Source organism: Spinacia oleracea, chromosome 3 (assembly GCF_020520425.1).
Source record: "Spinacia oleracea cultivar Varoflay chromosome 3, BTI_SOV_V1, whole genome shotgun sequence".
In the NCBI taxonomy this organism is placed as follows: Eukaryota; Viridiplantae; Streptophyta; class Magnoliopsida; order Caryophyllales; family Amaranthaceae; genus Spinacia; species Spinacia oleracea.
Genome location: NC_079489.1, coordinates 158,774,508 through 158,835,455, shown reverse-complemented (window position 1 = coordinate 158,835,455; position 60,948 = coordinate 158,774,508). Strand labels below are relative to the sequence as shown.

The 60,948-nt window shown below is 34.8% G+C and overlaps 2 protein-coding genes and 1 long non-coding RNA gene across 8 annotated transcripts; all 3 read left to right on the top strand.

Moving 5' to 3' along the window:
- Positions 1-7,043: 7,043 nt before the first annotated feature.
- On the top strand, positions 7,044-7,722 carry LOC110797822 (uncharacterized). Its single transcript, XM_022002941.2, has 2 exons — positions 7,044-7,427; positions 7,518-7,722. Exons 1-2 carry the CDS (start codon positions 7,044-7,046, stop codon positions 7,719-7,721), a joined length of 588 nt encoding a protein of 195 aa, XP_021858633.2. The 3' UTR covers position 7,722.
- An 11,622-nt stretch (positions 7,723-19,344) lies between these two features.
- Positions 19,345-21,657, top strand: LOC110797817 (homeobox-leucine zipper protein HAT22). The gene is made up of 3 exons (XM_022002935.2): positions 19,345-19,992; positions 20,497-20,576; positions 20,697-21,657. The coding sequence occupies exons 1-3, from the start codon at positions 19,519-19,521 to the stop codon at positions 21,040-21,042; spliced, it is 900 nt and encodes a 299-aa protein (XP_021858627.1). The 5' UTR covers positions 19,345-19,518; the 3' UTR covers positions 21,043-21,657.
- A 4,036-nt stretch (positions 21,658-25,693) lies between these two features.
- Positions 25,694-29,690, top strand: LOC130470232 (uncharacterized). Of its 6 annotated transcripts, none has more exons than XR_008930178.1 (4): positions 25,694-26,159; positions 27,463-27,533; positions 27,683-27,781; positions 29,489-29,690. It is a non-coding gene; the product is annotated as an uncharacterized lncRNA (long non-coding RNA). The 6 variants fall into 6 exon arrangements; XR_008930177.1 differs by having other exon boundaries at positions 29,455-29,690; XR_008930176.1 differs by having other exon boundaries at positions 29,433-29,690.
- The last annotated feature ends 31,258 nt before the right edge of the window (positions 29,691-60,948 follow it).

Here is a 60,948-nt window from a genome sequence, read left to right as displayed (position 1 = left end):
CTAGTCGGATTGTAAAAAGGTCATTTTAGAACGGGTTGTCGTTATTGAGTGAGATACATTGTATCAGGGGTCAATGTTGGGTTGGTATGAGAGGGCAAATGAACAAGCAAGGAAAATTAAGAAGTGAATAAACAAAATTTGAGCAACGACGAATACAAGGTTAAAATATAATATTTTATTATCGTAATTTTAAATCTTTTTAACTTGATTCAAATTCTATATTCATCGGGCTATCATGTTCAATAACCAAATCTAGCTCTTACCTTTTAAACATCATTTATTTATAAAATGAAAAAGGAGGTCCATATTGCAATTTTAAAATATCTACAAATTTGTTATGTTAAGGTGGCACCGTGGCAGATTAGAGTGGGTATTGACGGAAGAACCACCACGCTGAAATTCCTCTAGATGTCCTTGCTTCTTCTTCGAGTTACGCGGATATGACATAAATTTATAAATATATAAATACTCATAACATTTGAATAATTTGAGTGGTGTACAATAAAGATTATTTCATTCGTCTTTTTAAAGAATTTATGGTTTTCAAGACACGAATTAAAAATAAATATCTATGAAGTACAATTTTATACGTTTATTTTTTTTAGTACGAGGTAATTTAAATGTAAAAATATGCACATAACCAAATCTAACAAAATCTCACAAAAACTACATATTCCGTGTATCGTAGTTGTGATGATGGTATCCATCTGGTATACAAATTTAAGTACTATTAAAAAAAATAAAAAGTTATTCAAATTTGGTAGAAGTAGATTAGTAAGCACCTAATTCGATTAATGTCCAGTAATTATTACACTACAAATCATCATTTTGAAGGCATATCTCCTTTGACCAAATCCTAATATATGTCAAAGTCAAATCTAAGATACTTTTAACCGAGTCTAATAAAATCTCACATGATCGACTTTCTATCTAGTTTCTTACTCCGTATAGGTTGGTGAGTTTATGACACAAAAAAATAAATGCTACTCTGTGTAAAGGACAATTTTTAAGGGACGCGGTTGTATATTTACTGTTGGTATACAATTTTTTACTTATTTATGTGTAAATAGGTAAGAATAAATGACGACTCTAGTAAACCAACATCTATTGTCGCAGGTTAACCAGCTACGCAGGTTTACGTTTGAGTCATTCTCAAGCATTTCTTAGCTAATAAGGTTTGATCCTATGACCTTCAAGTCACAAAGTGGGTTTCCTATCAACTCCACGAACTTAGGTTGGTTATAGATATACAAAAGTAGTACTATTAAAAAAAAGAGGTATTCAAATTTGGTATAAGTAGATTAGTAAGCACCTAATATGATTAGTGTCCAGTAATTATTACAAATCATCATTTTGAAGACATTTCTCCTTTGACCAAATCCTAATGTGTCAAAGTCAATTCCAAGTTACATACTTCTTTCTTTCAATTGGTACGGCCTCAACTACTACGGAGCCTTCCTCCAATCATTTTAAAGGATATACGTAAACCTAAACCAATAGTCCAATATAGTCATATAATTAAATAAACAAATATCCCTTTATACTTTGATTATTTGTTTTATTTTATCAGCATATCGATTGACTTTTTTTTCTTGGTGAGCTTATCCATTACGATCATATACGACGATAATATTTTCAAGTACTTAAGACACTACAAGAAATTTCGTAGCTAGAGGCCAATAGTGAAGAGATTTCTTGCGAATCCGTCGTAAAAGGGGGCCGTCGTTGATGGAAAATCACGTCGTTATCTCGTAGTAAAATGCATTTGCGACGGTTGTTCCCGTCTTTATTTAGTTGTTAACCCCGTCGCAAAAGACATTTACAAGAAATTTTTGGCTCGTCGTTGTTGGATTTTCATTAATGACAAAAAATTCTAGTAGTGAAACTAATTTGGTATAAGCCCTAATAGACCTAATTAAGGTCGAATCGAACTTGAATACATAGACATATAGACTTATACGCAATCTCGTAACATTGGATCGAGTTTCTCGGGTCAGGCTTATACTTTGATCTAAAAACATATTTTTAAACTACGTAAATCCGCACTTAACTTTTATTCGAATTGAGTCGATAGGTCGGGTCATTCATAACCAGTTTGAATATAAAAAGTGTTAGCTGAGAATTCGGGTCAGTCTAAAGTTTAACACAAAAACTCATGCTTAATGCTTAAATTTAGTGCAGGCTTTAAGGTCAAAACAAGTTTTTTTGAACTTTTTAGGCCCGGTTCAGACTTTGATCTAAACATACGTACTTAGGCTGCGTTCTATTCACCTGATTTTCACTTATCTGAACTTATTTTTTCGTGTTGGTCGGGCCAACGGGCCGGATATAGTAAATTATTAGGTCTAGAATTGAGAAAGCGTCAGCGAAATTGGTCTAATTTCATGTGCTTAATTTGTGGACAGGTTGCATAATTTCCAGGCAACACGAGTTATCCTTCCATTCTTAAATATCATTATATAGATTATGGATGGAGGATAGCCGTCATTCGTCACTGGTGATACAACTTACATTTGATTAGGTAAAGTCTAATTAGAAGTAATTACTATTATAAATCTAAGTTGTTATGTAATACTATATTCATTCTAGAAGTGTACGGATTTGAAATTTCAACTACATATCCCTTTAGGGAATAGGGAGTAGTATCTTCTACCTATATTTGTCATTCAATTCTGTTATACTACTCCGTATTACTCCCTCCGTCGCCTTAATATTCGCACCGCTTTCCTTTTTGAGTTGTCCCTTAATACTTGCACCGCCTCTATAAATGGAAATTTTTATCAATATTATATTATTTCTCACACTTACCTACTACCCCACCTATACCCCTATTCTTTACAAAAAAATTATTTAAAAATTCACACCCTCCACTCGAGTAAATTGTACTGAAGGTCCCTAAACTTTGCCAAAAGGAGCAGTTAGGTCCCTCAAGTTTCAAAAGGAGCATTTAGGTCCCTCAAAATGGATGGAAAACGCTGCTTTTTGTTTTCCGTCACTAACGTCCGTTAAAATGCATTTAATAATATTAAAAATTATTAAAATAAAAGGAGAATTAATATACACGTAGATTAATGATTGAAAACAGATGATTTTGATGAAAATAAGCGTTTTCCAATCACTTAGCCTTTTCAACTTACTTTTTCAATGTGTACACGTGGAAACCCTTCCAACTTCCCTCGTTTTTTCTGGTTCCTTCCTAATAATGTTTTGGCGGTAATTTTTTACTGTTCCCAACCCTATTTCCCCCCTTTTCACTTCCTATTTATATGGTCCCCCCCCATTTTCACTCTCAGTTGTCTTTTTGCCATTTACTCACTCAAACACTTAAGAGAATTAGAAGTTATTACTCTGAGTTTTCTGCAAAAAAATGGGTTCTTGCGTATCAAACAAAAGGTCTGCTGATTCCAAGTGGGAAGGTCTCACCAGGAAGAGAACAAGAACAAGAATATCCAGATGGGACGAAGGTATTTTCATTCAATTTGTCGGTTTTTTTCAATAAATGTTTGCAGTTGAGCCATGATAAATTAGGGCTTTTTTGTTAAGTAACTTTTTCCCAAAATTGGTGCATGCATTATCTTGATTGTGGTGTTTTATATGTTAATTTAAACAATCGTGGGCTGATTTCGCATAATTTATCAATTGAAGTTGGAATTAGGGTTTCGTCCGTTTTTACTTTCCAATATTTAATTCGAATTGATGCTTGCATGTTCTTGAAAATGGTGTTTAATATGTTAAATTATACAATTGTTGCCTAACTTGGAATTAATTTAAACTAGATTTTGTAGTAATTAGGGTTTCACTTACTGTTTTTGATTCACTTAAATAAAAAACAGAGTTTGATTAATTCGAATTGATGCTTGCATTTTCTTGAAAATGGTGTTTCTTTAAACTATTGTTTCTTAATTTAGAAGTATTTTAATCTAGATTCCGTATAATAATTAGGGTTTACTTACTGTTTTATTGACTTTGGCCGCTACTTTGACTTTAGGAGCCCATGCTTTAAGGGAGGCACACCCCCTTTGCCATCATCAGGACGTTCTAATCACCCAGATCTTCCCCAGGCTGGACTGGGAGGGGCAGTCTGCTGTGCAGAGTGTGTGCAAGCAGTGGCGTCGGTGGGCCAAGCTGCGGTACCGCCTCCCATACCACTACCCTCAAGGATGCTACCGTGCATGGCTGCGTGAGTGGGTCATCATGGACATCATTGACAATGATGGTCGTGACTTCCACGCCTGGTTGGACAAGGACATGACCGTCTACTTTGACGGCTTCCCCCTCCTTTTCAAGGAAGAGGAGGAGTAGCTGGTGGTGGAGGCCATGCAGGGTGGGTGGTGGTGGCGCTGGTGGTGGCCCCTCTTTTGTTAAGCTTTTGTTGATCCAGCTTGTTTATAGCTTTTTTTATTTTTAATTTTCAAGGACAATTACATTACTACTGTCATTGCAATGTTGGTTTTTGTGGAAGGTGACAAATGTTGGTTTTTGGTATTTGTCACTGCTATGACAGTAGTTTATACTTAACCGTAGGCTTCTCCCTCAATAGTGGATTGAGGTTGTAATGTAAGGGTTGAAGCCTACCCTTTTGTAAATTCAAATGGAATGATCATGATGAATGAATGAAGATAACTGTTTCCTTTTGTTATCTCTTGTGTTGTTATTCAAGCTTTCATTTGGTTTGATTTCTTAAAGTTTTGTTCTTTTAATTGATATTGTTTTAACTTTGATCAGATGATGTTGATGATTTGACTTTGAACCCTTGCATATATGTGCATCATGGTGGTGAATGGGTTGTGCAAGGTGATATGGTTTATAGTGGGGGGAGGGTGGATGTCTTTGATTACATCCATGAGAATGCAGATGGCAAATATGTTAAGGAATTAGTGGATAGTTTAGGTTATAATGATATAGAGAAAGTACATTTCTGGGACCCTAGGAAAGAATTCAAGAATGGGGTTACGTTTTTAGGTTTTCATAGTAGTACTTGTGACCCTTTCTTAGCTTTACTCTTTGAATACAAAAGCATTCATATATACATTGAACATAAAATCAAACCCACCTACAACTTTAACCTAAACAGGAGTGCATGAGGGGGAGGAGGGAGAGGTAGCTTCCTTGAGTTGTTGAATACTGATGTGGTTGACTTAAATTCTGATTATGTGGAACCACCTTTTACAGTACTCCCACCCAAACAAACTGAAACTCAACCTAAAACTCAACCTGAACCTCATATTCAACCTCAAAATGTGCCTCAACCTGAAATTGATTATGATTCAGAGGGTACAGATGAAGGTGATGATGAGTTAGCCACTGCTAGGTCTAAGATATCTGATGATATGAGAAGGGAAAAGGCTTATTTTGAGGAGTTAGTAATGCTGAAAAAACTAGCAGAAAGTAAAGTAGAAGGTGGTCTGAATTTGGGGGATGACTTTGATGGATACAGTGACTTAGACAGCCCTAGTGAGTCAGAAGATGAGGATGATGTTGGTTACTTAGTTGCACCACAACACCATAAGAGGGGGAGAGGGAAACAGAAGCAAAACGACACTGAAACTGAAGAGAGGGAAGCCACTTTTTATGTTGGGCAACAGTTTGAGAATCCAAAGACATTTAGGAAAGCAATCATAGATTATTCAATTGATAAAGGAAGAAACATTCCATTTTCTAAAAATGATTCCACTAGGGTTTGTGCAGAGTGTGAGCACAAAGATAAAGGTTGTAAATGGAGAATTTGGGCTTCATGGGAGAGAGGAAGAAGGTCATTTACAGTGAAAACATTTGTCAGTGAGCACACTTGTGGTAGGACACCTATCATTAAGAAGATGACTTCACATTGGATTGCAGAACACTACCAGAATCTGTTTAAGGTTAACCCTTACATGAGAGTGCAAGATATTCAGGAAACCATTTGGTTAGAAAAGGGTATAAGGGTGAGCAAAGACAAGGCTGCCAGGGCTAGGAGAAGGGGTCAAGCACTCATTGTTGGTGAATACAAAGAGCAGTATGCATTACTCCCAAGGTATGCAGCTGAGATACTAAGAAGCAATCCAGGGAACACAGTGAAGTTGAAGTTGGATGCAAATGTGTTTGACAGACTGTATTTGTGTTTTGAGGCACTTAGGAAAGAGTTCTTGGCAGGATGCAGACCTTTCATATCACTTGATGGATGTTTCTTAAAGGGACCATTTGGGGGTCAATTGTTAGTAGCAGTAGGGAGGGATGGAAACAATCAAATGTTCCCTTTGGCTTGGGCTGTTTGTGAGGTTGAGAGCACTGACACATGGAGATGGTTTCTAGAACTTCTAGCTACTGATTTAGGCACTAGTGAAGGAGCAGGGTACACTTTCATGTCTGACCAACAAAAGGGTTTACTTGCTGCTGTGTCAAATGTGTTTCCACAAGCTGAAAGTAGGGTGTGTGCAAGGCATGTGTACTGTAACTTTAGGGGAGTGTTTGGAGGTGGTTTAGAGTACAGAAAACAATTTTGGACTATTGCAAAAAGCAACACAGTAAATCACTTCAATGAAAACATTGAAGTAATGAGGGGTATTTCACATGAAGCTGCTGAAGACCTACTGAAAAGGAACTACAAGAAATGGTGTAGGGCATTCTACACTCCATTATCTTGTTGTGACAGTGTAGACAACAACATGAGTGAGGTGTTTAATGCATACATCTTGAGTGCAAGGCACAAGCCTATTATTACCATGTTGGAAGATATCAGAGAGGGTTTGATGGAAAGACTGCATAAGAAAAGAGATTTCATTGGGAAAAAGGAGATAATGTTGTGTCCTAGGATCCAAATTCAGTTAGAGAAACACAAAATTTGGGCTAGGGGTTGGAATGCATACTGGGATGGTGGGTTTTGCTATGGAGTAAGAGAAGGTGCAACACAGGTTAAGTATGTGGTGGATCTGAACCAACATACTTGCAGTTGCAATGCATGGTAGGTGAGTGGGATTCCATGCAAACATGCAATTGTTGCTATATGGAATAAAGTAGACCACCCAGAACAATATGTCAATGCATATTTCTGCAAACAGACCTACATGAAGGCATATGAATTTTTGTTAGATCCTTTAAATGGTCCTCAAGAGTGGCCTACTTCTGATAGCATTGTTGTGGCTCCAAAGGTGAAAAAGGTCAATGGAAGACCTAAAACAAAGAGGAGATATGGTGTTGGAGAGGTAACTGCATCTGGTAAGCTGAAGAGAACAGGTTGTTCTATGAAATGCAGCTTATGTGGTGTGATAGGCCACAACAAAAGGGGTTGCAAGAATGCCCCTAAGCAACAACAACACAGCAACAATCATGTTACTGCAGAGCAGACCACACCACAGCAACAACACCCAAGAACCAGTTCAGCTATACCAATGCACAATAGGGGTGTGGGTATTTATACCTACCCAAATGGGTATCAAAGAATAGCTACTGTAAGTCATTCAATATACTCAAATTCTTTCTTACATGTTACTTTACTGTATTGAAGCCAACTTGTTCCTAATTTGTTTTAATTAATGCAGCCTATATCACAACACTTCCCCACACCACAGAGGCAAAGACCTCCTGCAGCTTTCTATTCTGATCATGGGGGTGAGCAAACCATCTACTCCTTCCCTGCACATGACTTCCCATTGTCACAGACTCAACCAAGTCAAGGACACACAATATCAAGCCAAGCATTGCAGGATCTTGCAATGGCTAGAAGATTAGAAAAAAGACCATGAGGTTAGATTTTATTGAATTTAAAGTCTTCATTACATTTCATTAGTGCAGATCATTACATTTTACCTACCCACTTAACCCACTTAACTTAAAACAAACCAGATAAAAAAAACAGAACCACTAGGATTACAACCCACACTTCACATTTCACACTAATAGGTCTTCTCATCTTGCTCATCACATAGTCTGCCTCCCTCTTCCTTGCATAATTGTTAGCTTCACTGAGTTTTGTACTAAAACTATCAACTTCAGCAGCAAGGCTTTGTTTATCTTGCATTAACCCTAGTATGACAATTGTTTGCCAAGTTGTTGGTTCTTGTTCATCAATCCATCTAAAAAAAATGCAACCCCTTTTGTTTGTTTCAACATCATAATCTGGACAAGCAATGAACCTCCTTCCAGGATTTTCTTTTGTCCATGCCTTTTGAATGGATACTGTGAATCCACAGTAGCACCTCTTAGGGTGTTCATTATCACCATTGTTGAACAAAGAGATAGCCCTGTTCATCATTCTGCAAATAAATTACGTTTTAATAATTTATTCCTAAATATGTTTAATTATTGTTAAAATAAGCTAACTTAAGATTTACAAAAAAATGGCAGAAAAATACCTTTTTATGTTGAGACGAGTCAGCTATGGTGGAGCAACAGAGAAAAAACACAGAGCAGAAGATGGAGAAGAAAGAATTTTTTTTTTAAGTGTTTTGTTGTTGTTTTGATGTGCATGGAATGTTAAATACTCTGTTTTTTGAGAGCCTCAACGGCTATATTTTTGTAAAAAGCTAACTGAAATGAATTTCCCTTTATTTAATTATTGGTAAATGGTAAATGTAACTGTTTTTTTGTCGTTTAGTGCCTTTTATTTAGTTTCCTTTTAATTTAAATGCATTTTAACGGACGTTAGTGACGGAAAACAAAAAGCAGCGGATTCCATCCAAACGCAGGGACCTAAATGCTCCTTTTGAAACTTGAGGGACCTAACTGCTCCTTTTGGCAAAGTTTAGGGACCTGCAGATCTATTTACTCCCCTCCACTCACCACTCCCCACCTCTTACACATTTCCCACTAACAATATTAAAAAAAATACTCCACTATCAACTAACACCATTAAATTAATAAGTCAATTCAAACGTCTTAAACTCCGCACCGGTTAAACCGGTGCGAGTATTAAGAGACGGAGGGAGTACTTAGTACTTCGTATAAAACTATATCAAACAAATACAACTAATTCTTTAATCCCTTATTCTAGCCTTTTGTCAAAAAAAAAAGGAACTATAAAACTATATCCATATACTATATATAGTACTAATGTACTATCATATTCAAATTCCCCTTCCTATTTGTAATTTTGTACCGTCTTTGTTCGTGGCTCATCGCACCAAAAGAAAAAAGATAAAACATTCATACTACTATTACTGACAATTAAAGATGGTTGTGGTGGGATGAATTGTGTCGTGCTTCTGGTCGAGCCAACCGGCAGTGGGCATATATGATCGTACTCGGTCAGCAATAAACCCACATGTAATGTGGCGGGTTGGAATTAATGTTCAAAAGATACGGCTCAGACACGACACAACCCCACATGCCCTCATGTCGGGCCGGTCGTCGTGCCTTAGCCTAAGTTACTTAATTTAGCGTGTTTTTCCAATAAAATACAGCCCACGACTACGTGTTCGTATTGGGTCATGCTTTTGTCGTGACATCTTGGCCCATGCTTATTTCAGGTTGGGTCGGGTTGTGACGAGCTTCTGTTAGTGCCATCTTTACGGACAACGTTTACTACACACGATGCATGCATAACTCACATTAATTAGTAGTAAATGTATAATAGTATAATTTCGAATAAGGAAAACCAAGTCCTTTAAAGTTTTCTTCTCCGCCCAGTGCCATCTTTACATACAACGTTTACTACACGTGATGCGTGCGTAACACACGTTAGTAAAACTGTTATAGTACTCAAAACTTAGCTTATGTAACTAATTAAAGTACGCATGCACGTTAGTAATTCAGTAAAGGGGACACCAAGTGTGCAAAATTTAGCTTATGTAACTAATTAAAGTAGTTTACTCGTATAGTAATTTCAAAATACTCCATATATAATTTATTTATTTTTGTTGAAATTGTCTTATTTTATTTAGTTTTCTTAACGCGCGATACCAATGACAAAATAAATAAAAAAATACCCATATTTTGACAAATTAAAATCCTCCTCGTTTGACAGCAATTTGGTCCATTTATCACTAATGGGGACTTCCTTACATGTCAAAAGTAAAAGTATTTTCCAATTAAATCAACCTTGAAATTCAATTCAAAGGTCTTAAGCTAGCACCTTAACCTTAATTGATTGTTTTAAGGCCCGGCCCACCCGAATGGACTTTCAAAATCATCGTATAAAACTAGAAACATAGAACATATGAACATTTTAAAATTATTGATGCTGAATTTTCTTATTTATTTATTTATTTAATTAGATAAATTAGGATACAGTTTTGAAGAATACACTTCTCAGACAACATATGTGAGGAGGGCGGCGTGCCCCATATCAGAGATGTAAATACATCTTACCCCATATCGATAAGACAAGTATTAAAACAGGTGCCATTTTTCAAATAACAGATGCCATTTTTCAAAAACAGATGTCATTTTTTAAAAACAAATGCCATTTTTCAAAAACTTTGATTTTGCCCTTTAGCCTATTTTGTCGTTTTGTTGGCTGATATGTTTTTGTAAAAACATATCTGAGATGGATTTATACTTTCTCCATATGTGAGTATCTCATATTGGTAAGAGAGATAATCGCTTAATAAAACTTAGGGGCTAATCCGTTATTGTCATATATTTTAAGGTGGGATTTCTTTTGGTCTTGTGGCGCGGCCAGAACCATATTTAACATAGAATCGAAGTCAGGTTTCTCAAACAACACATGTGAGTAGACATGCCAAACGTGTCGGTCGGGTCGGGTTGGGTTGTAAAAAAAATTATTTTCGGGTTCGGGTTGAATCTGGTCGTTCACTTTCGGGTTCGGGTTTACAAATGTTTGTTCAAGACCCATAACCTTCGGGTTAAGGTCGACCCAATGGGTTGTGAGATTTTAAAATGCGCATTACATTTTCATTAATTTAGGTCATAAATACAAAATATGGACACAAATTAACAATATTTTCTACACAAGTTAATATTTAGTCAATTTAAGCATAAAATGACGTATAATTTAAATTAAAATCATATTCCACACAATAATAGTAAAAACAACATGTTTATTATGCTTAAATTTTCCCATATTCTCATTTATTACTATAAATACAATATTTTCAATCAGTCGGGTCCAAAACGGGTTCGGTCGACTTTTGACCTATTACTTTTCGGGTTGCTCGGGTTCAGATAAAATCGGGTTACATGTCACAAAATCTTGTTCAGGACCCAATATTTTCGGGTTGGATTCAAGTCGATTTTCGGGTCGGGTCAATTTTTGACAGTTCTACATGTGAGTGTCCATATTAATAACAGGTAAGAGAGTTAATCACTTAACAAGCAAATAAGCTACTTCTTTATTTTCATATGATTTTGACGTAATATCGCATTCACAAATTCTTATTTACAAAGGGTGTACAATATTTAATGTACACCGGAGTAAAAGTTAACTCAAAATGTTTAAAAGTTAATCTTATATATGTGTAAAAGTTATCTATTTTTTAGTGATACATTTTTTCATTTCAGTAAAAACATATTTCTTCAAAACCACTAATAATATATATATAAAATTAATCATTTAATCATTTCTATCAACTTTTTTTTACCAATATAAAAGTTAATCAAAACTAGATTAAAGTTACGAAAAAATGGGTAAAAGTTATCTCGGTGTACAATAAATTTATTGTACACCTTGTGCGCGCAAGACCTTTTGTATCTCATTAGATCTTATACATTAAACTCTCTCCTTTGATGACGAGTGTGGCCATACCCATACTTAACATATATAAACATCGTCCTTTTCTGATCTCCTAATCATGGGAAATAATTGATAATTATACCAATAATCAACATATTATAATAATAATAGTAACAATAATAATAATTGATTGATAATCTTGGTGACTGTATGAGTTGCGTTATCCGGGACTATGTCAAATATTATTAATTATTTTGTTAATAAAAAATGATTAGACAAAATATAAAACAAAGTAGTCAATAATTGTTTGATGGCCTCGTAAAGTTGGAACAATACCTACCCTAACATAATCTTCTGCATGCACGCCATGCCATTTCACTAATACATAAACTATACTTTTATTTCACCAAAAATCAATAATAAACTATACTTTTATTTATTTTACTCATTGAATTTTATTCCTTCTCTTGGACTCAATCCCTTCCCTTTAGTAAACAAGCTTAGGGCGTGTTCGGCGGTAGCGTCTGAGGTAGCGGGTAGCGTAGTCAAGACGCTACTTGTAAAATTTGTAAGTGTGTGGTAAAGTAGCGATTTAGGTAGCGGTTAGCGGTTGAGGTAGCGGTTGGGTAGGTTTTGTCAAACGTTAAAATTAGTAGCGTTTAAGGTAGCGGGTAGCGTTTGACAAATTTATAATAAAGTTTTAAATAATATTATTGCGTTTATTTTTATTTTTATAATATCAACCGCTACTTTTACCGAACACTCATATTAGTTACCGCTACTTGACAGCTAACCGTTACCCGCTACTATTCACCGCTACTCGCTACTTTAACCGCTACCCGCTACTCGCTACTCAACCGCTAACCGCTACCCGCTACCGCTAATTTTGCCGAACAGGGCCTTAATCTCTATTATATATTTCAAGAAGTTCGAGTTTAATTTTCTTTCATTATGTATTTGTTGTTAACTTGTTACTATTTTAGAAGTTAAGATCTCGATTCATATATCAAGAAATAGGATACGCGAGCGAGCTAATAAAGGAGTATACAGAGAGAAAAAGTTGTCTTTTTCAATTAAATTATATATAGCTATTTTGGGTTAGCATATTTGTTATTGAATGAGCAATAATTTGGCACGATTTTTTTTAAAAGGCTGGTGTACAATAAATATTATAAGGTAAATGCAAAATTAACTTAAATTACTTAAAAGTTAGTCGATATAGGTAGTTTCTTATTGTGTTGTGATAAATCTTTTACCAAATAATTAAGGAGTTGTACCAAACTACCAATGATATATATCTGGCTAGGAGTCTAAAACTAACGGCCGGTTAAGATTAAGGACATGTGTGTATGGATTACAAGTTCGAATGCCCTTTTATAATTTGCTCTGAATATATAGTTATGACCTACTTTGTATTAAATAAAAGTACCAAGTAATATAGGCATTAATATTATCAAAGGTATAAAGAATAATTTTTTTTAAAAAAGGTAGGCATATTCTTTTGGAAAGAAAGGAATAATACACATAAGTTGTGGAAAGTGCAATTGCATATTCATAGATGAGTCGTTGATCACTTTTGCATTTTGATTGGATATCTAATGTAATTAAGATTAGTCATAAATATTGAAACAATTGAAAGATTACAATCAAATAACTCATGATTTTGTTGATTTAATGATAAATTTAGGTTTATCATGTAGTGTTGGTGACCTAACTTCTCATCATTATCATCATCACCCACACAGCCGACACTCCATTATTTAATTTGTTGTTGAATTAAGTTTTAGAAGAAAAAAAAAAAAAGAAAAAAAAAGATAAACAAAATTAAAAAGCTAAAAGGCCCCCACACACACGACACACCTCCTCATTTAAACTTTCTAGTTAAGCAAAGATCCACATGAATCCTATTCTTGGCATCCAATACGAGTATACGACCATACATGGTACTAACATATTATTATTATTATTATTATTATTATTATTATTATTATTATTATTAAGAATTATTCTTGCGTGGACCTGGTCCACAATAATATTAGTGTGGACTCAAAACCAATAATTTTACCTAGCACCTTTTTTTGCATACATAGAGACCTTTATTGTTCATATAGTGACTATAATAAATGAAACACCAAAATTCTTAGATATAATAACCATTTTTTGTATCATAGTAACCATATATTTTTAAAAGTGAATGGTGACTTAAAATCACATTATTCAAGCACAACATGTATCAAAGACACCAATTTAATATTATTTTCTATAATAATCATGATAAACATGCCAAAATGAACAAATTGTTAATATTCTTTTAGACATGATCCACAATAAATTTAGTGGACCAAGTCCATTTAAAAATTATGGTATTAGCAGTATTATTATGATTTATGACAAAAACCTTTTTGAAAGTTGAATCTCGATCACTTACCTATATATAAAATGGTTTTGTAATCCGTTTTATGAATGACTTATTTTTTTAACGAGAAGGACAAAGATCATCATCATCGCGAACTCTACAATGATAGAATAAAGTTGTAAATCCCGGATTAAAAAAATGACATACTCCATAATTGTTACAATAAAAAAAAAAAACGAGTGTAGCTAGCGCTAATGGTCATAGATTGAGATTTTTTGCTTATCAGATGCACGTCAATATACTCGTTTGATCATTGTAGTTTAAAAGTGTGGATATTTTAGAAATTCGATCAATAAATTATAACGATAATTTTAAAATAGGAGAATCGTTGCTCTAAATTACTATTGTGGAATGACTTGTACTACGTATTTGAAATCGAGTACACTCGTTTAATCACTGTAGTTTAAAAATGTGGATATTCTAGAAATTCGATCAATTAATTATAATGATAAATTTAAAACAGGAGAATCGTTGATCTAAATTACTATTGTGGAATGACTTGTCCTACGTATTTGAAATCGAGAGATAATACAATAAAATTCAAAAAATCACATTCATTTCATATTGTCCTATAAAATTCTTTATTTTTGCATTTTAATTATAAGGTTTTCAATAATGCATTCCTCTAGACATACTTGTATTCATATATTAATACATAAATGAACAAATAGAAAGAGTACATTGAATCATTGAATAAGTAACTAGAGGCAAGACAAATACAAGTAGTACTTGTTAGTAATGAAAGCAATATGGGGAATGAATCGAATTGAACCCACTTAGACTTAGACTTTAGGTATTGTATCTTATTAAGATCGACCAAAACAAAGAGTGGGAGACAGTTCATGTTGTTTGTCATACATAAAGTGGACAACAATTTTGTGGGCATTGTCCGATCCCACTACCTTAATTATAATGTTATGGCCCCCATATATCATTTATCATCTTAACATTCATTTCCTATTACCTAATTATTTTAATTATTGCTCTTATTACTACTATTACTACTGTCCTACATCAAACACTATTATAGGTAGTACTAGCTATCAACAATTAATTGGTTTTTATTGATACACTTATCAATAAATGATTTGATCTTTAATTATCTTTAATTTTTTTATAAAATAATAAATATATATATATAAAATATACATTACAGTGTGATTCATACTTAATAACCTTTGATTTTCATATATCAATTAAAATTCAAGTCAGATTGTGTACGAGAATAGTGTAAAAGTCAAAATGATTCTTTTGAAAAAGGAACAAAGGGAGTAGTTAGGAGTGTCCATTCGGTTTTTGATTTGGATTGGATTATGGCTAAATCCACTACAAAAAATTTGTACCATTAACAACGGGAAATCTTGTCGCTAAAGATCAATAATCGTTGATTAATGACGGGACTTCCTGTCGCGAACTTATCATAAAAGGGAGTCATCGTTAATGGAAAATTTTGTCGTTAACCCGTCGTAAAAGACATTTATGACGGTTACGTTGTTCCCGTCTTTGTTTTGTTGTTAGCCCCGTCGCAAAAGGCTTTTACGATGAGATTTTTATCCAATCGTATTCAAAATAATTCGGTTATTTCAGTTTTGAAATCGCTCAATCCAATACAATTCAGTTCAACCAAAAACTGAATTTTTTTTTTAAAAAAAATCTCAATTTGAATTAGTAATTTCATTTAAACTTTATTGAATTTCAGTTTTATCCTAATGTTAGAAACCCTTAATAAATAATAATGATAGAACACAATTAAAAAATCCCCACAAAAGAGTAAAATGGTCAAAGAAATTATTAATGTAGCATAAGAAACATGGGCTCTCAATTAATGGCAAAAAGCAAAGATTTCAAAAAAATCCTTATGTGGGGGCAAAACATTATTTTCAAGTATATGATTGATAACCTTGTAGAACTAACTAGTTGCACAAACATAAACATAAACATATGGTACAATAGTGAAAAGACGGTGGCAATTGGCATGGGGTAGATTTGGATTATCTATTTCTTATCTTTCATTTTATCGACAAGATAATTTGAGTGTTTTTCCTATTAGTAGTATTACTACTTACGTTTAAGAAACGTATTATCACTAAGCTCCAACATTAATTAATCACCCTTGTCATATATACGAAGTACTAATTGGCATTAGTAAATTAAAAGATCATTTGCCTAAAAACCGTGGGAATGTGTACGAGGCTCAGAATTAAACTATGTTATGTTCGACTTATTTTGACTTATTTCAGATAAAATAAGTTCAGATAAGTTCAGTTAAATTCTTATAATATAAGTTCAGCAAAAATAAGTTTTTTTTTCACGCATTTTCACACACAACTAATTTAATTTCAGATAAAATAAGTTCAGATAAGTTTAGTTAAGTTCATATAATATAAGTTCAGTCAAAATAAGTCCAATAGAACATACCTTAATATATTATTTATACAATTATACTCAATGTTTGAGGAGGGACGAAGCTAAAAATACAATACATGTTTTTGTGGTCTTGCCATTGGCAGAACACTCACAAGTGTGGAAAAAACAGGCTAGAAGTGAAAATTATTAGGTGTACCTAAAGATAATTGTGGCTTGGACTATAGGTTTTAAATGACCCGGCCCACACCAAGCCCACTTGTAAGAGCATCTCCAATGGTTGTAGCTAGGGACTAGCTTAGAATTTATAAAAGTTTCAAGCTAATAGCTAGACCATTAGAGTAGAAATAATAAATTAGCTTGGTAAAGCAAATTAGCTTAAACAAGCTAATTTGCTTGACAACTAGCTCTCAAAATTGCCAAATAATTATTTGACAAGTGGACAAGTGGGACAAATTTAAATAACAAACTAGTTGCGATCCATTGGAGCACAAATTAACTAGACAATAAAATAGCTTAAAATCTTATGTGGCATAACAAGCTAATTATCAAATTAGCTTACCATTAGAGATGTTCTAATATGACGGTCCCAAAATTTCAAAAAATTGCAAAATGAGGCCCTATCCCACGTGTCCCGTATCAGGTCGGGCCGAATCGTCACACCTAAACCTAATTACACGTAATTTAATGTACTTTGTTGGGTCGTGTCTTATCGTGCTTTTTCCATAACAAAAATCGGCTCAGGTCCTGTAATCCAGCCTACAACACATGACTTTGTGCCTAAAACCTGTCTACTATTCTAGTACTATCTTTTATCTTTAGATACACCCCAATGTACCTTCAACCACGAAACAACCATAATTGATCTCTTGATTCGGTATAAAAAAATAAACGTAACCCTCAATCATGCAAAAGAAATTACGTATCCAAAGAACCGAAAAGAAAAAAAAAGGAGTGAACACATGAAAGTGTTAGTAATTTCCAATGTTAGACAAAAGCAAGACTCATCAGCTGACGAATCAAACTCTTGCTCATGATGTGTTTCCCACCGCCATGTGATTTGTGATCCATTCAATCCACGTATGTTTCACAAATATTTGCATTCTCATCAATCTCATCCTCAAATAAATTAGTACTCCGTATATCACACTCCGTATAACATACGTGTATAATAACCAAACTCCGTACAAATAACGGAGAATTCACCTAGTGACGTATTCTTTATTTTGAAACAGAGTAGACACTTTTAAAAGAAATAAAAATTACTTTAAAAAAAAAAAAAGATACAGTGAAAATGACAATTTGCGGAATATTTACCTAAAATTTACCTATTTCACTGTTCACAGTTATTTTATAAATTCTAAGATTTTAAAGATTATACAAGGTAAATGTATACGAAGTACTCCGTGTTATATAAGCAAATAACAACAAAACTTAAAAATATACGGAGTAGAAATTAAAAATCAGATGAGAATATGAGATTTAACAAAGTAGTTGTACGCAATGGCGGCCCTAGCTAAGGGTCATGGGGCACGTGCCACCCTGTAAAAAAAAGAACTGAAATTTTAAATACTTGGCGAACTAAAAAATGGTTTATATATTTATTCTCAACAAATAAACATAAAGGCAAGATGTTGGAGTGATCAACGAGGAAATTTAGTTATGTTATTGTCCCTTTTAAAAAAAAAAATACTCAGCCTATTAAAATGTTTTTCAATTAAAAACCTGGGTAGACATTAACAAATGTCTACCCAGTGTGCACCGTGCATCCGCCCCTGATTCACCATGTAACTTTGAAGTTATAAGTTCGACGTCTCACCATCTACTAGTTTGTATACGGAAATTAGGGGCGTTTTTGTATCGATTTTTTCTATGCTTTAAAGCATCGACCTATTTTGAGTTGTCCTATATTAAAGAAAAATGAGAGAAAATACAAATGCTTTTAAAGTGAAACCTCCAACAATCTTATAGAGTGGACTCTCTCTCTCTCTCTCTCTCTCTCTCTCTCTCTCTCTCTCTCTCTCTCTCTCTCTCTCTCTCTCTCTCTCTCTCTCTCTCTCTAACGAGTGCAGTCCAGAGTTTCAGATCATATTTGAGTTACTTTCACCATTGTCAATTGATTTTAGTGTCTCCTCCTGCTTATTGGTCGTTCAGGTCGTTCAGGTCATTCATATTCTTTGAAACCATGTTAAATAGGGGTTTATACTACACTATTGTTAAGATCTTATGCATAAAATATTACATAAAAGTGGATAAAAGATGAGAAAGGTAATCACTTAAAAAAAAAATATGGGAGTACAAGTGTAAAAGAAAGTTGCTCTGTACTTTTCTTCTTTTTGGTTTTTTCAATTGCTGCATTTGTCTCTAAATGTATTTCTCGTTTTCTTTTAAGGTATCCCAAAATGATATTTCCGTTTATTTTCTTTCTTTTTTGATCTCCTCGTTGCAATTTTTGTACTTATAACCTTATAATTCTATCGTTTTATCAATAAAAACCCTTTAATCTCATTGGTCAGTTTAAGTTTAGATGGAATAATAAGTTAACAGTTTTATTTTTTAAAATTGTATTGGCTCACAGCTCTTATAACTATTTTCTTTCCTTGTCAAAAAAGAATCAAAAGCAACATTTTCCTTTTTTTTTATATAGAAGTTAAACAACAATTTCCTTAATAACCATGTAAAATGACAAACGGAAAAAATATTTAACAACGAAAAGTTGTACGGAGTACTATCTTAATTAAAGTTGGGTTATTCATGGTTTTGTTTGGTAAAAGGAAGAAGGTAATAAGGTGGTTGTTTATTCAGCTGCCAAAAAAATCAAAAAATAAAATTCAAAATAGAAAAAAAGAGTAAGGTGGGCCTCATGTTTCAAATGGTCAACCTATGTAAGAGAGATAAAGAACCAGATTCGTCTACTCCTTAAAAATCCCAAAATATTAAATTTCAATAATAATTAAAATAAAATAAAATCATTTCCTCCCCCTCGTATTTATTAATAATCACAGCCACCCACCCACTCCAATCCATCCCCACTCCTCCTTCCTTCTTATAATTAACGCAGTAGCATTCTCAATTTCTCATCAATTTCCCCAACTTTCACTTTCTCTCTCCTCAGAAAAAATTCAAAAAAATGGATTCTCATTCTCATTCAAAATATCAAATTCAAGATCAAGCTCTAACTCTCGGATTAGGAATCTCATCATCATCATCATTACTCTCATCAAAAACGAAACAGGTTCAGGTATCGATTCCGTCAGCAGCGACGTCATCATGTTATCATCATCACGAGCCGTCTCTTACTCTCAGCTTATCCGGCGATACATATACGACAGATACACCGATTGCGACACCAGTGAAGGTGGTTGAGCCGCCATGCAGTGGCGGTGGCGGTGTTAGTGTTGTGTCAGTGAAGAGAGAGAGGGAGTCTGCGTGTAGTTCTGATGATTTGGAAATTGAGCGTGGTGGTGGATCTTCTAGAATTAGTGATGAAGATGAAGACGGTTCAGCTGGGCCCACTAATACTCCGAGGAAGAAACTTCGTCTTACTCTTGATCAATCCGCTCTTCTTGAAGAGAGTTTTAAGCAACAGAGTACTCTCAATCCGGTAATTATTTAACGTTTTTTTTATAAATCACCCCCGCGGATTTACGAAATTCACCAAATAATTAACCATGTTTTTTTTTTTTTTTTTTTATGAAAAACACATCCTAAAATGGTTTATTTTAATTAATTAATCTCTTCATTTTAGGAAAAAAAAAATTACACATCCTAAATGGTTTATTTTAATTAATTAATTAATCTTTTCATTTTTTTTTAAAAAAAAACACATCCTAAATGGTTTATTTTAATTGTTTCATCTCTTTCATTTTAGTCAATTCCACACAAAAAACACATCCTAAATGGTTTATTTTAATTAATTAATATCTTCATTTTAGTCAATTGAACTATAGGATACCAGAAAAATTAGACCATATCAGATTAAAAAGACAAAAAAGCACCTACAGAAAATATTCAAACCAGTCTAATCTAGAAACTAGAAAAATCAAATCAGACTATTTTTTTATTTTTTTTCTAATTTGTTTTGTTTCATTTTTATTACGGATTACAGAAGCAAAAACTCGCTTTAGCTGACCGATTAAACCTGCGACCACGCCAGGTCGAGGTCTGGTTCCAGAATCGCCGAGCCAGGTACATACATATATATTGTAATTAAACTTTTTGTGACAAAGTACAATTCACGTCTTATTGTAAGTAGCAGAGTGGCCTTAATTACCGATCATACTCATCCTCGTAATTTCAATTTTACAGGACCAAACTCAAGCAAACGGAAGTAGACTGCGAGCACCTAAGAAAATGCTTCGAAACGCTAACGGACGAAAACAGAAGGCTTCAAAAGGAACTACAAGAACTAAAAGCGTTGAAATTAGGACAACCCTTTTACATGCACTTACCAACAGCTGCAGCAGCTGCCCTTACTATGTGCCCTTCGTGTGAGAGGATTGGTGCCAGTGTGCCTACTATTCAAGGGACACCTACTACTACTAGTACTTCTACGACGACTAATGCATCTAATAAGGGCACTCCTTTTACTCTTGGTCTTAGTAAATCCCATTTTTACCCCTCTCCTCATCAAATCCCCTCCTTTACTTGTTAATTTTAAAATTAGTGAAATTTCCAACAAAAAAAATAAAAAATTATAGTATTAGTTAAGGTTTTAGATTATTTTTTCTAGTTTATATACGAAATTAAACCCAAGATTAATTAGTTGAGCACACAAGCTAGCCTTTCTTACAGATGTTTGTGAGCCGGGTCGGGCCGGGCCCACATGAATCTTTAGCTTAATTATATTAATTAAGGTTTTAGATTATTTTTAGTTTATATACGAAATTAAACCCAAGATTAATTAGTTGAGCACACAACTACACAAGTCTGCCGTAAAGATGGTTGTGAGCCGGATCGGATCGTGCTTTGGGCTGAGCCCACGGGCATATTTAGCTAGCCTGCCGTGGACCGAACTTTTTCTCGGTCCCGTATCAATTTTTTTTTTTTATTTCCTTGTTTATCTAGATAGGAAAAAAAAAATTCAGAAAGAAAGTAATTTTTGTTAAAAATGTAGAGAAAAAGTTTAGTGTAAAAATTTTAACTTTTTTTTTTAATTTTTTAATATACGGAATATTACTGATGTAGGTGTGGGTCATTTTCGTAATTATCTTTGTAAATACTCCATGATCATAATGAAGATAATATATCCATATCAGAAAATTAATTATTGTTATTTGTTCTTTTATTATTTATTATGGTTGTTTATTAATGATTGTCGTTAATTGATTATATGATTGTCGTTGTTTGAAAGTTGAAATGACTATTTATTCTTTATGTTGAGGCTAAGTTTGTTTTGTTGACATATCAATTTCTCCCAACTTCTAATTAGTTTGGTTAGATTCTGACGTACATGGTTTTGAATAGAATAGAATGGAATAGAATAAGCTTCGTTAGATCCTCAACTCTAACGACCAATTAACAACTCAATCCAATACTCTATGTTAGTAAATTTCTTTTCAAAGCATTGCTACGGTGTTATATCATCTGATCCGATCCGATCTAATCATATCTCAAGTTTTAAGTACCGATTATTACCATTTACGTATGTCATTGAAGAAACAATTTACGCATGTTTATAAAAAACAAGATGAAAATTACATGATAATATCCATAATTTTCCATGTAAAACCAATTACTCCGTATTTATAGTAGGAAGGTGCAAATGGAAATGGAAAAATGAATGTGAAGTTGAATTCGGTACTGGCCAAAGAATTACGAGAGGTTAAAATTTGAAACTTTAACATCTTACTGAATACAGATACGCAAATTCAATTAATGTATCACTAATATTTTAAATGCACATTTTAATTTGTTTGATTGATAATTTTAAAAAACTTATCATTGGTAGAAGATTCACCCCAAGTTGAATTAGTTAGGTGATGTACAAATCTCAAAAATCCAATAAGATCTTACAATCACGACACCAAACATCACGGTACATGAGGTGTTTATCTAAAGTCTGAATAAAAGGAATAGTTGTTCCAAAATTATTCAAAAGTGCGACCGACTTGTTGTCTGCCAATAATTATTAATTAGATGGGGCAAACTATATGTTTATGATTTCATATTAGCACTCTAATTCTTTTTGTATTTGTACAACAATTAGCATTTCAATTACCAAACAAGCTAGGCCTACAAATATCATTTCACATGTTCTTTTAATCATTATAGAGAACCTAGCTATTAAAAACAAAAAGAAATATATATCTTGATCACAAGGTTAATAAGAGTAAGTGTTAAATCCACTTTAATTTATCTAAGGTCGTGTTATAAAATTTTATTTCCACTTATTTCATGAACAGTTAAAAAAGCGAAATTAATTGAATCAAAACACACCCTAAACGGACTCTACCTTGTTCTTACATGTACCAGACCCTTCTCCTCCTCCTCCTCCTCCTCCTCGTCTTACCGTGTTAATTGTCTATCGAGGGACAAAAATCAGGGAGCATCAGGTTGAAAATATGGATTTTTTTTACTAGTGCTCTTTAATTTGTTTTATGTTTTTCTTGTTATATGTTTAAAAAAATGTCATAGTTTGAACGTAATGAGTTCTCCTATTGTAGGATTAATCATTGTACAACATTTCAAGTTATATCCAGTGTTTGGAACATATCGTGAAATTGATTCTTTGATAAATAATTACGTGGGATATAACAAGTTTAAGATAGTCTGATCCAAGACCAATTAGCTATTTATCTCAATATTATTTTTAAAAAACTAATAATTACTCTAACAAATAAAAATAATGATAACACCTTTAACAAAAAAAATTCCATTAATATGTCAACTAATAGTAAATGAACATTAAAAAAACGATTTGCACCAAAAAAACAATACTAACATTTTCAGTGTGTGTGTTATTTTCTAATACTACAAATACGTGTGTGGACTACTAGTCAAATCCATGGATATTTCTCATTGATAATTTGATATGGTAGTCAAGAGATTATGTCAAAATGAAAACTTTTGACTATTATATTTGGTCATCAATATTTAAGTTTTCAACCTTGTTTTACGGGCTCTTCTTACTTTGTTTTCATTTGATTTCACAATGCTAACTAAAATTCGAGTGGTAACATAGTGTGTGTTATTATGATCAATTAATTAACATATATAACTAACAAAAATTTAATTTCTTATTTGTGAATTGTTATGCACCTCATATACTCGTAATCTTTTTGGATATTTTATTTAAGAGGTAAGGAGAAAAAGAAAAATTACGATCAACCCAGACTTACGACTTTTTTGTGTATGTGCGTGTGTGGAGAAAGGCACAAAGTGCAATTAAGGCAACAAGTCGATAACTGGTGTAGACGCGATTCGATTAAAGATGGTTATGGTCGGACCGACACGAGGCTCGACCCTGCACAGACATGAAAAAAGCACAACTCGACACGTGCACTAATTAAATCATGGGTCATGGTCTTGGGTCGCATTTTTTTTAGAAAAAAACACGACAAGGCACGACACAACACGACAAATCACGTTAAATTAAGCTTAGGTGCTTAGGTATGGCGGCCCGTATGCAGTGGGACGACCTGGACCCTGTTTTAAAACTTTCGGTCCGACCCGACCAGGCACAATGCAAAGTGGCTTGGTGTGGGTCAGACCCGTCCGGGCCCGAATTATTGGTTCAATCTAAAACTCGGTCTGATCCAGCCCACAACCATCTTTATATTCGATCCTAGATTTTAAGTATACCCCTCAAAAATCCACCAACTAAGCTAATTAAAAAGTATATATAAAATCTAAAATAGTTAGATAAAACTCTTACCAAATTAGTGAAACTTAACTCGGGTAAAAATTAATTAAAAAAGCACCCAAAAAATACGGGTGCCCAAAAAGGAAGAAGGGTAGGTAGGGTCAAAGGGGGATTATAATGATGATTACGCGAGAAAGAGAAAGAGAAAGAGGTTAGGTCACGTGTATGTGTCTCCGTTATTTTCCAGTAACAAGAAGCGTGTTCTCTAAGAAAGGAACTTTGTCTATCTACTTAACGGACTTCCCTTCCCCACGTGAGATGCGCCCTTCTTCCCTTCACTCTGTTTCTCCTTTGCCGTCACTCCCCCACGTGAACTCACACCCCCACCTCTTTTTTTTTTTTTTTTTTTTTTTTTTTTTTTTATCCACTTTAACTTTATTTTACACGTCCTTTTTTTTATTTTCTGATTCCTATTTTTCACAACCATAAATAAACAAACCATTGTTCTAAAAGATTGTACTATGGAAAAAATATCACTTACTCCATCCGTCCCTTAATACTCGACCTGTTTTGACCAGACACGTTTGCCAATACACAACTTTGACCATCAATTTCTTTAAATACATATTATAAAAACTTATAAAAATATAAATGTTTCGAAAATATATATTAAGATGAAGCCAACAATATATTATATACTAACATTTTTTTTCCATATACTAGAAATAAAATAGGGTCAAAGTGAATTATGTGAATAGTGCAAAAGTCAAAATAGGTCGAGTATTAAGGGACGGGGGGAGTACAAGTTACAACCTCAATTTCAAAATAATCTTTACGGTTATTAATTGCACAAATATTAAGATAAGGTAGGAAAAATGTTAAAAAGATTGTGTAAATATGATAAAATAGGATAAATTATGATAAATTGGCAAAAGGGCGGATGAGTGTAAGGAAAAAAAAATGAATAAAGTAAGAGAAAATAAGTGAAAAATTATAAATATTATAGCTAAATGGGATAAGATAGTAAATTTTCATGTCCAAAAATAGAATAAAGTGTAGCGCAAAGAACATTATGAAATGGACTAAAATGGAAAGTGTAAAGATCATTTTGAAACGGATGTAGTAATTTATTAATATTTGAGTGAAAAAATTGGACATGTGTTGGTAAAGTGGCCCTTGAACTAAGTAAGAGAATAAAGTATAACGCAAAAAATATTATGAAATGGACTAGGAAAGTGTACAAATCATTTTGAAACGGATGTAGTAATTTATTAATATATATTTGAGTGAAAAATGTGGACATGTGTTGGTAAAGTGACCCTTGAACTAAGTAAGGTATGACCGTATGAGACAAACAAATAAAATCGTCCCTAAAAAGTAATACTGACAATCTTTTAGGGATAGAGGGACCGGAGTACGTATTTATGTGTATATTTTTTTTCATGTTTTTCTAAGACTGGTCTAATTAATCCCAAACCTTTAAAATGTATGAACTTGAAACACTATGCTTAAGCATAGTGTTTTGAGTCACATATAGGTGATTTTCACTATTTATAAGAAAAAATTTCCAAATTGCTTCCCTTTGATGGCTCTATCCTACTTGCTCAATCAACCAAGGTTCAAACCTTGGTTCTTGCATATTTCAAAAAAAAAAATTCCCTTCTTTATTTCCTGATTCATTGCCCCATGTGCTTCCTTCTCCTCCACGTGACCCCCCTTATTTACCTTATTCTTTCCATTTCCTCCAATTTTCACTTTCTCTTTCAACCTATCCCTCATATGCGGATCTGCCCCTTCTCCTCTCTCCTCCATCCTCCGTCGTCCGCCCCTTTCTCCACTAGGACCACCATATCTTTTCTTCTCATCACTCTCCATCAGAACTTCAGTTTCTCAATCGCGAAATCTCTTTATGTATCTCTCATTGCTGGGACATGCGAAACATCTGGTCATCTGATCGATTTCTTTGGGTAATTTGTTCTTGTTCATCTTTTATAATCATCTGATTGTATTTGATTTAATTTTTCGCAGATTTGTTGATTTATTAAATGTTTAATTTTTTTTTCAATTGTTAATATGTTTACCGTTCTTCTTTTTTGATTTTATTGGATTTTCGTTTTTTGTTGATACTTTTCCCAATACTACGCACTAACACCATCAATTATTTGCTTAAATGGGTACTGTGGAGGATTTAACGGAGAGTTGTCGATGGCCGAACAGGGTGGCCATTATTGCTCCCAAAAAACGGTAGATTGTTCAAATATTGTTGGTGCCAGTAATTACTTTATCTCTCTTATTTTTACCGATTTTGGGGATTATTTTTGTGATCTGGGTTTTCTATGCATTGTCGGCATTTTTTGATTGTTTATTTTAATGAAACACCTCTATTTGTTTGTTTGAAATTGTCTAATTTTGTTGATTTTGATTATTATTTTTATATGGGTATTTGTGAATATTTGAATATTCTTCAAATTTCTTTGAATTTTTAGCTTAGGATTACTAGAATTAACCACATTATGTTCCCCTGATTATAGACTTCACTTTGGATATATTTGGGTCTGATTCAGATTTGGGTTTCTTTTAGATTTTCCAATGTTTTCCTTCGAAAAATTATTGTTGTGTTTAACTTTCTGACAAAGAAGTAAAATTTGAATAATAAGAAAATTAGGGTCGAATTAGCTTTAAGAAATTAATGTGTGCTTATGTTTGATATGTGAGTAACAAATTACGACCAGGTTATGGCTGACTCAACGTTAATGTCGAATAGCACACCATTGTGGTAGAAAAGAGCGAAATTTGATAGGATTTTGTGAAGTTTAAGGGAATCTATGATTCTATGAACTAGATAATTGACAATTTGACTTGTGAGAGGGTGGCAGATAAGGATTAGGAACAAAATGGGAGGTTATAGAAGGGATGTTGAGGATTTGATGACAGGAGAGATGAAGATGTGAAAAGGAGAAAATATGTGGTGGTTCTGGTGGAGGGGAGGGGATAGGAGAGCTAGGATTAGTAAGAAAGACAAGGGTGAAAATTTAGGGGAAATGGTCTACAATACTTATTTCGGAGCTTAAAAAAGCATAGTAGTGTTTCTAACAATTTCTAGATATACTGTTTTTAAGAACAAACAACGCAACTCTTGGGACAACTTCACATGCTTTGAACGGATGTTTGAGACTGTAGGTTTTCAAAGAGGATACTTTGAAGTGTACAATTGCTTTTCTGGAGTTTTGATTTAAGCTTGTTAATCTGATTTATATTTTGACAATGCAGGCACTTGTTGAATGTGGCTAAAGTTCACTTTTGCTGACACACATTACTAGGACAACAGTACCTGTAACTCTGTACGTCATTTGATCATTCCCGTACTTTTGTTAGCTTCATTGCATCTTAGTTTTTGTTCTGCGTGGATTTTTCTGGTGCACAGATTCCTGTATGGTTTACCGTTTCACGGTGCAATAATGATTGTGTAGTTACTGTTTTATTTTCTTAGGTTATCATTGTCGTCCTCTGATGGCGTACCTTTTTACTCAACTTCTTAGATTAAGTTCAAGAGGCTAGACGCTTCAAAATTCTCCATGTGCCTAACAAGGTTAGCGTTCTAGATATTTTCTGTATATTATAAATTTGATAGCTTTCTGCCTTTTTTGTATGTTCTACATATGTTTGTTATACTCCATATATCAACTATAAATATCTATTTTTAATGGGCATAAAATCATCCTTGGTTGTCATTATATCTCCATTTAAAGTTGAAACAATGCAACAATATTATGGGTAAATTACAAAATCATGGTTCGGCGCTTTTGTGCATGCCATTATGTTATGTACCTTTATTCCTTTATCACTTAAAACCAATGTAATTGCTTCAATTTCATATCATCAGCCCCGTATCTCACACTCTCTCTACTATCTCCAAGTCTTTGGATTCATTTACTCTTATTCATTACCCCCCATTTACTAATGTTCAACCTTCTATACTAAATATGACTGCAGTAATTATAAAACGCAAAAAATTGAAAAAGGAAAGGATGTGGGGGAGAGAGAGAGAGAGAGAGAGAGAGAGAGAGAGAGAGAGAGAGAGAGAGAGAGAGAGAGAGAGAGAGAGAGAGAGAGAGAGAGAGAGAGAGAGAGAGAGAGAGAGAGGGAAATGCAGAGACACAAATAGCACTTTTAAAATCGTTATTCTTTTAAAAAGAGCAATAACACAAGCAAGTAAGCATATTCGTCCTCTAAAATGTGAAACCATAGAAACGTGAGTGAAGGAGCAAGAGAAAGCAAAGAGAGAGAAATAAGGGTGAGAGAAGGAAGGAAAAAGAAAGTAAAGACGGGGGGGAATGTCAGACTGAGGGGTAAAGAGTAAGAGTATTGCTTACCGGCTAAAGGTCTAATCTCTAAGCCCTAATGTCTATCTCTTTTTAACTCTTGCTATCTGTGGTGCATGACCTTTGTTTTGTTAGTAAAAAAATATTTGTCTTTGCGGTTATCCACCGTAATCTTGATTTGATACATAGTTTTATTTTGCATCAGATGCTGTCATGTGGATGATCGTGGGACCACTCTTATACCCTTGGAAAACTATTTGAGACCTACGTTGGTCACTTCATTAGATGAAAGAAGAAAGTCAGTGTTAGTTGAATATTCAGATAGAATGAAACACATGTTTGATAACTTGCAAAGGAATTTGATGAGGTTTATATTCATATACGTCTATGGTCTTGCTGGAAAAAGCTTTTAAGTTTCTTTATCTTCAATTAATTCACCGTTTGTCAATTAACCTGGTGGCTGGGGGGGATAAGTTTATAAGCGAGATCTTGGTTCACTTATATCCAGATATGTTTAGTTTACAAATACATATATAAATGGATCAATGTTTATTTTGTTTGACAGTTTCTGCCTATTTATGTCTTAATCAGGGGCTCTGGTGTCTTACGCCCTAGATACAAATACATCTATACTTGGGTCATAGTGTCTGGTACTTTTTTATAGTTTTTGCCCTGATTTCAAATGTGTTATTGCATGAGAATATAAGTTCCCTAATGGTTGAAAATAAAAATAGCGCAAGTAGATTACTAGATTTGTGTCATCTTAGGGGAAACTTATGTGGTTCAGGATAGGATAAGTTACTTAAGATTTGGCTCGTTGTGTCGTTTGGTTGCGGTGGTGGGTTGCCTGTTCTGCTGAGCTAGGTTCCTGAATTTTTTTGAGTCTGATTGGCCTGTTTTTATTATGGTTCTTGTCAGGCTAGCTCTACTATGTTTTCAGGTGCGACATTATGGGTGATATAGGTATTTTACAGATTGTTGTTGGTTTCTGGTGGCTGCACAGTTTCTGCATGAGGATGTTTGTTTTGCAGCTGGAAGGATTGTTGCAGTCAGTCAAAGGTGGTATGCTTCCAGTGATTGACTGTTGCGCAGCTGTTCTGCTCTGTTTGGCTGTTGTTGGCAGTGTTTCAGGTGTGGTGTTGCTGAAGGAAATAATGCCCTTGGTCCAAGTATGCATTCTATGTTAAGTCTAATAAATGCGGTTCAGTATTAATTAACAAGTTAATAATTCAGTGAGATCAAGTGAGCTGAATGCCTAGCTAGAGGCCGCTTCAGTTCAAGTGGAATTAATGATATTAATCCACAGCTTACTCTTGACTGAACCCGTAGGGTCACACAAATAGTACGTAAACGGATCAAGTATTTAATGGCATTAAATACTCCATCTATGAATATTCGGAACCGACGGATCTTGGTTTCAGTGGGAGCTAAGATCGTCACAGGCAAGAAATGAATACTCCGGAAACGATGATATTGCCGGAAACGGAAATATGGATCGTATCGGAAATATGAATATTATCCAAGTCGTAGATGTTGCCGGAAACGGAAACATGGTACGTATCGGAAAATATTATTGGAAATGGAAATATTACCAGAATCGGAAATATTGCCGGAAACGGAAATATTGTCAGAATCGGAAATATTACCGGAATCGGAAAATAATTCCGGAAACGGAAATATTAAATATTTGTTCGAAACGGAAATTAATTCCGGAATCGGAAATATTAAATATTGTTCGTATCGGAAATAAATTCCGGAACTGGAAATTTAATCGGAAGCGTATCGTACGAATTAGCATCGGACGAGGCCTGCCGGACGAAGGCCCAGCACGAAGCCGGGCCATCGCCCAGCAAGCACGCGCGCGCCACAAGCCCAGCCAAGGCAGCGCCCAGGCCTACCACAAGGCAGGCCCAGCGCGCGCCAAGGCCACCGTTGCGTGGGCCGCGCTGCGTGGGCTGCTGCTCGCACGCGCATGGGCAGCCCTTGTGGCTGCCGTGTGTGTGTGAGTTTGTGCTCATGCATGATTCCTAAATCTACAAGAGTCAGTGTATGATTAAATTTCTATTCCTAATTGGATAAATTAATTAAATAGAATTCATGTAGGATTCTAATTTCAATTAATTCGTATCCTACTAGGATTACGATTCCTTTTCCATAACTCTATAAATAAAGGCCTAGGGGTCATAATTTATACACAAGTTTCAAAGTATTCAAAAGTGAGTTTTTTGAGAGAAAATTAAAACACACATCTTGCTCATAAAGTGCCGAAATTTTCTAGTACCTTAAGGGCGATTCTAGTTGGTCAATCTTAAGGCGGATCCGGACGTGCTGTGGACTATCTACGGAGGGACGACACTTGGAGTCCTAAAGACTTGTTCTTGTTCGGTTCGGGCGCAGCTAGGGAAGGCACGCAACAAAGAGTATGCATCTAAACTATGCTAAATGATTATGTGTAAATAATATGTTTCCTGGCTTTATGGTTTTTCCGCATGATTTATGAACTGTCATATGAATCATAACCTAACAGTGGTATCACGAGCCCCTTATTATTTTCATAATATAAATTGCATGAACATGGTTAAATATTACAAATTTGCAAGAATTAAAAGGGGTGATTAATTTTCGTAATTGTTAATTAATTGCAAATTGCGTTTATTTAATTATACGTACGCAGTTTTTCGGCAGTTTCTTCGTTACTCATCCGAATTGAGTGATTTTTGTGTCAATTCCGCATGTAAAAAAGGCATTCTAAAATTTTGACAAAAAGAGTATTTTTCTGCCGAACCCAGAATTCTCAAATTCGAAGCCTAACTATGACTTTTCGAAGGTTTTAGTTTTTCGAATGCAAAATTTCGTAAATTTAAGATGTTAAATTAAATATTTGCGATTCTTGTTGATAAATCTTGAATTTTTGATTGACCTACTGCATATGTTTAACAAGTTTGAATGCCTAGTCTTGTTAATTATGCAATCTAATTTGTAATTATGATTAATTTGTTGAAAATTAGAATAATTTAGAATTAATTTGATTTTCATAATTAATTGTAATTTAATTAGAAACCTATGATTAAAAACCACCATAAAAATTGTAAATTTACGATAAATTTTAAATTTTTATGACCTAGACTTGAATCCATAACAATCGGAAATCAATTGGATAATAAATTTTCGATTTTTTCGCCCTAAAATTATGAAATTAATAATATTTATTAATTTGTCATTAATTTTAAATATAAATTTTAAATTTTTATGCGATTCGTTCATATAACTTGCACGCACGAAGCAATGGACGCTTCGTGTTACCCTTAAGGGGTGTTGTATAATGCGGGCATGCGACGACGAGCAAGGGAGCTCGTCGCCCGTGCGGCACGAATGCAATGAGCAAGGGCGTAGTGCACGAGCACAAGGCAGCAGCCCTGCCTTGTGTCGTGTGCCACGAGCAATGAACGAATGGGCATGGGCGAAGGGCGAGCCAAGGCAGCCGCGTGTGGGCAGCAAGCGAGCTGCGCCACAGCGCGCGCTGCCTCGCACAAGAGCGCGTAGCCTCGCGCGCAGCGAGCGCAAGCTCGCGTGCCACGAGCGCTGCGCCCAGCATCACTCGCGCGCACAGCGCGCGATGTCGCGCGCCCAGCGAGCCATGTCGCGCGCCAGCGAGCGATGGCTCGCAGCGAGCGATGGCTCGCGCCAGCGAGCGATGGCTCGCGCCAGCGAGCGATGGCTCGCGCCAGCGAGCGATGGCTCGCGCCAGCGAGCGATGGCTCGCGCGCACAGCGAGCGATGTCGCGCGCCCAGCGAGCGATGTCGCGCGCCCAGCTAGCGATGGCTCGCGCGCCCAGCGAGCGATGTCGCGCGCCCAGCGAGCGATGTCGCGCGCGCGCACTGCGAGCGATAGCTCGCGTGCGATGAGCGCTGGCGCGCGCAGCGAGCACAATGTGTGCGGAGGCTTGCGATAGGGAAGCAGCAGCTATGCGACGAGCGCATGGGCTGCGCGCACATAGCCAGCAATGGCTGTGTGCGTACGGTCCATGGGCGTGCAACGCGTAGGGTGTTTGCGTTACGATTAGATCGTTTTGAATGTTTAATTTGAAAATTTCAGTTCACGTAATTTTAATTAATTTTAAAATTAATAATTTGAATTATTTTCTTGGATTTTAAATTTGAATATTATAATTATAATAAATGTTATTTATTCTAATTATTTTACTAAAATTAAAATCATGAATTAATTTAAATACGACTGAAATTAAATTAAATTTTTGGATTCAATTATAAATTGATATGAGCTTTAAATTTTAATTAAATTTGTATGTTTCCGGTTGGACTAGAAATACATTTTTATGTTTAAAATTGGTAAAGCATATGAATTTATTGGTTTAAGTGGGAGCGCTTTTTAGTCATAAACTCTTGATTAGGTCTACAAATCCTTAAGGTTAAAACAACTTGATTAGAATTAATAAGGACTGAATAATTGGTAGATTATTGGTGCCCTTGATTAATTGCTGCAAATGTTTACGTGATGCATAATGTGTTTTACTAACCAGCTATGTGGGCCATTCATGATAATGAATGGGTGAATGGTATATATTGTATATGTACTGTTTTGCAGGTTATGAAGTGACTAGTATGGCCCAAATAGGATAGAAAATATGGTCTGCGTACCATTAATTTGAATGTAATTGGTCTAAAGTACCAAAGTTATTTTTCAATTCAAATATGGTCTGCGAACCATCAAATAGTTGTAATTAGTTATAGCTTATCCTATTTGAAGAAAATGGTGCCTCCCACGGAGATTTTCAAGACGGACTTTGAAGTCAAAGCTTCAAGATGAAGTCGGGCCATACTAGATCACAAATATCTTATGCATGTTTTAAGTTATTTATTGCTTTAAATATGTCTTAAAATGCATGAGATCAAAAGCTTGATTATGTTGCATGATTAAGGATTTTAGTTCACTTAAAATCTAACCAACATAGTAAGAGCCTTAAGTTCCAAACTTAAAAATTGAGTTAAAAGGTGCCATGCCAAAATATACACTTGCTTGGATATCCTTTACATCAATCTAGTAATAGTTTTCGCTCAGCGAGGTGTTACTTATTGGTCCTAAAGGGGCAAGGTACACAAATAATTGTGAGTACATGTTAGTTTTGGTGAAACTCAACGATATAAGTAAGGAGTCCTTTTATGTCGTGGCAAATTCGATAGGTTTACCTAATAAGTTCTTAGACGTACCTATCAACCAAGAATAGTTTCTAGACTATTAGCAAAAGGCTTTTGCTTACCTAAGATGTTCTAGGATTAAGTCGACAAACTGTGCTTAGTTCTTCAATGATTTTAGGATCTTGGAATCATTTTATTCACACCTGCCGGAACACATAACTTGAATAAAATGCTTAATAAACATTGAATTATGCATGTATGCTAGAATTTAAGTTTATTAAGAGAAACTGTGAATGGTTATTTATTTGTTTATTCTTTTCAATTGTAGTTTTTAATATGGCAAACAACAATTCATTCAACATTCGATCAATTCTCGAAAAGGAGAAGTTGAACGGGAAAAACTTCCTTGACTGGCAAAGGAACTTGCAAATAGTTCTTATGCAGGAAGAAAAGGAGTATGTCCTAGATGAGGCGATGCCCGAAGCTCCAGGCGACGGGGTCACTCAGGCTGCCCTCAATCGTTGGATTGATGCCAACAAGGATGTGAAATGTCTAATGCTCGCCACCATGAGTGCGGATCTGCAGAAAACGTTCATCAACTCAGATGCTTTCACAATCATCAGTGAGTTGAAGAACATGTTCCAAGATCTGGCTCGAGTCGAAAGATTCGAGACTCATAGGCAAATTCTTGAGACCAAGCTTAAGAAAGGCGAGCCCGTAAGTCCACATGTTCTCAAAATGATTGGACTCATTGAGAATATGAGTCGGCTGGATCAGCAATTTTCTCAGGAAATGGCTATAGACACCATCCTCCATTCTCTTCATAGCGGGTATGATCAGTTCAAACTGAACTACAGTATGAATAGTCTGGACAAAACGCTCACTGAGCTTCACGGTATGCTGAAGACCGCTGAAAAGACGCTCAAAAGTGATAAGCAGGATGTGCTTATGGTGCGTGGGGGCAAGTTCAAGAAATCTGGAAAGAAGAGGAATGCTAAGAAAGGTGGCAACAAGGCCAGCCCAACTAAGCAAACTGGCGCCAAATCTGCAAAGAGGAAGGTCAGTCAACCCACTTCTGAATCCGAATGCTTCTACTGCAAGAAGAAGGGGCATTGGAAGAGAGATTGCTTGAAGCTAAAGGAAGATCAGAAGAACGGAACAGTCGTTCCATCTTCAGGTATTTTCGTTATAGACTGTATACTTGCTAATTCAACTTCTTGGGTATTAGATACAGGTTGTGGCTCACACTTATGTTCCAATCCACAGGGACTAAGAAGAAGTAGAAAGTTAAGCAAGGGTGAAGTCGACCTACGAGTGGGAAATGGAGCACGGATTGCTGCATTAGCCGTAGGAACTTACTATTTGTCGTTGCCCTCCGGGCTAGTTTTGGAACTGGAAGAATGTTTCCATGTTCCAAGTCTTACTAAAAACATCATTTCAGTTTCTTGCTTAGATGCTAAGGGATTTTCCTTTATAATAAGAGACAATAGTTGTTCATTTTATTTTAAAGAGATGTTTTATGGATCTGCTAGATTAGTCAATGGACTTTATTTATTAGATCACGACAAACAAGTATATAACATAAATACCAAAAAGGCCAAAAAGGATGATTCAGATCTCACCTATCTGTGGCATTGTCGATTAGGCCATATAAACTTGAAACGCTTAGAAAGACTTCAAAGGGAAGGAATTCTAGAACCATTTGACTTAGAGGATTATGGTAAATGCGAATCATGTTTACTTGGCAAAATGACAAAGCAACCTTTCTCTAAAGTTGGAGAAAGAGCAAATGAACTATTGGGTTTAATCCATACAGATGTATGTGGACCAATGAGTACAAATGCTAGAGGTGGTTTCAGCTACTTTATCACTTTCACTGATGACTTCAGTAGGTATGGTTATGTCTACCTAATGAAGCATAAGTCTGAATCCTTTGACAAATTCAAGGAATTTCAGAGTGAAGTAGAGAATCAATTAGGCAAGAAGATTAAGGCACTGCGGTCTGATAGAGGCGGTGAATATCTGAGCTATGAATTTGATGACCATCTGAAAGAATGTGGAATTCTATCAGAATTGACTCCTCCTGGAACACCACAATGGAACGGTGTGTCAGAACGGAGGAACAGAACCTTGCTAGACATGGTCAGGTCAATGATGGGTCAGGCCGAACTTCCATTAGAATTTTGGGGACATGCACTAAATACAGCTGCACTCACTATAAATAGAGCTCCGTCTAAAGCTGTCGAAAAGACTCCATACGAATTATGGTTTGGAAAGCCTCCAAATGTGTCTTTTCTTAAGATTTGGGGATGTGAAGTATACGTCAAACGATTAATTTCAGACAAACTTCATCCAAAATCTGACAAATGTATCCTTGTGGGCTATCCAAAGGAAACAAAGGGGTATTACTTCTACAATACATCTGAGAACAAAGTGTTTGTTGCTCGAGATGGTGTCTTTTTGGAGAAGGATCACATTTCCAAAATGACAAGTGGGAGAAAAGTAGACCTCGAAGAAATTCGAGTCGAACAACAAACTCTAGAGAATGCTCAAGATGACATTCAGGATGAAACTCAGAGATCTTTAGAAGAATCTGGTGAGAATCATGGTCAATCTAGAAATGTTACCCCGCGTAGATCGCAAAGATATAGATCTCAACCGGAAAGGTACTTAGGTATTTTGACGAACGAGAGCTATGACGTTCTATTACTTGAAAGTGATGAACCTGCGACTTACAAGCAAGCTATGACGAGCCCTAGCTCCAAGCAATGGCAAGAAGCCATGCAATCTGAATTAGACTCCATGTCTGAAAACCAAGTATGGGATTTGGTCGATTTGCCAGATGGCTACCAAGCCATTGGAAGCAAATGGGTTTTCAAACTGAAAAAGGACAAGGATGGGAAACTTGAAGTTTTCAAAGCTAGATTGGTTGCAAAAGGTTACAGGCAAGTCCACGGTGTGGATTACGATGAAACCTTTTCACCAGTTGCAATGCTAAAGTCTATTCGAATAATGTTAGCAATCGCTGCATATTACGATTACGAAATATGGCAGATGGATGTCAAAACTGCTTTCTTAAACGGCGTTTTAACAGAAACTGTGTTTATGACACAGCCTGAAGGTTTTGAGGATCCAAAGAATGCTAAAAAGGTATGCAAGCTAAAGAAGTCAATCTACGGATTGAAGCAGGCATCCAGGAGCTGGAATATACGTTTTGATGAAGCAGTCAGTGACTTTGGTTTCATCAAGAACGCGGACGAATCTTGTGTATACAAGAAGGTCAGTGGGAGCAGAATTGCTTTCCTAGTATTATATGTCGACGACATATTGCTTATCGGAAATGACATTCCTATGTTGAACTCTGTCAAGATTTGGCTTGGGAAATGTTTTTCGATGAAGGATCTAGGAGAAGCACAGTACATATTGGGCATCAAGATTTACAGAGATAGATCTAAAAAGATGATTGGACTTAGTCAAAGCACTTATATCAATAAGGTGCTTGATAGGTTCAAGATGGCGGACTCCAAGCGAGGCTACCTACCCATGTCTCATGGAATGACTCTAAGCAAGACTCAGTGCCCAAAAACACTTGATGAGCGTAGACGAATGAATGGGATTCCATATGCATCATTGATTGGTTCAATAATGTATGCTATGATATGTACACGCCCGGATGTTGCGTACGCACTCAGTGCCACGAGCAGATACCAGTCAGACCCAGGAGAGGCGCATTGGACTGCTGCCAAGAACATTCTGAAGTACCTGAAAAGGCACAAAGATGACTTCCTGGTCTATGGTGGAGATGATGAATTAATTGTTAAAGGCTATACGGACGCAAGTTTCCAAACCGACAAAGATGATTTCAGATCACAGTCTGGGTTTGTCTTCTGCCTCAACGGAGGAGCAGTAAGCTGGAAAAGTGCTAAGCAAAGCACCATTGCGGATTCTACAACTGAAGCGGAGTACATTGCTGCACATGAAGCAGCAAAGGAAGCTATATGGCTAAGGAAGTTCATAGGAGAACTTGGTGTAGTCCCCTCCATTAAAGGACCAATAGCCCTGTATTGTGATAATAACGGAGCTATTGCACAGGCAAAAGAGCCTAGACACCACCAGAGAGTCAAGCATGTACTTCGTAGATTTCACCTTCTACGAGAGTTCGTTGAAAGAAAAGAAGTCGAGATAAGCAAAATTGGAACTGATGACAACATATCAGATCCATTAACTAAACCTCTGCCGCAAGCGAAGCACAACTCGCACACTGCAGCTATGGGAATCAAGCATATTGGAGAATGGCTTTGATGTCTCTGTTTAATGTTTTAAAGTTTTAGAGTTTAAATCTTTGTAAAACATTATTGGTTAATCATTCACAATAAATGAAAGGAATTCATTTTTCCATTTAATTTGTGGTTTATTAAATGATGAGTCCCTTCAACTTGACGATATATTCAAGATAGACTGTCAGGACCAGTCCTGTGACTAAGAAATGTCTATCAAGTGAACTTGAATGTCAAAGGTTGAAAATGGTCCCTAATCGGAGTTTTCTATAAAATTGGACGCATAGAAAACGTTAGACGATTAGAATGCAAGATGACTAGTAGTTCTGTTTCTTGAACTATGTGGACATGGCAATGTCATAATCATTTGCATAGATACTTACTTTGGGAAGACTAGTATCGGACAAGACCTATGAAACTTTACTGTAAGAGATGAAAGTCTGTCATAAGTAAATTTCATTAAATTATTAGACACTAAATCCTCAATACCTGAGTGATTTGAGATTACTTGTTTGAGAACTGGTTGCTTTGACGTTGACCAACCGTCGCACCGTAAAAGGAGGCTATAAAGGCAACGCTCAGGTAATCACCTATCAAACGAAGTCTAATCTCAAGATCGCAAGATTGGGATTGTCCTCCCATAAATCGGGATGAGATGCTTAAAAGTTGTACAAGGCCACTCGGAGAGCTAGAAACTGTGAAATGCATGGCCGTGCTCGGATGAATCATAGGCTATGATTATCTGTTTATTTGATCAGTTGAACTCTGAAACCGAGGAACACCTCTGGACATAATAAGGATGACAACTCTTACCTTATGTTCAAGAGCAAGCATCGAGCGACAAAGGAATTAGGAAATGCACACTTGTCCCTAAGGACAAGTGGGAGACTGAAGGAAATAATGCCCTTGGTCCAAGTATGCATTCTATGTTAAGTCTAATAAATGCGGTTCAGTATTAATTAACAAGTTAATAATTCAGTGAGATCAAGTGAGCTGAATGCCTAGCTAGAGGCCGCTTCAGTTCAAGTGGAATTAATGATATTAATCCACAGCTTACTCTTGACTGAACCCGTAGGGTCACACAAATAGTACGTAAACGGATCAAGTATTTAATGGCATTAAATACTCCATCTATGAATATTCGGAACCGACGGATCTTGGTTTCAGTGGGAGCTAAGATCGTCACAGGCAAGAAATGAATACTCCGGAAACGATGATATGGCCGGAAACGGAAATATGGATCGTATCGGAAATATGAATATTATCCAAGTCGTAGATGTTGCCGGAAACGGAAACATGGTACGTATCGGAAAATATTATTGGAAATGGAAATATTACCAGAATCGGAAATATTGCCGGAAACGGAAATATTGTCAGAATCGGAAATATTACCGGAATCGGAAAATAATTCCGGAAACGGAAATATTAAATATTTGTTCGAAACGGAAATTAATTCCGGAATCGGAAATATTAAATATTGTTCGTATCGGAAATAAATTCCGGAACTGGAAATTTAATCGGAAGCGTATCGTACGAATTAGCATCGGACGAGGCCTGCCGGACGAAGGCCCAGCACGAAGCCGGGCCATCGCCCAGCAAGCACGCGCGCGCCACAAGCCCAGCCAAGGCAGCGCCCAGGCCTACCACAAGGCAGGCCCAGCGCGCGCCAAGGCCACCGTTGCGTGGGCCGCGCTGCGTGGGCTGCTGCTCGCACGCGCATGGGCAGCCCTTGTGGCTGCCGTGTGTGTGTGAGTTTGTGCTCATGCATGATTCCTAAATCTACAAGAGTCAGTGTATGATTAAATTTCTATTCCTAATTGGATAAATTAATTAAATAGAATTCATGTAGGATTCTAATTTCAATTAATTCGTATCCTACTAGGATTACGATTCCTTTTCCATAACTCTATAAATAAAGGCCTAGGGGTCATAATTTATACACAAGTTTCAAAGTATTCAAAAGTGAGTTTTTTGAGAGAAAATTAAAACACACATCTTGCTCATAAAGTGCCGAAATTTTCTAGTACCTTAAGGGCGATTCTAGTTGGTCAATCTTAAGGCGGATCCGGACGTGCTGTGGACTATCTACGGAGGGACGACACTTGGAGTCCTAAAGACTTGTTCTTGTTCGGTTCGGGCGCAGCTAGGGAGGGCACGCAACAAAGAGTATGCATCTAAATTATGCTATATGATTATGTGTAAATAATATGTTGTCCTGGGTTAATGGTTGTTTCCGCATGATCTATGTAATGTCATATGTATCATAACCTAACAGTTGCTGCATGGGGGTAGTGGTTGTCACTGCTTGTTTGTTGTCAACCATAAAGTATATTGGGAATTGTACATCAGGTATTGTTGGATCTGTTCTGCATTCTTTATTGTTTTAAACAATTTCGTAAGTTTGTGAATTTTACTCTTTGCATTCATTTGTTTAGTTTTCTTCTGGCTTGTCTAACACTGCTCATGTCTTTGTAGTCCATATGTTAGGTTAACCAGCACTAGGACGAAGATCAATGGCGAGTCTTCTTTCATGGAGATCTCAACCAACAGCCATAAAGACGAGAGATTATCGCCTTTTAACTCGACTTATGCAGTGAGGTTTAAAGAGGATATAAAGAGGTGGGCGAGAGGCGGTGTGAGATATGCAACAATTGTAGTAGCTCTTGTGATCTACATAAGGGTGGTGGTTTTGGGGAATTTTTGTGTAATTGATTTTTTTTTCCGCTCAACTCCTTTTCTCGGGGTTTTCTCCCCTAATCGCTCTGCTTGTTTGCTAATTTTGTTATGATATTTGATTTTCATATCTTGGGGGACCGCGCGCGCTAGCGCGTGGTCCAACAACTAGTTAGTTCAAAAGGGTAAAGGAATTTATCTTCCAGTGTGTCTCTAATGGAGATTAAACTTCCAACCTTTACGTTGTAAGATTCTCGCTTTGTATACAAATATACAATCAACATGACTGATTGTAAGGGTTTTTTATGTACATTTTATTTTAACTTGTTTTAGAAAAATACGTTCAGGTAAGTTCAAGGAAAAATAACCTACTCAAGTGAAATATAAGCTCACATATAAGTAAAAATTAAGTGAATAGAATGTCTCATATCTTGTTTACCTATGATTCTAAGTTTCTATCTAACTTGTTTAAAAGTCAAATTCATGGAGCTGAACTGAACTGAACTTAATGGAGCTAAAATGAACTGAACTGAACTGAACTAAAGTTAATGGAACTGCAAATAAATCCAAAAGAACAGGGTCTTAGTGAACTTGTGATTCATAAGAAAACTACATAAATAAATTGTCATGGATAATAACAAAATACATTTATAGATGCTCATACATACATATGTAGATGCCTCTATATATTACTCTTAACACCTTAATATATTTTGAAAATCATTATTTTAAAGTGACTAGTAAATTGATTGTACGTCCAAATCGTGAATATTTGTAAAGGACACGGTAATGATTTAGCAAAAGGCTACAAATAGTATAAGATCGGGTCTCTAATTAATCCAAGGGCCAGAAATCCAAGGTTGTGAATAATGAACGAACAAGATTAACGAGGTTGTGATGAGCAATCAACATACGTTATCGACACGATATCTAATTTTGGGTGTTTATAAGGGCCCAAAATTGATTATAAATGATAGAAGATCTAATGTGGTCCATGACCTTGCAAAGTATTATACATAGTATTATTATATATAATGGTACTCCCTCTGTCCCGGAATACTTGACCTGTTTTCCTTATCGGGCCGTCCCTTAATACTTGACCTGTTTCTAAATATGGCAATATTCTAACAATATTATATTATTTCTCACTCCACCCCTATTAACCCACCTACCCCCTACTCCATACAAAAAATAATTAAAAATTCAACCCCTACTAAGTCAATTGAAGTCCCTTAAACTCTGTGTCGGTCAAACCGGGTCGAGTATTCCGGGACGGAGGGAGTATGTCGATATCTCTTATAAAATACTCTCTTCGTCCTGATTTACTCGAGTTATTTTGACAGATTAATTGACTTTTTGATTGTTGTATTTGGAGACTTGCTGGCAATTTTTAAAAATTTCAAGCAAATAACGGAGGAAGTAGAACATTTTTGTTGAATTAGCTAGTCAAAGCAAATTAATTTTACGTTATTAATTGATTATCTGAAAAACTGATGTGGTATACCAACCTACAACGAAGCCAACTAAGAAATATTAAGATATTTATAAGCAAAGTGGTAGGGGTAAATTGGGATAATACTCCATACGTCCCTTAATACTCGACCTGTTTTGATCGGACACAATTGCTAATGCACAACTTTGACCACCAATTTCTTTAACTACATATTATAAAAACTTATAAATTTTTTTTTTGAAAATATATATTAAGATGAATCCAACAATATATTATATAGATTATCATTTGTTTTCATATACGAGAAATAAAATAGGGTCAAAGTGAATTATGTGAATAGTACAAAAAGTCATGCCGACTCGAATATTAAGGGACGGAGGAAGTAATAGTATTACACTATTACGCTTTATCATCAAAGCATACAAATAATCCCTCCGTTCTTAAATGTTCTTCCCGTTTCTATTTCCGGAGTTCCTATATGTTCTTCCCATTTCTATTTTTGACTTTACTTTTTACCATAAATTTCCCCACCATCCCTTATTTAATTCATTCACATTTCCCAATTCACTCACCCAACCCCACTTTTATGATTTTTTATTACTTTATAAAAAATATCTTCTCTCCCCTTCATTTCTTTATTACTTTCTCTTACATTCTATCATTACTCTTACACCCAATCATTACAAAATTCTATTTTCTTAATTCTCATACCAATTTCCAAATGGGAAGAACATAAAGGAACATAGGGAGTACATGATTGTAAACAAAAGTTAAATTAAATTGGCTGAAATTATGGTAAAGGGTGCTAAAAATTAAATGATGGAAGGAACCTTCTGAGAAATTTACCAGTTAATTTATTAAATTATGGTCCAGCTCTCTTTTTATGATTGTCATCACTTTCGTCATATCCTCTCTTCTTTTTTTGGAAAATTTGTATTGCTTTTTTATTTAAAGGTATGGAAAGTGATTTGTATTGCATGGAGTATAGTATACCATAAATTACATATTATGGTAGGATTTATTCCATTCATCTTATTTTTACTTATTTTAGTAAAAGTAAGTTAAGACTTAAGATACGATAATTAAGTTTAGATATGGCTATCCAAATACAATTAATAAATAAAATAAGTTTTAATAAATTCTTAAAAGTTCAGATAAGATAAATTCAGAAAAAATAAGTGAAAATTAGTTGAATAAAACCATTAATCTTAACATGATGATATTGTCTTCTAACCGAGTTGAGATCTTCTGTATTTTCTAATATAAACTCATTACACCATCTATTTTTTATATCAATGACTGGAGTATGACCAAATGGAAGGAAAAATAAGTTGAATTTTCGAATTCGTTTTACTTGTTTAGATATCGTTTTTTTAAGCCCTGATTAGTTCACCTTATTTCATGATCTTATTACTACTTACGCATATAGTATTTCATATCATAAAAACTATGTTCCCTAACAAATAAAAATAAAATAAAATTAGTTGATTAATTAAACAATCGGAGAAATCCTAATGCCTTGAATTCACACTTCTTTTATCTTCCAGCTTTTACTAAAAAAGTGAGCACATATGAAAAACAAAAGTAAACAAATTAAAGTAAAGAAAGGTTCATATACCTTGTGAAATTATGCCCCTTGTACGATGGAATTTCTAAATCCTAATAAGCCCTTTAGCATGCCCCACGTCATAAATACAGGACCGTATTTGCGTTGAAATACATCTAAGTTCCTTTCACAAAAAATAAATAAATTAACATTTAAGTTTATTTTTAGGTTTTGTTTTTTCTAAGATTTCTATATTGGTAAAGTTAAAGAGTTTATAACTCTAAATATTCATTTTTTTTTCTTTGATTTTCAGTGTTTATTCCTTGTTCGGTATGAATATTTGATTTGTTAAATTCAATCTGAAAGAAAATTCGATTTCACAATATAAAGTGTAATCCTATCTGCATTTTGATCAAACCCAATCCAATCCATATAAGATTTGGTACTTTGAGTCAAATCTTAAATGATGCTATGAGAATAGTAAAAAGGAAAGGAATAAATAGTCTGGGCCGCACTCGTCATCAAGAGAGAGTCCACATTACAAGACCTAATGATGCTCCATTCTAAAATTATATGGCGATAAGGGTCCCCTTAGTTTTACTAAGTGATTATAACTTTATCATATTTTATCAGTGTGTGACTTTTGTGAGTAAGATTTTAAAAGTAAATGGAAAATAGGATTACAAATTAGCACAATATTGGCTTATAATATCAAACTATGGTTTTAGATTTTTTTTTTAATATATATATATATATAATTCTAAGCATTACAGATTGGAAAATACATATCAAAATATGGTTTTAGATGATTAAAAAAACTAATTTAAGCATTAAAGTTTGAAGACTAAAAAAAAATTACTCCGTAAGATTTTTTAAATTTTTTTGGTTTTCCAATTTGAACCGAGCTCGATCCCTAATATATATGTTAAAAATAATAATTACAAGTCTTAATTGTTTTTCAATCCAATTTAATCCGATCCATTTTTAAATATTCAAATTAGTTTAGATTTTAATTTTTTTTATTCAAATAGTGGACCGCATAAGAATATTTTCTTATCAAAAGAGATGATTTTATACTCAAACAAAAATTTGCGCTAGTAAACCTATTAGCATACCACACCTCATATAAAAAACAAATGCATATAGTGCACTAAAAAACGAAGAAAAGTCAGCTGGAATATGCATTCTATTTTTTCAACTTTTTAAAAAAATTAGAAGTTATTGAATGCAATGGCGGATGTAGGAAAAATACTTAATTAGTGCAAAATAAAAAATACAGATTTTAGTGGAGTCAAATAGTTACCTTTATAACTAAATTTGAAGAGAATCCTAAAAATTATAAAGAAAATTATCAAAATTTCACAATCTAAGTGCATGGGGTCAATTGACCCCTCTATTGCTTAATTGTATCCTCCACTGATTGAATGACCACTCTAATAGATTAAGGAGTACGTAAATATTCGTAATACATGTATTAGGTATATGCTCTTGACCCCTTGTATACTGCTTTAGGAAGTTTACATTATTGTACACTTGTATATATACTCCTATATCATGTTAATGAAATGAAAACGTTACACATCTGAGTTGTTCCTTATATAAGATACCATGATAAAAATGAATAAATCTGTATTTACATACTTCTCTTTAATCCACTTTTACAACTACGGAGTATATATATAAATCAAGTGTGTCTTGGCTTAATGGAAAGCATTAATTTCACCTTTCAACTAAAAGGTTGGGGGTTCAATCCCCACTAGGGGCACTTTGAAGGAGGGTTCCGCTTATCACTCCCCCTACTCTCAAAGTGTCTAGCCTACTAACCTGGACGGGTTGACCCGTGCGGAATTCCGACCCGATAGGACTTTTCATCTTACCTTGCAAAAAAAAAAAAAAAAACTACGGAGTATAAAGAAAAATATAGTCATATTAGTCTTACTATACATCAAATTTGCTTCCATGTAGCGTATATTTGCACCAATATCCACATTAAAATAAAATAAAATAAAGTTTACTTGTGTATAACTAGTGATATTATGGTCACAACTATCATATATTTGCACCAATATTCAAATACATTTTCTCTTGTATAAGATAATTGAAGTTATCTAGCTTGAATCATTGATATAACGAATAAAAATAGATTTTCAAAGTTTTTGTTTTAGTGACTAATTAATGAATAATTAAGATAGTTATTCACAATTATAGGAATGTTAAACCATATTATAATAGCAAACTAAGTTACTTATGAAGGGAATTATGGTACGTAGTCCACACGAAAGTTAAAACATAACCTATAAAACAAACGAACTATATGTAGGCATGTAGCGTGAGGAATCTATCAGTAAAGATCAATCAAATAAAAACAAGCACTTTTGTTCTTGTTGCATGGTGCCAAAAACATTGCTTTACAAATCTTATAACATTAGAGAATAATTAATAGGGTACAATAATATTTTAACTTACTTTACTTCGATTAATTATTCCCTCCGTTTCTTATTGATTTTCATGTTTATAATCTTTTACGTATGTTTTAACTTTTAAGGAATGGGTTATAAGTACTAAGTATAGTATTATTTTTGCATTAAATAAGTAGCTAATTTTGCTTATGATATGAAATTTAAATCTATCCATTTTTCCTTACAACGATTAAGGTTATGTTATGTTCACTTATTTTAGTAAAAATAAGTCCCAATACGTTCAACTAATTTCAGATAAGTTCAGGAAAAGTAAGAGTTGTTTAAATACAATTTATAACTAAAATAAGTTCTGATAAGTTTTTTTTTAAAACAATAAGTTCAAGTAAGTTCGGATAAAATAAGATCGGAAAAAGTGCAAATCAGGTAAATAAAATACACTATAAGTATTTCTTCTGTTTTTTATTAATTGTACAATCTATACCTAGTCTATACCTAGTATTTGAAAAGCGAAACCACATTTGATTAAATGACACATGTCATTTCTTCCTTCCTTCATCAATTTGGTATTTTTTTTTTCAACTTTTTTTTAGTTGTTTGCTTTATTTTATAACTCCAACGATCTCTTCAACTTCATCTTTCTCATACAACATCAATTCACCAATTTACTCATTTAACATCTTCCACTCCATCTCCCCCTTCACTCAATATTAATTTACTATTTAATTTATGTAATATTTCAACCTTCAAATTCTACCTCTATTTATATCATATATTCTCACTAAAATCATGAGCTCAATAAAATTAAAACTTATAAAAACGATTAAATAATCATATATAACCGGTCGTTTTTTGAACCGGCTCAGAAATTAGTTTACTTTATTTGGAAGTCACATATTAGTTGCACCATTTTCTTTGACGATAAACGAGTATGCGATTCTATGCCTAGTGCATGATCATAGAATGCACACGCGTACTCAATTAAGATTAATAACCAATTAATTAACAATTGCTAAATCTAAAGAAGACAAACTTTGTCGGGTTGTCTAGTTTAAATTATGGAATATTCTTATTCTAAATCATTGATTTCCTCGATCTTTGCTTAACAAATGTTTTAGATTTAATCAATGCTTTTCTTTTTCTCTCAATAATCAACGCCGTAATGCATTGGATGTTGTCTTATTGATCAATCGAGATTAACGGCAATTGTTAGGGACAACGATGTTTTAACTAATTCTTTTCCGGGATTGATTACATCGAAACTTTTTAATTTCAATACAATTGTTTATATATATATGTGATGCGTGTTTAAAATTTTAAAAACATATCTTATTTAATTTTAATAGACTCGCTTATTTAGATACTAGATTTTAGCCCGTGCGATGTACGGTTTCTATTAAATTGTTACGTTAAAATAACGATTTTAGGTTAGTGTTTGATTATGGATGAATTTTATTTTAGATTTATTTTTTAATTATTATAGCTTTTGATGTTGGATGGAATTGTATATATTAGTAATTAATTTATTAATTTAAATATCTACGTGACACCTAATTAATTATCTACGTGACACTTGATTTTTTTAATTCAAAAGTAAATTAGAAATCTTATTTTTCATTGGCCGAAACCATTAGTAATCTTAGGTGGTGCTCTAATAGTTCAGCAAATATGCCTCCTTTATATATATATATATACATATACATATATATATTTATATATATATATATATATTAGATTTAATATATATATATATATATATATATATATATATATATATATATATATATATATATATATATATATATATATATATATATATATATATATTAGATTTAAATTTACGGGATTTAAATATGCTTAATATTATAAAAAGTATGTACGACAACTCATACATAGAATATTGACATTAAAAATATTAAATTTTAAAACATAAAAAAACAAGAAAATTTTAGGTATTTTATGTGTGTATCTCTTTAAATTTCTCTATGTATTAATTCGTTTTCCAATATTTCTAATCCGTTTTTAACACTACATCGAAAGTTCCCTTATCCAATCGAAATACATGATCTTTAACACCACGTCAAAAATTCTCAAAAATTAGCTTATTTTCTAATTAGTTATTACTAGTATTGATGCCCGTGCGATACACGGGTTTGTAACGAAAAATACATATGTCTTATTATATCATTGTATACAGATAAGTGTTTTATAAATGCACGAGTTTGTAATAATAATCAGAGAAAAATATAGGTTTAATGTAAGTAGAATCTATTATAATATGAATTAGTTCAAATATTAAATGTTTAATGTAAATAAAATTCTATAAGAATTTTTATCTAAAATTCTATTTGGTTCATAATAAAGTCCAATCTGGTCATCCTTGTACATGTACAAGTTCAACCCAAGAACAAAATACTCATCTTGCACCTCTACGCCTATCTCAAAGAATGGAATCACATCTACCGTATATTTATCTTTTTATCTTTATCGTAATAAGGTAGATTTCATAACTATCACTCTATCAGTTTAAATATTTATCTTTTTTTGAGAAGTTTAATTTCGATTTTTATTTTAAAGCTTAATGTGAATACAAATTCTATCTATTTTTCTTCTTTGACTATTCTATCCACTCTCTATGGTATTTTACATTTGAGAAAACTCACTATTTATAATTCTATCTTATTTTTTAAAAGGGGATAATTGTATCTTTTATACTATTACCGAAATTTATCTCTTCGTAATAGTAATTATCATATTCAGATTTGAGGATAAGTATATCAAAGATTGACAAAATATAAGGGGTTTGACAAAAAAAATCAATCAAAATTACATCTAACAATAGGAGGTTAATTATAGTTAGATCATCACTACCCCAACTCCTAATCAAGTTTAAGATCTAAAGAAATCAGACTTGATTCTTCAGTCCAATACACAACATAACAAACTGTTTCTGATTTATTCAAATTAATTAATTAATACGTAGTAGGTATCTATATAATATTTGAACCTATATATTTGAATATGACCAATCTATATACGTATTTAACACTGCAACAATATGATTTACCAATATTACCTACTCGTTAATTGTGTTTTATATTTTATAAAACTACATTTGAGCTTTATTTAAATATGTCTTTCATAGATAGTTAAGTTAGTGGAATGCTTCCAAGTAAAATATTTTTTAAATTTTTTGATGCAATATGATATTGGGGCGACCTTCCAGCTGTTGTCCTTCTAATTCTACCTATCTCAGGTTTGCGGTGAATATATTATGGACACATGTAGGCTTGCAACCGCGGTTACACACCTATATTGTAGTTCGTTGTGCTGTATAAAAGAAAACCTTTTGTCATCAATTGAACAGTAGCAGTCCAATATAACTTGTTGCATCAATCGCCCTCCTTGCATTAAAGTTTGTGTTTCACTTGTTATTGTGTGCAACCTATATGCGTAATACTCCACCATCGACTTTTACGCTGAAACACAATAAATAATTAATGTGCGTGAGTTAATTAAACAAGATGAAATCAAGCACAATAAATACTTAAATAATACAATACATACAAATCAAGGAAACTAATTCATTGCATACAAATCAAGGGAAACTAACTCATTGCATACAAATCAAGGGAAACTAATTCATACACCGACCAACAAAACTTAATGCATACATATGAAAGAAAACTAATTCATACACCAAGCAACAAAACTTAAATAATACAAAGCATACAAATCAAGGGGAACTAATATGTTCTCATGGCCCGTTCATAGGCTAGCTCCGTTTGCATCTCCTCCATTAACTCACCTTTGTACTCGAACAAATCCCACCTGCAGCATTGTAAACCAATATTACTACCTACGTCCTGGGTTACAATATTTGAGAATGATTTGATTGTGAACGACGTTTGTCGTGGATGGTTTAATTTCATACTACGTTATTTATACAATAATATATAAGAATGATATATTTGTACGTGGTGGTTCTGTTAAGCTATAACTTATCATTTAATTAGATAAATTTTGTAAAGTAGCTTGTAAAAGATATTTGTGATAAGTTATTCAACCATATTATTTTATCCCCATTCGTTTTTATCTTTTACGTAGTATTTAATATAGAATAAAATAAAATTGTGACTGTACAATCCTACGTGGCGCTCCAAAATCTCTTGAAAAAACTCCCCTTTATATATATATATATTAGATTAGATATAAATGGGGTCCATCTTTTTATATATATTTTTTTTTGAAGAGAAGGTGGAAAATGGGTTCTACCTAGACCTGGTTATTGGACAGGGTAATCCAATGGATATAGGGTTAGGGTCAAGTTAATAGGGCTTTTATAGGGCAGGGCTCTTATTGGACAGGGCCTTTATTGGACAGGGTCATTATAGGGTCAAACTTATACTACAATTATTTTGAAAATTAAAATAGTAATGATATAAAAAATTACGTGTATAGCTTCGTATTTACTTGTACTTGCACATGGCTCTTTTGTTTTTCATTTTTCATTGCTCGTTTATTAACCCGCCCACTAATGACCCGCTATTGACCCGCGACCCGCTTTTGACCCGCCCCATTATCGACCCGCTAAAAATGACCCTTTCAATACCTGACCCTCTTTTGACCCGCACCGACCCTGACCCGCCCCGCCCGATAACCAGGTCTAGTTCTACCTTAAGTCTTTTTAAAATCTGAATTTAAAATCAATTCAAAACATTGTGTTTTGTGGGCTTCCAAATTCTTGTCCTATATGATTAATAACTTATCTGGGCTTGTACAGTTCACTTAAGTACCACATAGGCCCATTGGGCCATTATGAAGTGTCTCAAATCTCCCTTTAAGCCTACAAGTCTACAACCCAAAAAAGTTTCGTTTTTGTGATCACTATTTTAGACTTTGTAGGCACTAGGCACTGTCCTACACGGCTACACATACTTCGAAAGCGAGCAACGAGTACCATTAAGTTTTTGGTTAATATATAAAAATAACGCCAAAATCATCTTCATAGTTAACCTATGACGTATTTAGAAATACTAGCCATTTTCGGATTTTTGAATTCGATTTTACGGGATGAGGCCCGACTTGCTCGGTTTAGTGGGTCGGCGCTCGAATTTGGATTGCTTAGTGTCATTTTGACTGGAAAAGGCCTTGTAGAACCAATGGTGTGGTCCATTGGGTGAGATTGTACTTGGATTTTGAAATTGATTTTCGGAAATTGAATTTTGTACCGAGTTCCGTAATGGGAACGGTCTCGGAGATTTGATTTTGGACCTTGGATTTTGGAATAAGTTTTAGCAACTGGGACTTCCCCACGGAGTTGTTCCAACCACCTAGCAAGGATAATAGTATTGTCATCATCCCAATGGGGAGACACGATTTAGGTGTCTACAAAAGGGAAAGAAAGTAGAAATAAATCTTGTGTACGTAGATGGCGAATGTGACTTTGACTGTGGCAATACAACTCACTTGGAAGTTGTTGATTTCCTCACCACCCCTGAAGGGAATAATTAATCCTTAGAGTCGTTTATGGTCATTTAAGAATAAAACTTTGTTTTATTGGATTCATGTTATTTTATTTTGGATTTTATTTGTTTGAACTATGATTTTGTATGACATTGTTAAATTTCGATTATTAAATTATTCTTATATATTATTGTCATTTAATTTATTTGGAGAAGATTTATGCCTAGCAGACAATGCAACTACTCATACCATACTGAAAAGCAAGAGATATTTCTCTCATTTGACAATGAAAGAAACTAGTGTGAATACTATATCTGGTAGTACAAAGATAATTGAAGGCTCCGGAAGAGCAAATATATTATTGCCTATGGAACGAAATTTGAAATCATTGATGCATTATATTCTCTTAAGTCTCAAAGAAATTTATTGAGCTTTAAAGATATTCGACATAATGGATATCACGTTGAGACAATAAGTGAAGGAAATGCTGAATACCTTCACATCACGAGTATTACTCCAGGTACTAAGCATATTTTGGAGAAATTATCTGCCTTCTCCACTGGTTTGTACTGCACTAAAATCAATACAATTGAAACATATGCTATAGTAAACCAGAACTTTACGGATAATTTCACTGTTTGGCATGACCGGTTGGGCCACCCTGGTTCAATAATGATGCGAAAAATAATTGAAAGTTCTTGTGGACATTCATTGAAGAACCATAAGATTCTTCCTAATGATTTCTCATGTGCTGCTTTGCTCACAAGGCCAGTTGATAATACAACCCTCGCCAGCTAAAATAAATTTTGAATCTATCAATTTTCTAGAACGTATACAAGGAGATATTTGTGGACCAATTCACCCACCGTGTGGAACATTTAGATATTTTATGGTTTTAATTGACGTATCGAGTAGATGGTCACATGTATCCTTGTTATCAACTCGCAACCTGCCGTTTGCGAGACTACTTGCTCAGTTGCTTAGATTACGAGCACATTTTCCAGATTTTCCTATGAAGGCAATTCGTCTTGATAATGCTGGTGAATTCACTTCTCAAGCCTTTGATGATTATTGCATGTCCATTGGGATAAATGTAGAACATCCCGTAGCACATGTTCATACACAAAATGGTCTAGTTGAATCATTAATCAAGCGTCTCTAGTTGATTGCTAGACCATTACTTATAAAGTCCAAACTCCCAATCTTTGCTTGGGGACATGCTATATTACATGCAGCAACATTAATTTGCATCAGGCCAATGAGTAATCAAAAGTTCTTCCCATCACAATTGGTTTTTGGTCAGGAACCAAATATTTTCCATCTGAAAATCTTTGGATGTGTTGTATATGTTCCAATTACTCCACCACAACGTTCTAAGATGGGCCCTCAAAGGAGGTTAGGAGTATATGTTGGATTTGAATCCCCATCAATAATTAAATATCTAGAGCCATCTACAGGAGATCTATTTAAGGCTCGATTTTCAGACTGTCATTTTAATGAGTCAGTGTTTCCAACATTAGGGGGAGAAAAAAAACAGCCGGAGAAGGAAATCAGTTGGAATGAAGTATCATTGTCTCATCTTGATCCTCGTACTAAACAATGTGAATTAGAAGTACAAAATATAATTCATTTACAAAGCTTAGCAAATCAATTTCCAGACACATTTACTGACCTAAATAGAGTGACCAAGTCACATATACCAGTTGTAAATGCTCCAATTAAAATTGATGTCCCAACAGGACAATATCAAACTACTAGTGAGTCTATAGCACGCCTGAAGCATGGTAGACCTATTGGTTCCAAAGATAAGAATCCTCGGAAAAGAAAAGGAGCGACGATTGATAATGGCCAGAACGAGGAAACAAAGAATTTTGAAGGATCTCCAAAAGAGACGTTATACATGATGAATGAAGAAATTCAGGTACCTGACAAGGAAGAGATCTCAACTAATTATGTCATGTCTGGAATAAAATGGAACCGAAATAAAATCGACGTCGATGAAATTTGTGCATGCAATGTAGCAGTTGATGTTATGGATGAAAATGAGGATCAAGAACCAAAGTCTATTGAAGAGTGTACACAAAGTGATAATTGGCCAAAATGGAAGGAAGCAATTAAGGCAGAATTAAAATCTCTTGCAAAGAGAGAAGTATTTGGACCAGTAGTCCGTACACCTAAAGGTGTAAAACAAGTGGGACATAAATGAGTCTTTGTGCGAAAGAAGAATGAAGATGGGGAAATTGTGCGATACATAGCACGTTTAGTTGCACAAGGATTCTCACAAAGACTTTGAATAGATTATGAAGAAAGATACTCTCCTGTGGTGGACGTAACTACTTTCAGATTCCTTATCAGTTTGGCAATTAGAGAAGGACTTGATTTACGTTTAATGGATGTAGTCACATCCTACTTATATGGGCCACTGGACAATGGCATTTATATGAAAGTCCCAGAAGGATATAAACTGCCAGAAGCAGCGAATTCTAGTTCTCGAGAACATTAATGCATAAAATTAAATAGATCTCATTATGGATTGAAACAATCAGGACGTATGTGGTATAATCGCCTAAGTGAGTACTTGTTAAAGGAAGTCTATAAGAATGACCCCAAGAGTCCATGCATTTTTAGAAAGAGATTTAGGACAGGATTTGTAATAATTACAGTGTATGTTCATGATTTAAACATTGTTGGGACTCCTAAAGAGATATCACATACAGTGGAATATTTGAAGAAAGAATTTGAGATGAAAGATCTTGGAAAGACAAAATTTTGCTTAAGGCTACAAATTGAGCACATAAAGAATGGAATCCTTGTGCATCAAACAACATACACAGAAAAGGTACTGAAAAGGTTCTCTTTTGTAATCCCCCGTAAATTTATAAATGTTATTTATATATTTTAACGTATAATTAGTTATATTTAAATAGAATTTACGAATTTAGAAATAAAAATGTAATTAACGGATATTTATTTTTATACGTTTTAAATATTTCAACGATTTATGAAATTAAAATAATTTTAGAATTTTACGTTGAAAAGAATTCGAATTACGAAAACACGTCCGATTGAATTTAGAAAACGATCCTAATCGATTTTGGCTTAAAATCCTAAAACTAAATCCTAAGTCTAGCCCAATTGGGTAAAGCCCAATATTATAAACCCATAACCCCATAATTCTACTTCACGTAAAACACAAAACACCAAACCCCTTCTCTCTTTCTACTTCACGTGAAGAATCAAGAAACCCAAAAACCCTTCTCCCCTCACTGTCGTCATTGCTGCGGCCGCCCAGCCTCCTCCACCGTCGGCGCTCCCTCAGTCGTCCCTCCCGCCGGTAACTTGATGAGTGACATTTATGTCACTCATAGGGTAGTAATTTATGCATTATTTGAGTCGGTTTTATTATTTTTTTAACATTTGTTGTCTTTATTTTACTTGATTTCTTACTTTGATTATTTAAAACTTAGTTTAGTATTTTTAGCTATTTTTATTAGTTTTTAGATCCTAATTTCGTAATTTATTTATTTTACAATTTTATAGTCTCGTTATTATTATTTATTTCTTTTTATTATTATTATTATTATTATTATTATTATTATTATTATTATTATTATTATTTGTTTTATTATATTTTCTCGTTTCTCCCTTCGTGTTTTATGTCATATGTGTAGGTGATTCAAGGCACGCGTTTTCAAGGTCCGGGTTAAATTTACGAGCCAAAATCAAACCCTTATGTCTTCTTGGCATTTTGGGCCCAAGCTTGCCAAAGACCAAACCAAAGCCCAAATATCTCCATGTTAGCTCCTTCCTCTCCTCCCTTCCTTAGCCTACACCACACTTTTGGTTAACCTACACCCCACCACACCAACCTCAACCAACAACAGCAGCCCACAACCCTCTCCGCCACGCCTCCACCGCAAACACCACCGTCACCCAATCACCATCGTCATCAACAACAACTATGCAACACACAACCAACAACAGCAGCAAAAACGCAACCGAAATAGCCCAAAACAGAGAAAAGAGCAGAGCAAAAACAGAGGAATTGGGTTCGTCCGAACCCGTAACGGAGTTCGACCGAACCGAAAATTTAGAGTTCCTGATTGTATGAGGTTCGGTCGAACCTCAATGGTGTTCGCCCAAACTAGAATTGGGTTAGCTCGGACCTTTGTTGCGTTCGACCGAACATTTGAGCGCTCAAATATGTACGGAATTAATGAAATTCTACGGTCACGATTTGATGATGATAAGTAGTGATTTGGGCCGTGGGATTGAATTAGGTGATGACGATGATGATGTACGGTGGTTGGATTGATGGTGATGATTGATTAAAGTTGTTGTTGATGATGATTAATCGAGGGTGATGGTCGTTGATGGCCGTTGATCGAAATGGGATTGGGAGTGAGCTGCGAAAGAGGGGAACGAAGCCCAGTGGATTTTGGTGGAACAACGAGAACGAAGAGCACAAAACGAAGAAAAGGACGAAGGAATGGAATTGGGGGGCTGATTGTTTTTTTGATTGAATTAGAATGAAAGGGGGTCTGACTCCTTAATATTTTGGGGGGATTTGGTTTCTTTTTTTTTTTTTTTTCTTTTTTTTTTAATTTTTTTTTATCTTGTTTTAATTAGTTTACTTTAGGGCACGCTTGGATTGGATGTAATAGATTATAGTGGTAATAAAAGTCAAACCACTATAATAAAATGACAATGAAGGTGAATTGAGGTGGTTGCAAGGAGGGTGGTGTGGTGATATTGTGATGAGAAGTTGTGGTAGTGGTGGTGTTGTGAGAAGAAGAGAGGAAGGGAGGAAGTAATTACCCCCCAAATGAGGGTAATAATCACCCTAGTGGGATGGTGGGTAACTATTCCCCCCATGATGAGAGTATTTGTTCCCCCTTCCCTTTTATTTTCTTCTTGCCAACACTAGCTTGTTCCCTTTGCCACAACTTCATCCCCTCATCATCACCTTTAATTACCTTAGTTTGACTTTTATTACCCCTTTAATACATTACCCTCAATCCAAGCATGCCCTTAGTTTAGATTTTTTTTCCTTTTCCTTCCTTTTTTTTCTTTTCTTTTCTTTTCTTTTGTTTTAATTTCCTTTATTTATTTTCCTTTCTCTTTATTTATTTCCTTTTTTTAGGTTTTAGTATAAATACCAAAAATTTGGGTTAAGAACTTCATAGGAATGTACATAATTAGACCTTTCTCTCAATTTTTAGGGTTTTTAGTTTAGCTTTTTGAGAGAGAGAAAGTGATGACAATCAATGGAAAAATTGGGGCTTTGCAATTTCTAGTGTGGCAATTTGTATTGAGCAACCAACAATCAATCAATGAGAAATTTCTATCTCTCTCTTCATTTATTTCTTTATTTCTTTATTGATTTATTTATCGTTTTAATTAGTTTAATTGTTTTTGTTTATTATAATGATTCATGTTTAGATTAGTTGTTAGTATTGTTTAGAATCATGTTTTAGTTGTTAATTTCTATAAATTTCATGTTTTTATGATTATGGAGTAGTTTATTGATTAGGGTTTGGTGAAAACTCAACATTGATTGGTTTGGGTGTTTGTGATTGGAAATTAGGGATTTTTATGATTAAATTATCATATGTTTAAGCATTTCCAATACATGTTGCATTTAACTTGATCAATTAAGTGTTTCATGATTGCTTGGAGTAGACTAGTTGGGTTGGAAAGGGATTAAAGACCTAAACTTGACTATTTGGTTGAATTAGGACTTTGATTTACCCCGGGTATGATAGGGTAGAACGGGAGTTCGTCCTTCATGCTTAGGGAAATTGTTCGCGCACCGGGAGGTGGTTGGAGCTAATTGTGAATTCAACGCTTATTCATGTAGTGCTTGTGAATCTTTCCCGTTTTCAATTCTCGTAGGTTCAATCCATGATTTGTTGTTGTTTGACCCATTCCCTAATCTCGTTTACTTTTGATTTCTTAGTTTAATTTAATTAGTTTTATTCTATTAGTGATTTTCCAAAACCTCGTTTCGACCTAGCTTGTTGTTCGATTAGCATAAATTAGCGCACCTTAGTCCTTGTGGATTCCGACCCTTGCTTACCTCTTTACTTGTGTTTAGTGGTTAGTTTAGGTAATTTGTTTGATTAGGAGAGACTAGTAACGACCTAGTTTCCCCTTGATCATAACTCTCTCTTTGTTCTTCCTCCTTCTTCTTTTCTTGCGTTTCTCTTTTCTTTTCGTTTTTTTTTCTGACCATTAATCCCCCTCCCTTTGTTCAATTTCTCACAGCAGCCTCCGCGAACTCCGCTGCCGCTGAGCACCCTTCCGCCGCCAGCGCAGCCCCGCAGGCCACCGCACGGTAGTCTTCCCTCCCTTCTTTCCTTCTCTTTCTGTTTAAGCTTCTCTTTTATTTCTTTTCCATGTGGCTTCTTTGCTCCTCCTCACTCGCTGCTCGTTCGCAGCCAACACCACCACCTTGATGCCACCACGCGACGCCGCTGCCTCCAGCCGTGCCTCTCACCGCCGGCCAGCTTCGTTCCCTCCACTAGAAATTTCAGATTATATAAATGCATTGAAATATTGATTTTTGATTATTTAAAGTATGAATTTTTAAGGTTTTAATATTTTAAAATCATGGTAGAATGATTATAAGTTATTAAAGTTATTATTTTTATGGTTTTAAGTATGTTGGATATATTTTGGAGTAGTTTTAAATCACTTTATATTGCTGGAAATTTGTTAAGGGCATGTTTATTGAAGTTTATGATAATTAGTGTAGTAATCATTATGCTAGGAGGTTTAGTGGCTAAGTATTGACATTAGAGAATGTTCTAATTATGTTTAGGAAGTGTTTGAGGCACCCTAATGTTGCTGAAAATTCAATGTGAATTGATATGAACCTATATTGGTTGTTTTAAATGGAAAATTCTCGGTAGGCGACTTTTGAAATCGTTAAAGTGGCCTATCAATTTGTTACACAAGGTACGTACATACCTGTGTGCTTGGAGATGTGTGTTATTATTGAAACCATGTTGAATTTGTCGATGAACTTGATTATGTTGAAATTTACATGTTTAATATTGTTGGATGAACATGTTGAACATATATTTCGTTATGAGAATTATAACATGTTAGTATGGATGATTGATGCAAACATGTTGGTTGGGAACACTAGATTATTTTATATATATTGGTTTAGATCGATTGATCGTTGTTCCCTTTTAGCTTTTCACTACTTTATGAGGGCCGATGACCTTGTTTAGTGAGTTGAAACCTTATACCCTTATAGAGGGGTTGATCATTGTTAAAGGAAAGGTTGAATTAATTGGAATGAGTCTTGATTGATACCTTTGTGATCACTTGCTTGATTCCAAGATAAAAACAGTTGTGAATAATTGTTGATGGTATGACTTATGTGATTGTTGAGTCATAACAGAGTTTTAATATGTAAATCATGTTAAGTGAAACGGAGTAGCAATAGCTTTAGACTGTGCACGTCTGAAGTGACGGACAATCATGAGTTGGGATCATGGGTCGCCTATGGCTTTTTCTGGGGCCGGATTGATCACCGGTTCTATTTTATTCAAAAGTTCCTCGATATCGCAGGTCATTGGTGTTAGGTTATGATACATATGACAAAACATAAATCATGCGGAAAACCTTAATGCCAGGAAACATATTATTTACACATAATCAGTTAGCATAATTTAGGTGCATACACTTTGTAGCGTGCCCTCCCTAGCTGCGCCCGAACCGAACAAGAACAAGTCTTTAGGACTCCAAGTGTCGTCCCTCCGTAGATAGTCCACAGCACGTCCGGATCCGCCTTAAGATTGACCAACTAGAATCGCCCTTAAGGTACTATAATTTTCGGTTATTTATGGGCAAGAATGTGACTGATTTTTCTGCTCAAAAATCACTGCTTTAATTGTATGAATACTTGTTGAAAAACTCGCATATAAATTTATGACCCTAGGCATATATTTATAGAACATTGGAAAGGATTTCGAATCCTGTTAGAATACTAATTAATTAATTAGAATCCTTTTAGAACTCTAAATAATTAATTTAATCTTTTAGGATTAGGATTTAATCTATGCACGAATTCCGATAGCTTTAGGATTCGTATAGCACGCACACACGTAGCGCACGAGCACCGCACGCCCATGCGCAAGCCTCGCGGCCCACGCTGAGCGCACAGCGCTGAGGCCCACTGCTCGCAGCCTATCGCTGAGTGCGCGCGCCAAGCCTTGGCTGGGCCTGGCCTTGCGCTAGGCCAGGTCGAGGCCTTGGCGTGTTGTTGGATGCGTGTGGCTTGCTGAGCGACGGCCTGGCTTCGTGCTGGGCCTTCGTCTAGCAAGCCTCGTCCGATGCTAATTCGTACGATATGCTTTCCGATTAAATTCCCGATTCCGGAATTCATTTCCAACACGAACAATATTTAACATTTCCGACTCCGGAATTAATTTCCGTTTCGAACAAATATTTAATATTTCCGTTTCCGGAATTATTTTCCAATTCCGATAATATTTCCGATTCTGACAATATTTCCGTTTCCGGCAATATTTCCGATTCCGGTAATATTTCCATTTCCGATAATATTTTCCGATACGTACCATGTTTCCGTTTCCGGCAACATCTACGACTTGGATAATATTTATATTTCCGATACGATCCATATTTCCGTTTCCGGCAATATCATCGTTTCCGGAGTATTCATTTACTTTCATTTGACGATCTAAGCTCCCACTGAATCCAAGATCCGTCGATTCCGAATATCCATAGATGGAGTATTTAATGCCATTAAATACTTGATCTGTTTACGTACTATTTGTGTGACCCTACGGGTTCAGTCAAGAGTAAGCCGTGGATTAATATCATTAATTCCACTTGAACTGAAGCGGCCTCTAGCTAGGCATTCAGCTCACTTGATCTCACTGAATTATTAACTTGTTAATTAATACTGAACCGCATTTATTAGACTTAATATTAAATGCATACTTGGACCAAGGGCATTATTTCCTCCAGTCTCCCACTTGTCCTTAGGGACAAGTGTGCATTTCCTAATTCCTTTGTCGCTCGATGCTTGCTCTTGAACATAAGGTAAGAGTTGTCATCCTTATTATTTCCAGAGGTGTTTCTCGGTTTCAGAGTTCAACTGATCAAATAAACAGATAATCATAGCCTATGATTCATCTAAGCACGGCCATGCATTTTACAGTTTCTAGCTCTCCGAGTGGTCTTGTACAACTTTTAGCATCTCATCCCGATTTATGGGAGGACAATCCCAATCTTGCGATCTTGAGATTAGACTTCGTTTGATAGGTGATTACCTGAGCGTTGCCTTTATGGCCTCCTTTTACGGTGCGACGGTTGACAACGTCAAAGTACCAATTCTCAAACAAGTAATCTCAAATCACTCAGGTATTGAGGATTAGTGTCTAATAATTTTAATGAAATTTACTTA

Excerpts from the sequence above, each read along its gene's own strand:
- LOC110797822 (XM_022002941.2), top strand. The coding sequence starts at position 7,044 with ATGAAGGCATATGAATTTTTGTTAGATCCTTTAAATGGTCCTCAAGAG. Across the intron at positions 7,428-7,517 it reads GGTATCAAAGAATAGCTACT|CCTATATCACAACACTTCCC; the intron begins GTAAGTCATTCA and ends TAATTAATGCAG.
- LOC110797817 (XM_022002935.2), top strand. The coding sequence starts at position 19,519 with ATGGATTCTCATTCTCATTCAAAATATCAAATTCAAGATCAAGCTCTA. Across the intron at positions 19,993-20,496 it reads AACAGAGTACTCTCAATCCG|AAGCAAAAACTCGCTTTAGC; the intron begins GTAATTATTTAA and ends TACGGATTACAG. Across the intron at positions 20,577-20,696 it reads TTCCAGAATCGCCGAGCCAG|GACCAAACTCAAGCAAACGG; the intron begins GTACATACATAT and ends TCAATTTTACAG.